The sequence below is a fragment of the Phocoena sinus genome, chromosome 15, assembly GCF_008692025.1.
Source record: "Phocoena sinus isolate mPhoSin1 chromosome 15, mPhoSin1.pri, whole genome shotgun sequence".
Classification (NCBI taxonomy): Eukaryota; Metazoa; Chordata; class Mammalia; order Artiodactyla; family Phocoenidae; genus Phocoena; species Phocoena sinus.
This window is the reverse complement of record NC_045777.1, coordinates 26,002,860-26,073,475: the sequence shown is the minus strand read 5'-3', so window position 1 is coordinate 26,073,475 and position 70,616 is coordinate 26,002,860. Positions and strand designations below refer to the sequence as shown.

General features: G+C 47.9%; 2 protein-coding genes across 8 annotated transcripts in view; one reads left to right on the top strand and one right to left on the bottom strand.

The window, feature by feature from the left end:
• COMMD7 (COMM domain containing 7) overlaps positions 1-9,989 on the bottom strand; it is a 19,653-nt gene extending 9,664 nt beyond the window's left edge. For both annotated transcript variants that reach the window (XM_032606383.1, XM_032606382.1), the window contains exons 1-3: positions 9,540-9,989; positions 2,460-2,513; positions 2,258-2,360 (exon numbers count right to left, since the gene is read on the bottom strand). In XM_032606383.1, coding sequence (XP_032462274.1) covers positions 2,258-2,360; positions 2,460-2,513; positions 9,540-9,623 — 241 coding nt within the window. In that variant the 5' untranslated portion in view covers positions 9,624-9,989. The remainder of the gene's footprint in view (positions 1-2,257; positions 2,361-2,459; positions 2,514-9,539) is intronic.
• Positions 9,990-27,075: 17,086 nt separating this feature from the next.
• DNMT3B (DNA methyltransferase 3 beta) lies at positions 27,076-65,697 on the top strand. 6 transcript variants are annotated; one of them, XM_032604554.1, is made up of 23 exons: positions 27,076-27,388; positions 40,899-41,061; positions 41,998-42,059; positions 43,548-43,655; positions 44,793-44,918; positions 45,566-45,775; positions 47,368-47,526; positions 50,050-50,157; positions 51,058-51,202; positions 51,904-51,963; positions 53,073-53,198; positions 53,334-53,378; positions 54,783-54,862; positions 55,165-55,277; positions 55,640-55,823; positions 56,364-56,448; positions 57,372-57,517; positions 57,847-57,937; positions 58,243-58,391; positions 59,229-59,314; positions 61,860-61,929; positions 62,669-62,787; positions 64,150-65,697. In XM_032604554.1, the coding sequence occupies exons 2-23, from the start codon at positions 40,905-40,907 to the stop codon at positions 64,289-64,291; spliced, it is 2,571 nt and encodes an 856-aa protein (XP_032460445.1). In that variant the 5' UTR covers positions 27,076-27,388; positions 40,899-40,904; the 3' UTR covers positions 64,292-65,697. The 6 variants fall into 6 exon arrangements, with proteins under 6 accessions (XP_032460445.1, XP_032460444.1, XP_032460447.1 ...); XM_032604553.1 differs by having other exon boundaries at positions 27,300-27,388; positions 40,899-41,079; XM_032604556.1 differs by lacking the exon at positions 51,904-51,963 and having other exon boundaries at positions 27,300-27,388; positions 40,899-41,079.
• Positions 65,698-70,616: the final 4,919 nt, after the last annotated feature.

The following is a 70,616-nucleotide window of genomic DNA, read 5'->3' as shown; positions in this document are numbered from 1 at the left end:
GTCATCAGAAGAATGAAGTTGATGTGGAGAGATCTCCTTGATGTACTAGGTATGAAAAAATGCAAGCCGCAGAGCAATTCTATGGTTTATTATCATTTTATATATAAAAAGATATACACTGGACTTCCCTGGTGGCACAGTGGTTAAGAGTCTGCCTGCCAATGCAGGGGTCATGGGTTTGAGCCCTGGTTCGGGAAGATCCTACATGGTTCAGAGCGGCTAAGCCCGTGTACCACAACTACTGAACCTGCGCTCTAGAGCCTGCGAGCCACAACTACTGAGCCTGCATGCCACAACTACTGAAGCCCACACGCCTAGAGCCCATGCTCCACAACAAGAGAAGCCACCGCAATGAGAAGCCCGCGCACTGCAACGAAAAGTAGCCCCCGCTTGCTGCAACTAGAGGAAGCCTGTGCACAGCAACAAAGACCCAACGCAGACAAAAATAAATAAATAAAGTTAAAAAAAAAAAAAAAAAGGATATACACCAAAATTATACTGTGATTATTCCTAGAGACAAGAGTGGGATGAGAGTAAAAGGGGATTTTCCCTTTGACTCTCCAGAGCTCTGCAGTTTTATTGAAAATTTATTTGAAATAAATAAATAAATAAATAAATAAATTTATATGAAAATTTATTTCTGTGTTAAAAAGACTGCAAGTTCCCATCCAGCCTTGTGGTTCTCATGCTTTAACCTGCCATGAGGGCAAAGAGTGCAAGAACTGCACAAACAGAGGATCATAAAATTTCACAGCTGGAAACCTCAGGGATGTTCTGATCACAAGACACGGCAAAGGAAAGGATCTGCACTAAGATATAACAGAAGGCCCGACAGGAACAAACAAATCAAGCACCCAACTTTTTTTTTTTTTTTTAAGCACCCAACTTTTAATGCACCTTTGAGCTGAGATCTTGGGAAGATCAGCTTATTACTGATTTTTAAAATATGCAAACTGGGGATGCTGTTTTATCTCCTCTCAGCCCGGCTGACATTTATTCATTCCTTAAGACTGGGCTCAAAGGTCATGTCTCTCTTTAAATAAAATTAACTTTTAATTAAATTGCCAAATTAATTCTTGCAACTTTTTAGACAAAACATAGCTAAAAATAAACAATTAAAACAACCTGCAGTCCTACTACCCAGATAGAGCCACAGTTAACTTTTTTTTTTTAATGCAAAAATAGGACGGTGGCAGACAGTATTCAACAGAATACTGTGAAAGGTTTTCCGTATCATTACATTTTCCTCAACAGCATCTTTTTAAATTACTACATAATTTGAAAAATAAGAACCACCTTTTGCTGAGGTACTGTGCTAAGCATTGTATTCATGTTATCTTAAGTAATCTTCAAAACAACTCCATGCACACACCAGAAACCAGCTTAGATGGAGGGGACCAACTGCTGGGGGACGGCTGTTGCTAGGGGCTGAAAGAGATCAGGTACTTAGCCAAAGTCACACCACTTATCAAAGGCCAGACTCCCACTCAGGTCCTACTAACTCAAACTGAATTCTTGACCACCGTGATGCTCCCCTCTTAACAATGGACCTCAACTCGTTACACCAATTTCTAGCTGCTGGGTAATTTGATTGCTTCTAATTTTTATTTTTTTTATTTTTTTATTTTTTTTGCTTCTAATTTTTCTCCGTCATAAACAGTGCTACTACGGACGGCCCTATAGCTCAACCTTTGTGATCACCTCCCTTCTGACTAGACACTTTCTCTGATTGCTCTAAGGCAAACCCTGCTTCTCAGACTACCTGCAGCAGAAGACCTACCTTTAAAATTTTTCAATCCATCATGGACTGATATTTTTGTAAAATACAATGAAAATTAATTCCTAGAACTGAAAAAACACATACAAAATATACGGCCCAAATGGTTACAATGGTCAGTTACATGTTTATGTATTATTTTACCACAGTTTAAAAAAAGCCCCATTTAAAAAAAATTAACAGACTGAAGAGACTTCATCAAATTGTCATAAAAGTTTCTAAATTCTTACTCTCAGTTTCTGCACCTATCATGCAGAGGACCAGATAAGTCTGGGCATGGAAGCTGGGATGCAGACCGCCGTAACACTCTCCTATGGCTATCCGTTTACCTGGCTTCCCTTCCTAGACTGCAGTCCCGCCCATGTCTGGTTCACTACCAAACGCTCTGGCTCAGTGCCCAGAGCACACTTGCCAACTCAGTGGATTGAGGGAATGTTCAAGTAATGTCTCTGGCCTTGGCTGCCGGGAGAGGCTACTCACCATTTGGAACCAGGAGGAGGCTCTTCACGATGCTTCTGAGGGGGCCGAGACTGATCTGGTTGGTGGTGGCAAATTCAGAGAGCTGAGCCAGAAACCTTTCCACCTGCAGAGAGGGGACAGCACAAACCAGGCCTTCACTTTCTAAGCATCTCAGGACTGTAGGCCCACACTCGGGAACGCTCCTTAACACAAGATACTTTACCTCTTTTGGCTCAATTAGGAAGTGGAAGAGTACTTCCGTCAGGGCTGAGAACTTCTGTGAAGAGAACACAGAACATCAGTAAAATTCTACTCCTGGGTCAGTGTTCCCACATCCCGTCCTACTACAGCCCCTTAAGAGAGAAGAGGAACACACAGATGTTGATACCTGTTTTGATCACCCTAAAGTTACAAACATTCATAATTTGAAAATATGTAAGCACCCCAATGTTCATTGCAGCAGTATTTACGACAGCCGAGACGCGTGAGCAACCTAAGCGTCCGTCAACAGATGAATGGATAAGGAAGATGTGGTACGTATATACAACAGAATATTACTCAGCCATAAAAAGAATGAAATCTTGCCATTGGTAACAACACGGATGGATGCAGAAGGTATTATGCTAAGTGAAATAAGTCAGAGAAAGACAAATACCATACGATCTCACTCATATGGGGAATCTGAAAAACAAAACAAACAAAAACAAACTCACAGATACAGAGGGGAGAGGGGTGGGGTATGAAGCGGGCTAAGGGGATTAAGAGGTACAAACTTCCAGTTACAAAATAAATTAGCCACAGGGATGTAATATGCAGCATAAGGAATATGGTGAATAATACTGTAATAAGTTTGTATGGTGACAGATGGTTACTAGACTTACGGTGATCATTTCATAATGTATACAAATGTCAAATCACTGTATAGTACACCTGAAACTAACATAATATTGTATGTCAACTATATTTCAATTAAAAAAAAAGTTACAAATATTCACAATACCCACCACCAGTGTCAATCTATCTGTACCACTATATTGTCTGAAAAACTCATGTATCTTATTGGGATACTTAGGAGATACATATTGAGAGATGGTGAGTGTATGCACACATGTTCACACATACATCTCAAGGGTCTAAATACCACCCCTCCAACACCTCCCCCCCCACAAGACCTGAAAGGGAAAATCACTGGAACATTCATAGCAGTTACTTTTTTTTTCTTTTCCCTTTTTGTTTATACTTTCACATACTTATTATTCAAACATGTCAATTCAAATACATTTCTCCCATTTTCACCCTCACAAATGGTAACATATTATATGAACTTTTTCTCTACCTTGCTTTTGAAAGCAGTTACTTCTGTGTGGCAAGATTTTTATTTTCTTCTGTTTTGTCTATCCATGTTTTCTGGGTTTCCTTCTCCCACAATAAACATCTTGTTGAGTATATGACAAAACAGTAAAGTTTAACATGTTATTATACACTGTCTTAGAAGAGTCTCTTATTCTTTTGTGCATGTGAACCTCTTTATCAGTACCATATTATTAAGAACTGAATAGATGTGTGTCCCCAAATTCGTATGTTGAAGTCCTAACACCAAACACAGTGTATTACTGTATTTGGAGAGAGGGGCTGTGAGGAGGTGACAAAGGTTAAATGAGGTCATAAGGGTGGGGCGCTACTCGCATAGGGCTGGTGCCCTTGTAAGCAGAGGAAGACACCCCAGAGCTCTCTCTGTGAGGCACAGGTCATGAAGACACGGCGTGAAGGCAAGCCAGGAAGAGAGCTCTCACCAGGAACTGAATCTGGTGGCACCCTGATCTTGGAATCACCAGCCTCTGCTGTTCAAGCTGCCCAGTCTGTGGTATTTTGTTACAGCAGCCCAAGCAGACTGAGACACATGTCATTACTTTCCCATGTTCCCTCCCAATGGACACAGTGTATGTGGCATAGTGGGGAAAATCAACACACAAGAGTTTAAAAGACCCAGATGTGAATCATTGTTCTGCTGACCACCCAGTGTGACCCTGGGCAAGTCACTCAGCCTCACTGTGATTCAGTCCTCATTGGGAAAATGAAGGTAATAGTACATAGCTTCCAGAACAGTACTAATTGGCACATGCAAAGCCTCCAGTACAGTGCCAGGCTAGAGGCTAAACCAACGGTAGCAATTCCCACAGCTACAACTAAAGTCACTATGCCAAAGGAGCCACCTTCCTGAAGCAAGGTAACATTTAAACAAAGATTAGATACTTCAGCTCAGAGCCCCCAAAGCTATACGTGCAATATGACTGTCAAATGCATCTGCCCTTTTTCCCATGACACTAAACTCCATGTAAACCCCTGGCAAGGCTCTGTATTATTTTATTCTAAAATGTATTCTATTTTAAAATATAAAACTAGCGTTTGAAAATATAAAATATATGCAGAAGGTTTTAAAAAGACCCAGCTAACATAAAAGAATATAAAATAAAATGTCTTGCTCCCTCCCTGCCCCCTCCCACCTTAGTCACACTCCCCAGGGTAGTTACTGCTAACACCTCTGTGGCCTTCCCATCATTTTATTTTCATTTAATTTCTTTTAAATACAAATGGGATCATACGGAACCCACTCCCGGCACCTCACCTTTTTTTCACTCAATTACATCTTAGAGATCAATCATGTCAGCAAATATAAATCTACCCAGTTCTTTTAACAACTGCATGACATTCAACTGGTAAAGACTTAGCATAATTTATTTCCCTAGAAATGAACATTAATGGGTGTGTTTGTTGGTGTTATGTAAACGATGCTGCAATGAATATCCTCCCATATATTTCTTTGTGACGTGTATGTCTATAAGATATATTCTCGGGAATTCCCAGGAGGTCCAACGGTTAGGACTCTGAGCTTTCACTACCGAGGGCCCAGCTTCAATCCCTGGTCAGGAAACTAAGATCCTACAAACCTCACGGTGCGGTAAAAAAAGAAAAAGATATATTCTTAAAATGCATCCTAGGTCAAAAGGATATATGCATTTTTTATGTTGAGGTGTAGTTCAAGTACAACATTATATAAGTTCCAGGTGTACAACACAGTATTTCATAATTTTTAAAGGTTAGATTCCATTTATAGTTTTTATAAAATATTGGCTATATTTCCTGTGTTGTACAATATATCCTTATAGCTTATTTATTTATTTATTTAATTTATTTTTATTTTTGGCTGTGTTGGGTCTTCATTGCTGTGCGCAGGCTTTCTCTAGTTGCGATGAGCGGAGGCTACTCTTCGTTGCGGTGCGCGGGCTTCTCATTGTCGTGGCATCTCTTGTTGCAGAGCACGGGCTCTAGGTGCACAGGCTTCAGTAGTTGTGGCATGTGGGCTCAGTAGTTGTGGCTTGTGGGCTCTAGAGCCCAGGCTCAGTAGTTGTGGTGCACAGGCTCGAACCCGTGTCCCTTGCATTGGCAGGCAGATTCTTAACCACTGCGCCACCAGGGAAGCCCTTTATAGTTTATTAATTTTTTACATAATAGTTTGTACCTCTTAATCCCCTACCCCTATCTTGCCCCTCCCCCTTCCCCTCTCCCCACTGGGAACCACTAGTTTATTCTCTAAGATATATGCATTTTAAATTCTGAGAAAATATTGCCAAATTGCCTTGCAAAGAAGTCGCACAGATTTACACTCCCACTATCCAATGGCATAGAGGTGTCTGCTTTCTCAAAACTTCATGGATATTCCATGGGAACACTTTAACCAATGCTGGTCCAGGGGCTGTTTTTCTGCAGTATTTGTGATATTGGGTATCAGCCTTGCCCAAATGCTGATATAGTGAAAACAAGAGCAGTCAAGACTGGCTTGAGAATGTGTCCTCAAACTGTGTTTTCCTCTATTTCTTTCATTTTTAGTTTTATTTTATTTTATTTATTTTTTTGCTGCAGATCTGTGGAACTGTCAGATCTTTGGCAAACCGTGTTTGCTATGCCACCTGGGGCCTTTTAAAAAATGGGGTGATTGAGAAGGCCTCCAGTTGCTTTTCCATTTCCAGGCCTCAGCCTAGCACTCAGGCTCGGGCTCCTTGTGTGGTCTCATCCCTGCCTCTCAAGAGGGGCCTCAAGCTACTGTGGTCTGTAGGCTGTTACCGACCCCCATCCCTATCTCCACTCTTCCAAAACCTCCTTATCCTCAAAGCCCTGCCAAGATACCAGGACACTCCCAACAAGAAAGGGACCTACCCAAATTCTTAAGTTCTGAGGCTCCCTCTTGGAACCTCACCTGGGGGCACTTAGAATTTTCAATCTTGATAAGGAACACAAACCTGTCTTAACAGAGAAGGTTCCTCCTCCAGCTTTGTATGGTAAACTGCACCTTAATTATTGTAAGTGCACGGTAAGTATTTGTTGAATGAATCTTCCCTAAACACTTTCCCCATTCTTTGCCTTTGTACCTGCATAGCTGTCTCTCCCTGGAATGCTCACCTGCTCATGAATATCCATGAAATCAAAATCTTAACTACTCTTACCAGTTAAACATATGAAAAGATTCTCAAGATCATTCCAGATGAGAAATGCAAATCAGCAAAACAAGGAGATACCAATTTTTCACTTATCAGATCTTCAAACTAAAAGTCTGATGACATCAGTGTTGGTGAAACTAACAGACATGCCTGCACACTGTTGAGAAGATAAACTGGGGCAACCTTTCTGGACTGTAACTTAGCAAAATCCATATCTACTTTTTAAAACAATCAGACCCTTTGACCTAGTAATTCCACTGCAAGAAGTATACCCTTCAGAGATGTTCTAAAAAGTAAACCCAGACACACACAAAGCAGTTTGTTGACAGCATTGTTCTTAAAAGTAAAAAACTGAAAGCAACTTATGTGTCTATTAATAGGGGACTGGTTAAATTATGTTAGATCTGTTTCAAGGAATATCACACTCCCTTTTGTGTAAAAAAAAGTTTTGAAAGGATACCCATACATACGATGGCAGATTGCAGACTTGTTTTTCTATAAAGATACATGAGAAACTATCAAAATGATTTCTATTTCAAGAGAAATAGGTGTTTTTTAATTTTATACCTTTGAATACTGTCTGAATTTTCTGTGTGTGTTGCTAGATGAGAGATGTAGACCATTTGTTTTCTTCTTTATATTTTTCTGAATATCCTCTCATAACCACTCTAACAGTGGTTTTTTTTTTTTTTTTTTTAGTGATTACGTTACCTAGGACTGTCCACGGCATCAGAGAGCACATGCAGATCCACTCAGTGCTGTACCATGTCTCCATTTTCTGACCTGCCCCAGCAGATCACAACTTCCCCAGCACAAGAGGCCTCATTCATCAAGCCTTTGTAAATCTCACTGGGTTTAGTGGCTATTTGGTGCACAGTAGGCATTCAGATAAATACCCACCGAATAAGCAATAAATGGTGATGCCAGCATTAATACAATCATTCTTTTTCTCCTTGAGGCCTGGGCCTCCGACTTCAAAGTAAGTTCAGCTAACAGAGTGGCTACTCAGAGAAGTTTGATCACCCAAGTAAAGGGGGAAAAATGGCCCAAAGGACTCTGATAAGTTGCTCATCAGGAAAAAGCTTTCTGTATTAAAAACAAAGGTAAAGGTTTAAAGTGCGTTTCAAGGTTAGAAAATGAGTCCAGCTCTGACCTTAAAGGAGGTGGATTATCTTTAGAATACCAAGTTGGAGGTAACCTTAGAGATCATACAATCCAGAAGCTTTAAAAAAAGTTTTTTAGCAGCAGAATCTTTTTTATTCTCCAAATGGAAGTCTTTCAGAAAGCCCCAATACATAAACAAGTACAAGCTAAACTACCTGATTGGGGAGATCACCTACAAAGCTCTATTCTAGTGTGTTTAATTCCCCAGGATCTGAAGTCAGGTGTCCGGTCCTGAATTCCTGGCTCCACCACTTCCTGGCTGACTGCCCTTAAACAGGTCAATTGATTTCCCTGAACCATATTTTTTATCTGTGAAATGGGAATGGTAATAGTACCTGACTCCTAGGGTGGCTGCAAGAACTCGGTGACTTAATACACATAAAAGCACTTAGAACTGGGCTGTAAAATACAGTGGCTGCCAGCCATGTGTGGCTACTGAGCACTTGGAAAAGGCTAATTTCAGATGCGCTTTAAAGTACACACTAGAATCAGAAACCTCAGTACCAAAAAGTGAAATAGCTCAGATATACTTTATGTGGGTTACACATTGAAATGATAATATTCTGATACAGTGGATTACAGAAAACACATTATATTCATTTCCTGTTTCTTTTGAATTTTTAAATGTGGCTGCTAGAAAATGTAAAAGTAGACCTGAGGCTTGCAGTTCACTTTTCTTGGACACTGAAGCCGTAGAACACGACTGGCATTACAATTAGTGTTACTTCATGAGAAAACAGTAAGTTGTGAGGATGCTGAGATGAAAGACAGGGGCCCCACCTCCTGGGAAGTTACAACCCAGTGGGGGAAATAAATGCACCTTTGCTGTGGTGGTGAGAAGTGACATTTTAACTTGCTTAATTTGTCTGACTTAGTGGTATGAAAGGGGCATCCCAACCAGCACAGGAGCAGGAAGACGTCAAGGTTGACTGGAGGGCACCTGCAGCCTGAATAGTGAGAAAAAGCCTTTGCCAGCTCCACTACCATCAAGGACCCGCCCTCTACTGTGTAGGGTACATGGTTTCTTTCCTTGGGGACTACCAGTATCTCCCTTAATTGGGGCGGATGGGAGTGGCGACGAGGACAGGATGTCATCGCTTGCCCACAGAGCCATTCTGGCCTGGCCATTACCTACACACACATCCCACCCCCTGATGACCTGCCCCCACTCCAGGCTCCTTCAGCCTCCTCGAGATGCTAAGACCCCCCTGGCTAAGTCTCCCTAAGATCCCCGGCCTTCCTACAAAATGTCTCAGTCCCTCGCCTGGCCCACCAAATTCCACGGCTCCCCCAAACTCCATCAGCCCTTAGTCTATTACTTCGGTCCTCCTAACTCCCTTCGGCCTCATCAAGACTCCCCTCAGCCCCCCTTCCAGGACCCTGCAAACTCTCCTGGTTTCCAGGACCCCCAGAAGTCCCCCAGTCCCATTTCTGGGTCCCCGAGATCCCCCTGGGATCCCTCAGCTTGGCCTTAGGCCTCCCGAGATATTTCGGCCCTCAAAACTGGCCTGAGACCCCAATTCCCCTCAGCCCCTCCCAGAATCCCCCCCTACCGCCACAACGCACAGCGGGCGGCTGCGGCCTAAACCGCCATCCCCTCCGGGGCCCCCGCCCGGATCCCGCGCCGCGGTCGCCCGGCCCACCTGCGCGCCCAGCTGGTTCAGCTGCTGCATGTCGCCGCCCACGGCCTCGGGCACGGGGTCCTGCGTGCAGTGCAGGCGGCCCATGGCGTCCGCTCGGCGCCGCAGACCGCCAGCTCCCGCGCCTCCCCGGACTTCCTCCTTCGCGCCGCCGGCCTCGCCGCGCTTCCGCAGCCGCACTTTCGCCACGGGCCGCCGCCGCCGCCGAGCTCCTCTCGGACCGGTTCCGGGTGCGCCCTCACGAGCCGCTGACGCGCGCGGACCCCGGGTGGGGCGGGGCAGGGGCGCCCTCGCGGAGCCCTGGATACCCGCGACCGCTATGCCCCGTCCAGGGCGCTGAGCAGCACAGCGGTGAAACGCGGGATTCCCTGCGTGATCTCCCCCTGGGCTCAGAGCTTGGCCTCTCGGAACCGGCTTCACTATCCGTAAAATGATCCCGGGGGTGGCGCCTTAAATGCGCTCACCCTCTTAAAATGTTTAGAAGATAGCCTGGCACACTGGAGGTCCTCAACCAATGGCTAGCTGCTATCATTAACATCGTTACTATGCATCAGAAGATATTTAGGGCATGCCTCCTAGATGCCAGGCACTGGGGATAGAAAAGTGAACAGGCAGGCCAAGTGTCTCTGGGAGAGCTTAGGTCAGAGCAGAGCAGTGAAAGCTCAAACTTGGGCTTGCACCAGCATCATCTGGAGGGCATGCCAATTTCTGGGCCCCACCCCCAGAGTCTCTGATTAGAAAAGCCTGGGATAGAACCTGAGAATTTTGCATTTCCAACAACTTCCCAAAGACCAGAGTTGGAGAAACTCTGGAGTGAAGGAAACACTGACCCAAAGAAGTGCAAGGAGTGTGATAGTGCCAGGCAGGAAGGTGGTCAGGTTGGTGGGGGAGATTATTGAGACAGTGATAATCACTGCAGCCCCTGAAACATGTTAACCCCCATGCTCTCTTCCCAAGGACCCCTTGCAGCCCGAGATAAGTATTAATTACCCTGATCCCCACTGGACAGATGAGAAAACCAAGACATGCTCCTTGGAATCTAAGACCTGAGCCCTGCAAGCCGCAAAGCATCTTCACCTACCCCTGAGCCCAGCCTTGAGGGTAGCGAGAGGGTTCCTAGATACCTGGGGTGGGGGAGTGTGGGGAGGATTGGCTGGCTTTCTCCACCAGACTTTTTTCTCTAGGCTTTCCTAAAAATCCCTTCGGAAAGGGTATGAACAAATTCCTTCATGCATTCATTCAACAGATAATCCTGAGTACCACCTGTGGGGCAGTTGCCCTGACAGGTGCTGGGACACCACAGTGACAAAACCAGATGCAGTGCCTGGCCTGGGAGAAGTCAGAGTTTAGTCAGGGAGGTAGACACACACACGTGAAAAATCACGCGTGGGTGAAATTATGAAATGATGCCCAAAAGTACAAAGTGCTTTGAGAATGCATACAGGGCACCTGTCCAAGTCCAAGGTACCTGGAAGAAAGTAAACCTTCGGGTGACTGACAGACAGGGACTGAACTCAGACCCCCTGACTCACTGTCCAGGAATTTAATTAAAAAATAGTTTTAACCTATTAAAAAAGACCCCTATCAGGGACTTATATTTCTTCATATTATCTTTAAGTATTAAATCAACTTTGTTCAGGTATAAATTATATACAGTGAAATGCACCCATTTTAAGTGTGTTTATTTTTAACTTAAAAAAAATAATAACTTTGAGGAAACCACTGGATTTCCTTCATTTCTGCTCCCACAGTGACTGGTGCTGAGGCACTCAATAGATATGTGTGGAATTGAATGTGACAGAAAATAGAGGAAGGGAAAGAAATTCACTTGAAACTGCAGCCCAACACCGCAGTAGGACAGTAACTGTATTGTTTCCCAGTCTTTTTCCACATCACAGATCATTGGGGCCGCTGTGATTTGTTTGGTTTTTACATATTCAGGGCTCTCCCACTTTGCCAAGCTATTTATTTATTTATTATTAATTTATTTATTTTTCTGCCAAGCTATTTAATCTCTGGTACTCAAAGTGTGGTCCTTGGACCAGCAGCATGGACATTACCGAGGAGGTTGGAGGAAATGCAGACTCCCAGACTTACCCTAGACCAGCATTTTAAACAAGATCCCCGGGTGATTCATGATCACATTCAAGTCTGAGGTACAAATAATCACCGTTTTAAAATGCCTACCACATGCTGGGCTTTATTTTATGCACCCAAAGACACCCTGTGTATAATGTTAATACTTTGCATTGTCTACCTCTTGTCTCTCATATTATTTCTATTTTAATGTTTATCCCATTGTGTTTTTGCTGTCATTTACACGTGTCTCCTCTGCTTACTCATTATGTTGTCTTGGGCAAATTACTAACCTTTCTGTGCTTCCATTTCTTTTTTCATTTGTAAAAATGGAGACAATAATACAACCTACTAGAAAAGATGAAATGAGATAATGCTTGTAAAACACTTAGCTCTGCAACTGGCCCACGCTAAGTGCTCAATAAAATGCTCGTTACTAATAGTATTCCAATTTTTCAATCTTATAAAAAGAAGATGGCAATAAGAACCCTGGTACACAATTCATTTTCCACATCTGATTATTTCTTTAGGAGAAATTCCTAGAAGGGTTAAGGGATATCATGTTCTGACTTTCAGGGTTCAAAATAGCACTAGGATGACAAACTTTCAAGTTAGGGAGAGACTAGACCATGATTGATCTGAGAACACCCAGAAAATTAGCATTTCAGCCTGAACAGGAACCCGGTGGCAGGTTCATTTCCCTGATGAGGACCCTGCTCTCCTAACCCACATTCCTCAGCCCCGAGAAGAATTCCAAGTCCCCTAAGAGAAACTTCAAAGTCTCACACAACAGCATTCTTGGTTTCAATTATAAATGCTACAAAAACCTCATCATAAAATGCGGCATAATATTCTACTGAGCAAGAATATAATAATGCTCATAAGGAATCCCCATTGGTTGCTTATTCAGGTCTTTACAGTTTTTCAATTTTATTATTAAGAAGTTGGCAACTAGCAAGGACAGTAGATAAAAATTTTCTTTCCAATGTTGTCCTTCACGATCCACTCTCAGATAGAAAGGAGTGGTGATTACTGTTCATGAGATAACTTTGTAGCAGGAAATGCAGACCTGGGGCCAAGCCTCCTTCTAGAGAACCCCCGCCCCCAGCAGCTCCCATTTCAGCCTTAATGAGGGACCTTGCTCCCTTCATTCACTTTAAAATGTCCCTGCAGAGGGCAAAGGAGGCCCCCTCCCCCAACCCCTGCAAGTGAAAGGAGTTCATTAAGAAGTCCTTTCTCAGGCTGGAGGATTCCCACTGGGAATTTCACCAAGGGGCTAGGTTCTCCCTGGGAGAATTGTTGACACTTCAGGCTCTGAAATGCCAAAGGGCATCTTTTAAAAAATTAAACTTTTAATGCTGAGACAATTGTAGATTTACACTTACACTTTTAAGAAATCATACAGAGAGGCGCCTGTACCCTTTTCCCAGTTTCTCTCTGTGCACAGATCCCATCTTGCAAAGCTAGAGTGCAATCTCCCAACCAGGATATTGACTTTGATACAGAGATACAGAACATCTCCATCACCACTGGGATCCTGCATTGTAGCAGGAGAGACAAACTCCAGATACTCTTTCTACCAAAAACTAGGGGGAAAAGTACTGTGGATATTTTTATGTTTCCATTTGTGATTATCCTCATCATACCTTCAATATTATCTCCTTTATTATAAAAGATAACAAAAGCCACAAAATTACAGTTAGCCTAGACTCTTCAAAACACCTATGTCATGAAAGTCATTAACAAAGGAAGGCTAAGGAATTTTTCCAGGTTAAAAGAAACTGAAAGGATAAGGTGACTACGTAAATGTAATGTGTGATCCTAGATGGAGGCAAACAATTGCTATAAAAGATACTATTGGCACAGCAATGTGAATATCCTTAACGCTACTGAACTGTACACTGTACACTTAGGCAAAGGGAATTCCCTGGCTGTCTAGTGGTTAGGACTCCGCACTTTCACTGCCTAGGGCCCGGATTCAATCCCTGGTTGGGGAAATAAGATCCCACAAGCTGTACAGCATGGCAAAAAAAAAAAAATGAAAGGAAGGAAGGAAGGAAGGAAGGAAGAAAGAAAGAAAGAAAGGGCTAAGATGGTAAATTTTATGTGATATATATATTTTTTAACCACAATTTTTTAAAAAGACATTATTGGGACAATTGATGACATTTGAACATGACTTTAGATTGGATATAATACTGTATCAATGTTTAATTTCCTGAATTTTATCATTGTACTTGATTTATGTAAGAGAATGTCTTTTTTCTTAAGGAATATATGCTGAACGTATAAGGTAAAGAGGGATAAAATGGTTCAAGAAAAAAATGAGGAGGGGGTAGTGCAAATATGGCCAATGTTAACAATTGGTAACTCTGGGTAAAGAATATACAGGGATTCTTTGTATTATTCTTGCAACTCTTTTGTCAATTTTGATTTATTTGCAGAATACATTTTAAAGGTTTTCTTTTAAAAAGTTAAATTATCTTTGTTCCCATCCTATGATGAGAGAAATGATTTTCTATTTTAACTCATATATCTTTGAGTACTCACTCTGAGAGAGGTGCCTGACATTTACATGCATTTTCTTCCTTAATCCTCTCAGTAACTCCACCAGGAGGTCATAACTCATCCTTGTTTTTATAGAAGGGGGGATGGGCTTAGAGAGGAAAGGTGCTAATCAAGGTCAGTTGCTGGTTAGGGGCAGGACTGAGGTTGGAACCTCCCAAATGTGCTCTCAGGATCACTCCGGAATGGCCTATTAGACTTCTTTCTCCATGTTATTTATTTATTTATTTTGAACCATGGACTCATATATATACACTGTTTACACTATTTAGCATCTTGCCTTTTCACTTAGAAGCATGTCTTGTAGCTTTCTCCACATCAGCAGTTATAGACTTGCTATTTCCTTTTCAATAGCTGTATAGTCTGGATGAACTCTATCTGATTTAACCAGGCCCCTATTGATGGACACTGAGGGTTTTCCCATGCTCGCACTGTTACAAACAATGTTAGAGGAAACATTCCTCCCTGTACAGACACTTGCACTCTTATGAATGGAGTTGCTGGGCCTTAGAATGGAATTGCTGGGTCAGTACCTTTTTCTCTCTCTTTTTTTTTTTTGGCCACGCCACGGGGCTTGCGGGATCTTAGATCGCTGACCAGGGATCAAACTCGGACCCTGGCAGTGAAAGCGCCGAATCCTAATCCACTGGACCGCCAGGGAATTCTCCCTGGGTCAGTACCTTTCATCTGGGGAGGATTTGCTTAATGCCCAAGAAGATTTGAAGTCAGCTTTGTGGAGACATTTGTCCATTCATGGGACACGTCTTTATTGAACACTTATTATGCACCCATCATCGTGCTAGATGCTGGTACAGAGCAGTGAACTAGAGACAAAAACTCCTCTGTTGGGAGGCTGTTAAGGGCAGAGGAAATGAGATGCTTAAAATAGGAAGATTTTAAAAAAAGAAAGATAGTAAATCAGGACCAGGTCGGAAGCAAATTCACCAACACGTGGGGCAGTGGAGAGATTACTGATTAGTTTTCAAATTGGCTCTGAGCTTGTTTGCAGCCAGGGGAAAGGAGTCAATTCCACTTTTAGTTTTTAATCCTTATACATGTAAATGAATGTAAACAATCCTCTATTGTTAGACTCCTAAGACAGTTCCTATTCTCTGAGTTTTGTATGGGATGTGGTGATGTACTTGCTTGTCTGTTCAAAAATATTTCTCCAGATCTCAAGATTTTTCCTTGAGACAAATTTGAGAAGTGGAATTCCTGGGGTAAAGTTTAAGCCTGTTTAAGATCCTTGGCCTAAGCTCCAATGGACATTTACACCGTCCCCTCTAGAAATTTGCTTTTTAAAGGGCCCTTTGGCAGTTCCTAGTTTTGAGGGTGGGGGTGATAATGCCTCCACCTTTTGGGAATCTCACCCCTTATTTCAAATTCAAGGTGGGATTCACTTTGCCTGAGAAAATGAGGGCTTGGATCCCTATTGTCTGCTTTGTTTTTCTCCTCAGGACTATTATAAAGTGAATGCCTGCTCTGGGCCCTGATTTAGGACTGCAATGCAAATTGCTGCTGGGTGTTTGTGAACACAACCTAGGGGTAACCTTGGAGGAGTTCCCTGGGGGAACTTTCTCTTCTAGACCATTTTGATCATCTGAAGGCTGGAGGAGTCCATTGACTCCTTCAGACAGCAGATACTTATTGAGCACCTACTATGTGCCAGGCCCTGTGCTAGGTGCCGGGGACACAACAGTGAACAAGACAGGCTACTGTTCCACCCCTGTGCAGCTCCCAATCTGATGGAGGAGATACGCCGTATCTGAAGAGTCACTCAAAGACATTACAAAGCGATAAATGCTAGGAAGAGAGTGGGGGCTTGTGAGCAGGTTCAGTGGGGGTAGGGGTAGAGGAAGCCAGGCATGAGTAGACCTGAGAGATGAATGGAGGTTAAGCCGAGTCATCAGGCCTTAAACATATGAACTAAACAACCCAGGGGGAAAGCCCTGGGGTCTTAAGCATGTCACCCAGCCTTCTCCCACTACTCCCCAGGTCAGCACAACTCACAGTCATTTTCCAAAGCCCAGCCCGCAGGCAGAGTTATTGGCATGTTGTGTATATGGACTTCCTGCAGCTTGGAGGGAGAGGGCCTGCCAAGAAGAGATCAGGGAAGGTCTGGACATGGGGGAATCCATCCCCTCTATGCTTATCCTGAAACAAAAGAGGAGGCGGAGTCCAGATGCAGAGCAAACTCAGGAAGTAGAATCCTTCCTTTCCAGTCCCTCAGCAGCAATAACAGTTGTTATTATTACTACATATCAGGCACTGTGTTAAACACTTTCCACATGGCTTCTTGTTTAACCCTCAATAAACTTCTGAAGCAGAGATCAGCAGGGCCAGGGAACTTGAGTGGCCTGCCCGAGGTCACACAGGTGTCTGAAGCCAGTGCCCTAAGCCACAGGACCTCTCCCTCTTCAACCTGTGGGCAGTACTCTATAACAGGCGTCCATGTACCGTCTCACTTCCACAATGAGGAAAACATTGGGACCCCCGCCCTCTTTTTTTTAAAAAAAATCTATTTATTTATTTATTTTTGGCTGCATTGGGTCTTTGTTGTTGCACGCGGGCTTTCTCTTGTTGCGGTGTGTGGGCTTCACATTGCGGTGGCTTCTCTTGTTGTGGAGCATGGGCTCTAGGTGAGCGGGCTTCAGTAGTTGTGGCTCACTGGCTCAGTAGATGTGGCATGCGGTCTCTGGAGGGCAGGCTCAGTAGGTGTGGCGCATGGGCTTAGTTGCTCCGTGGCATGTGGGATCTTCCTGGACCAGGGCTCGAACCCGTGTCCCCTGCATTGGCAGGCTGATTCTTAACCACTGCACCACCAGGGAAGTCCCGGGACCCCTTTTAAGGGAGGAATCCAAGCCTTAGAGAAAATGTGCTAGAGGTATGTCCCAAACCCCTGTTCTTGACTTAACCAAGAAATATTTCCTGAGCACGTACTAGGAGCTAGGCCCTGTTCTAGGTGCATCAGGAACAAAATATAGCAGTAGTCAAGCAGACAAATAAGCTGTCCCTCATGGAGCTTACACCCTAGTCGGGTAGACAGACAATTATAAGTAGGTGAATACATAGCAGATTGGATGATGGCAGGTGGAAGGGAGGTGCGGAGTGCTTGTGGAGGAAGGTGGAGGTTTGCTCTGTTAATGGTGGCAGTGAAGGAACGCATCTTTAATAAAGTGACATTTGAGCAAAGACCTGAAAAAAAATGAAAAACTAAGCCACGCAACTGTCTGGGGGAATTCCAGGCATGGGGAGAGAAACTGCAAAGGCCCTGAAGTCAGAGTATGCTTGGTGTGTTCCAGGAAAGCCATGAGGCCAGTGTGGTGAGAGCTGCGAGGACGATGCAAGGTGAAGTCAAGGTCGGATTGGGTCAAGATCATGGGGGCCCTTGTGGGCCATCAGAAGCACTTTGGTTTTTGCCCTGAGATGGGGAGTCATGGGAGGGCTTTGAACAGAGACGGAGGGTGGTCTGCCCTAAGTGTTGCAGAGACCCTTCTGGCTGCTTCAGAGGAGAACACAGGGGGCAAGTTGGAAGCCAGGAGCCTAGGAAGGAGCCTGGTGTAGTCTTCCAGTGAGGAGGACGGTAGCTTGCTAGCTTGTACCAAGGTGGTGGCAATGCAAGAATGGTGAGGGTCAGGTTTTGCATATGATTTGAGGGAAGAACTGTCAGATGTCCTGCTAGATCCAGTGTGGAAGCATGAGACAAAGGAGGCAAGAATGACACTAAAGTTTTTGGCCCCGTTCCACGCTCTACCATCTGCCTTCAGTGGAGGAAGCAAGTGCCCAGAGAGGGGAAGACCCTTGCACGAGGTCACTCAGTGGGTTAATGGGAGACTAAGACCAGAGCCCCAGGCTGCCGACCTTCTTACCCCACCTCAGGAGTCAAGCCTGAGCTTCCAAACATAAGGGAAAGCCCCGGGGTACTTGCTGGTCTGAGAATGGGAGAAAGATAATAATGAGTCAGAGCACCTACTGTGGGTAAATAGGGTCCTTGCTCTCAGGTAGCTCAAGGCCTAAATATGTGTATCCCAGAGAACGAGCAGTTAATTGTTTATTGGAACTCAGAGAAGGAATGGAACTCATCTGGCCAGGAAGAAATAAATTCCTTTAGGCATTGGAGAGGAGGTAGGATATTTTTTTCTCCCACTAAAATATGGAGAAAAAAAATACGTGAGTGTACAGGTAGTATTTTTGTTTCATTCTTCTTAAAAAAATATAAAGCTCGAAGGGACACCAGAGAACTTTCTCGGGTGATGGTGATGTTCTATATCTTGACAGGGGTTTGGGTTACACAGGCGTGTGTGTATATGTGCGTGTGTGTGTGAAGGTTTAACAAATGTACATCTAAGATTTGTGTGTACCTTTGTATGTAAAATTTACCTTGAAGACAAAAAAACTGTAAACAAACATTAAACTTTAGTGATATGCATGTTGAAATGTCTAAAGGGAAGTGTATTGATGTCTGCAATTTACTTTGAAATATTTCAAAAAATAAGGTGGATGGATGGATGAATAAATGGATAGATGTGTAACTTGGGTGGTGGGTATAAGAGTGTTCCTCATAATTTCTTTCAACTTTGCTGAATGTTTTCATAATAAAATGTTGGAAAATTATAAAAATAATTAATTGTTATATAGTCACCTGGGACAATTTAACAGTAACTCTTAAAACTGAAAATATCTGGGAGTTCCCTGGTGGCCTAGCAGTTAGGATTCTGGGCTTTCACTGCTGGGGCCCAGGTTCAGTCCCTGGTTGAAGAACTGAGGTCCTGCAAGCAGTGCAGCTCAGCCAAAAAAAAAAAAAAAAAAATTGTAATGGATTATAATGGGGAAAAGTTGCAAACACACTCATTGTCCACTAACAGGATAAACTGTTAAATAACTTGCAGTTCATTCATACTGTGGAATTCTGTGAAACAGTTTCAAAAGAATGACAGAGTCATAAGTGCTGACATAGCCATTTTCCCTTGGGTTGACCAAGGAAAGGGCAAAATGTGATACACACACAACATAACATGGCCTTCACCCTACCTCCGGGACTTTGCTTTTTGCTCTGAGGGCAACCTGTGTACGAGTTCTAAGCAGAGGCTTGAGGGTAGTTGGGTAGGGGGACTAACGCTTTATAATTCAACAGGACCCCTAGGCATCTGTCTGGTAGTAGCAAACAAATGGGAACTTCAGGTGGCAACCCTGGAACCTGGACAGCGGTTGGGGGAGGACAGACATCTCCTGGAGGCCCCAGAATGCAGCTGGAATGGGCACTAAGGCCTGGAACTTGCAAACAGTGAACATGGCCTTGTTCCTTGGCACCTGTATTCCCTGTCCCCATCACTACTACCATCTCAGTTGACGTTTCTTCAAGGAGGACTCGAGGCTGAAGTCTGTGCTGCTGTGTGTAAGGACATATGTGAGGCTGTGCATCATCCCCTTCAATCCTCACCAGCCCCTGTTTTATAGATGGAGTGAAGCTCAGACAGGTAAGCTCGTCAGGCCAGGTAACAAGCGGCCAAAACAAGACTTTTACAAAGAGCTTCCTAACACTAGAAACCTATCAACTGTGGATGAATCAAAATCAATGTTACCTCATTTCATGATCATCACAAAACTTGGAGGGGCCGTGGGGCACTCTCTAAAGAGTAAGGCACCGGATCTGTTTTTCTTTTTTTTTTAAAGATTTATTATTTATTTATTTCATTTTTATTTTTGGCTGCATCAGGTCTTAGTTGAGGCTTGCAGGCTCTCTGGTCGTGGTGCATGGGTTTAGTTGCTCCATGGCATGTGGGATCCTAGCTCCCCGACCAGGGATCAAACCCGTGTCCTTGCACTGTAAGGCGAATTCTTTACCACTGGACCACTGGGGAAGTCCCCCGATCTGTTTTAAGGCTCAGGATGGAGAAAGCCATCAGTGGTTTAGGCCTGGGCTCCCAGTCAAAAGCCACAAAGACCAATTACGGACAATTCTGCGGGAGTTTCTTTTCACAAGGGCCACTATGAGGGGTGTGTTTCAGGGCAGTGGACAGTAGGGCTACGTTTCCTAAATCACATCTATACCTTTTAAGACTCATCGTCTTGGGTAATTCAGGGGAGGCAAGTTACGAGTAATGCTATCGTTACTACTACTACTAATGAATAACCTGAACATTCATGCATTTGATGTCTGGCGAAATGGGGATAAAATGTTATCTGGATCCAAAGACTATTGCAGAATGAAGGGAGGGCTTTCTTTTAAAATTTTGATTGAAGTATAGTTGATTTACAATGTTGTATTAGTTTTAGGTGTACAGCAAAGTGAGTCAGTTATACATATACCCACTCTTTGTTTTGTTTTTAGATTCTTTTCCCATGTAGGCCATTACAGAGTATTGAGTAGAGCTCCCTGTGCTATACAGCAGGTTCTTATTAAGTTATCTATTTTACATATAGTAGTGTGTATATGTCAGTCCCAATCTCCCAATTTATCCCTCCCCTACCAAGGGAAGGCTTTCTTGCTTTCTGTTAGCTCCCACTGTGCCAGACACCATGCAAAATGCTTCATTCATATATGATCACATTACTAACCTGCCTGCTGAAAACCTTCCAATGACACCGCATGACCTGGCCCTGCTTTCTTCACCAGATTCCAGCCTCCTCTCCACTGCTCCAGCCACGTGGGCATCCCCTCAGTTCCTTGTGTGGACCAGGTTCCCTGTGCTCTAGGACATTAGCAAGCGCTGGTCTCACTCCCCCAAACACTTTCCTCTCCTGTAGCCTCCTAACTGCTGTGTTCCCTCAGATCGCTGCTTGGCCACCACTTTCCCAGAGCGGTTTTCTCAGACCCCGTCACTGAAACTCCTTCCTCTTATTATACCCTGTGCCTGTCTTCTTAGCATTTAACACAACTGTAATCTCATAATTTCTCATGAGAGAAATTTAATTGTCTGTTTCTCTTACTCACTCAATTGTAAGCTCCAGGAGGGCAGGACCAGGAAGGAGTCTGTTTTTGTTCTCTGTTTTATCCCCAGTCCTACTACAATAGATTCAATAAATATCCACACCCCTCCTCCTCCAAGGCATCCTATTCAGTGAGGGTAACAAGGAAAGAATTTCTAAGCTGGCTTTGCAGGGGATGGAGAGGGTGGGCTGTCAGGACAAGGAGGCAGGGTATCCCCCACTTCTTATCCCAACCCCCATCCCCACTCCAGGGCACTTCCCTTTTTTGGAGGAGGACAAGGAGGGAGAGAAGGGAGATGTCAGCAGCAAAGCTGCAGGATATTTTCCTGGCTCAGAAGATGGGGCAGATTCACCTCCCCAGGCAAAGGAAAGTCCTGGAGCTGTGCATTGAGCAAAGGGCTCTAGGACCTAAGGAGACTCAGGATCCAACCTCCTGCCCACCAGTGACTTGCTGTGTAACCTTGGGCAAGTTACTGCTTCTTTCTGAGCCTCATTTTCCTAAGTAAAGGGCCTCCTACTCAGTAATAAGAATACTAACAATAGCTAATATTTAAGGAGCACTTACCAGGCACCGTGCTAAGCCTTTTATGGGGTAGCAAAGTGGTTAAGACCATAGCTTGGCACTTAATACGAGTTTGCAACACACTTCCTGGAAGTATGACTTTGGACAATCGCTCTACCTGTGAACCTCAGTTTCCCCATGTGTAAAATGCAGATACCACTCCTTCCTACTTCATAAGACTGCTATGAAACTCCATGTGTAATACGTGTAAAACCCCCAGCTCAGCGTCTGGCACACGGTTATTTTCTCGATACAATAGCTACTGTTAATGTGATTATTTATTTATTTATTATTTTTTTGCCACACCACGCGGCTTGTGGGATCTTAGTTCCCCGACCAGGGGTTCAGTCCAGGCCCTTGGCAGTGAAAGCGCAGAGCCCTAACCACTGAACCGCTAGGGAACTCCCCCTGAGACGCTTATTTAGTAATTATTATTATAAAGAATAATACCTGGCCAGATGCTGTGTACTCATCTAAGCAGGTATATTTAAAGCAACGATTTCAATGGCCCATTTGGGGATTTAAAAAAGCAGAAAAGAATTCCTTCCATCGTCAACTGGGACAGAAAGGAGTCTGGGTGTTCCTGTTGAAAATGAAAGGTGAGGAACCCACTTTGCAAATGAACGTGGCCTATAATGACACTGCAATTAAGACTGAGTACCTTACAATGGGGTTCTTTCACATACATGGGCTCTGCGAATCCCTGCAGTCACTCCGGGAAGTAGGCATCACTATTATTATTATTATTCCAATTAGAAGGGGAAGACGACAGAGGATCAAACTCCTTAGCATAGTATACGTGGAGTGGGGGGGTCACAGGTAGTGGGGGTCGAGCCAGGAGTCTAGTCCCTGAGCTGCCACCAACCAGCTGAGGCTCAGACAAACCGCCTCACCGTGCAGAGCCTCAGTCTCCTCGGCTGTAAAGTGGAGCTCATTATGCTAGACGTGGCTTGTTGAGGTGAACTGGGCTGGCCTCAGCAGCTGGGAACCCAAGGGACAGGGTTATGTCCCTGAGAAGGCAGGGAGAATGCTCATCTCTGCACCTGCCGTGAGCTGGGACGGACAGGAGCGTGGTGAAATAAGTACTCGTTACCAATAACAATGTATTTTTTTAATTTAACAAGCACTTTTATGGTGGTTTCCATGTGCCAGGCACTGTTCAAAATGCCTCACATTTATTTTTTTCTTTTTAGAAAAATTTTTTGGCTGCATTGGGTCTTCATTGCTGCGCGCGGGCTTTCTTTAGTTGCGAGGAGGGGGGTTACTCTTATTTGCGGCGGGCTTCTCATTGTGGTGGCTTCTGTTGTTGCGGAGCATGGGCTCTAGGCGTGCGGGCTCAGTAGTTGTGACGTGTGGGCTCAGTAGTTGGCCTCACATGTATTAACTCATATAATTCTCACAACAAGCCTACAACGTGGTACTATTACTACCTTCATTTTACAGGTGAAGAAATTGAGGCACAGAGAGGTGAAGTCACTTGCTCATAAAAATACTGACCATATATGGAGAAGTTAACTGCTCATCAGGCACATTTCAAGTGTTATTAAAAACCTGTAGCTGCTCTAAAAGCTGAAAAGGTGATGGTATAATTCTATACAAATATAATATTTAATCATAACACAGGCAAAAGTCCATCAATGTGTTGATTTATTAGCACGAGGGCATCAAGGATGTCTGTATGTATGTGTTTTTTCTTTTTAATGCTAATCTTTTGGGGGGGAGATAATCTTTTTATTTGAGATAATCTCTAATTTACAGAGGAGTTGTAAGACTAGCACAAGGAACTCATGAATGTCTTTTTAACCATATTCTCCATTTGCTTACATTTTTGCCCCATTTGCTTTCCATTCTCCCTCTCCCATATACATGCATATTATTGTTTCTGAACCATAGAAGGGCAAATTGGTGACATTGTGCCCCTTTATGCCTCAATACTTTCGTGTTTATTTCCTAAGAGCAGGAACATGCTCTTATCTATGGTTTTTTGACGACAGAGCAAATGTCCTTTAAGCACAGAATTTTTGTCGTTTCCTTAATAAATATTGATTGCCATCACATAATGATTGTGATCTGTTACAATAAATTTTTAAGTAAGCACTGTTGCACCTGTATGCAACCAGAGGAAAATCTGAAATCTAGAAAAAAAAGTTTGTGTGCATGTAGTAACATCTATATATATTTTTTAAATATCAAAAAGCAAAATCTTGGGGGTCTGGGAGAATAAAAAGCAAAATCTTTCTTAAAAATATTTCACTGGGGACCAAAGCCTTGTCTGCCTAACTGGGTAATCCAGCATCAATGTGCTCATTTAAACGCATTCAGTGGTCCCAGCAGCAATCCCCTGAAGTCTTCTCTCTCTGTGGCTGAGGAAAACTGAGGTTCGGAGAGACCAAGTGACATTTATCAGATTCACATGATCTTAGAGGCTGGATTCAAATCACAGTATCTGGTGAAAGGTCCCCCTCTTGGATATGGGGCCAGACCCTCTGAGAATGGATGCTGGGGGTGAGGGTGTGGTGTGGGAGATGTATATGGCACACCCTACCACAGAGACAGTGTGAAGAGCACTGGACAGAGAGTTGGGGGACCTGGGTGCCAACCCAGCCCATGCTGTGACTCCACATTCACACGGCCAAGGCAGACCCACTGTGCTCCCCTCCAAATCCACAGTCTGCAAGCCTTCCTCATTTAGGTAAATATACCACCCTTCGCGCTGGTGCTCAGGCTAAAACCCCAGGGGTCATCCTTGATGTCACTCTTCCCTTTACCCACTGGAGCCAGCAATACCACTTGGCTCATCCTCTACAATCTATCCCAAATCCAGTCACTTCTCTCCACCTCCTCTGCTCCCACCACCATCCGTAGTCTTCCAGATCAGGCACCAGACTTCTCCCCATCCACCTCCCTACTCAGGTCTGTTTTAAACATCTGAGTCAGAACATGGCTCACATGGTGACATCCCCGCCATGGCTTGCCAGGTCTCACAGGACATGGCCACCCTGTTATTTTTTCCCTCCTTACTTCCTGTGTTCTGGCCACACTGGCCCCCTGGCTGTCCCTCCCACATGCCAGGCTGGATCCTGACCTGGGTCTTCCCCAGGCTGTCTTTCCAGTCTCCATTTTACAATATCTTCTTCCCAGATTTATCCACAACTGACTTTCTCTTGTTTGTTTATTTGTGTTTCTTGCCTGACACTCCCTAACCAGCGTGTAAGCTCTGAACCTTCCTGTCTGAATTCCTAGCCAGGTAGCTGCCACATAGCAGATGCTCAATCAAGGTCAGGCTGCATGGCTGACTCACTTTGCACAAGCCCTTCTCTTCTGTGGGCCTCAGTCCCCTCATCTGAAATGGGGCCCCCAATTCTCCTTGCCCTGGCTCCTCGTGGAGTGGCTGAGAGGCTCAAATGAGGTGGTAAATATGACCAAGGAACTTTTCAAACTATAAAGTCCTGTGCCATGGGGAAACACGCCATTTTTCTTTCACCTCCTTTCCAAATGACAGGACAGAGACCATTTGCTTATTCAGACCTTATATGATTTTCTTCCTGGAGTTAGGTGGTCTGCTGTCCCTAGAAATGCCTGCCATGTCCCCCCAAGCCCTACTCTTTGGCATCTTAACTACACCTTCCAGGCATTCCTGGTGGTACACAGACATCCTTTGCCATGTGGCAGGTCTTAGCTTATGGACCAGAAAACAGAGACTCAGCAGCCCTCTCCACAGGTCCACGAACTTCATATAATTTCTTTCCTCTGAAGACTTACCACAGATGGTGGGCACAAGCCACAGGCCCTCTTGAGAGATCTTCTTCCTGCACCAACTGACTGGAACCCAATTTTGGATGTTTGTGCCAGAAGGTCAAGGAGTTCCTGCCACTCATTCACATGAGGCTTTCCTGGTTGCTGAGCCCATTTCACTTTCGAATCTCCTTAGCCTCTCTCTGGGTTCCTAGGTAGAACAAGATCCAGTAAGTTTAGAAACATTTGCCGCTTCCAGAGAATTTACCATTTACTTATTTGCAAATACCTGGTAAGAGACGAAGGGAAAAAGCTGTGGTTTTCGGAGCCCAGGAGTCAGGAAACCCGTGTTCATTCATTCAACAAACTTGTATTGAACTCCTCCTTGTAGGCACTAGAAACAGAGCTTGGAACAGGACAGACAGATAGGGTTTCTGCCCTCATGGAGTAGAGTTCACAGTGTGTGTGTGTGTGTGTGTGTGTGTGTGTGTGTGTGTGTAAAACAAGAGTAAGAAAGATGTAAACAAGGAAATATGCAAAGCAATTTCAAATGGCTATACGTGCTACAAAGCGAATGAAATAGGAGTGAAGGAGGGAAGACTGTTCAGGCAGGTTGGTCAGAAAAATCTTTCCAGAAGGTGACATTTTGGGAGAAAACTGAATGGTGCAGAGATCTGGGCATAGAACATCCAGAAACATGCTTGATGTATTTGAGGAAGAGCAAGGAGGTGAGATTAGATGAAGTGAGGGAGGGGCGAGGCTAGGAGCCACCTGGGAAGGCAGGCTGGAGCCTGCTCACCGAGGGTCTTTGTGGGCCATCCTGTCATCATTCATTTGTTCTTTCATTCATTCAACATTTATTCAGCATCTAACTGTGTGCTGCGACACACTGAGACCTTGCCCTCACAGTCTCATACCTGGAGACACACAATATGCAGGTAAACAAATAAATACTGTCAGCGTAAATACCAGGTATGAGAAATATCAGGAAGTGCTGTTTTCCAATAGCTCAATGCCCCTTTAAGGGCAGAGGCCGTCGAGACCTCTAACAGACTGGGGCTTCTCCTTCGGGTGATGCCAGCTGTACCCCAGAACCCAGCCAGGGACCTGTCTTCGCTCCTCTGCTCTCCCTCCCCTCCCCTCAAGATGGCCGACAAAGGGCCAGCGGGGTAGGAGGGAGGGAGGAAGGACTAGTCCGAGGGTCCAGAGCGGGGTGACTGACCCGCGGGGACACCGCAGGGCCCAGGTGGCACTGTGGCTGGAGTGGGGGTAAAGGGGAGACCCGGCTGCTGTGTGACTCCGGTGGGGGCTCTTCCTTCTCTGGGCCCCCACATCCAGACCTGCGCGTCTGTGTCCGTGGTCGGAGTGGGGGGCGGGGAAGACGGGCCCTGGGAGGAGTCTTGAGGGTTGGGGGACGTCTGCGGGGTCCCCTTGAAGACCTGTTATCCCGGGGGTGATTTAACCTGCCGGGGGGGCGGGAGGCGGCGCCTGTGGAGGAGGAGCGGAGGGGTGGCTCCGGAGTGATTTCAAATTTCCCTCGTCCCCGCCCCCCGCCCTCCGCGCCCGAGGCCCGGCTCTGAGTGGCTGCGGCGGGGGCGCCCCCGGGCGGGGGCGGGGCGAGTATCGGGCCGGGGTTACAAGGGGACTCGGCACCGCCCCCTCCCCACCCACTCCAGCTGCCCGGTCCTGCCCGCGCCGCTTCCTCGCAGCAGCCGCCCCACCCCCGGCCCGGCGGCCGCAGCCCGCGTGGACGCCCCGAGCGCCCCCCGACGGACGCCACCGGCCCACCGGCAGGCGGGCGAGCGGGCGGCCGCCGCGCCCGGCCGGCAGCGCGGGGGTTAAGTGGCCAAGTAAACGTAGCTCGGCGATCGGCGCCGGAGATTCGCTAGCCGAGCGCCCTGCGCGGCCGCCCGCCGGCCTCCCGCCAGCCTGTCCGGATCCGCGGCTCGACCGCGGAGCCGCGCCCGAGCCAGGCTCTCGGCAGGTGAGCGCCCCGTGGCCCCGGGGAGGCTCGCCAGCCCGAGGATTCCGTGGGCTGGTGGGGGAGGGCATAGCGGCGGGGTCCCGGGACTGCAGCGAGGGAATCCCGTTCCGGGACCTCCTGGGGAGGCGGCTCCCATCCGGCTGGAGACCAGGCATGCTTGGGGAGGAGAAGTCCCTGATCCTACTTGGGGGAAACGGGCAAGGAGGATAAAATGGGCGGGGAGCATGTGTCTTACAGCGATACGAGTGGAAGGGATACTTGCTGTGTTCCCGAGACGCAGAGGAGCAAAGAGGTTCGTCCCCAGGGAGGGCGATGGGCGGCCTTCCTGGGGTCTACAGCCGAGGGGAGGAGGTCTCCCATTGGAGAGAAGTGGAGTTAATGGGGAGGGGTATTCTTACCTGGCCTCGGCTTGAGAGGGAGCCTCCTTGGGGAGGGGCACGGAATAGAAGAGAGTTCGGCCAAAGAGGTGAGCGTCCGTCCTTTATGACTTGTACCTGGGGGTTCTTCTGAGGGACTTTTTTTTTTTTTCTTTTTCTTTTCCGTCCCAGGGCTAGGAGAGAGCTTGTGGATGGGTGCGGGCGAACAGGTGGGCCGGGGTGTGCGCGCTTCTCGGGGGCGTGTGCCAGAGGGGCGGGCTCGCGGGGTACTCCCTAGATGAGCTACGGAGAGCGAGGCGCTGCGGGGCTGCCGGGATGCCCTCGGGAGAGGCTGCCTTCTCCCTGTGCACACCTGGCCCGGGAGGCGCCGGTCCGGGGCGGCGCTTCCCTGCCCCGGCCACGCTGCCTGCCCTGGGGGCTCACTTTCTATTTTCCCCTCTTCCAGAGTCAGGCTGGTCCCACTTCCCAGACTTGCAAACTGAGCCTGAAAACTTCCAGCCGTACCTCCGTGCCCGTGTGATTGTTCGGCGAGGGAGGGTGGGTGTTGAGCCCCACTTCACAGGGGAGAAAGTGGAAATTGGGAAAGAGCCGGCCGATTTAGCAAGTTAGCAACAGAGAGTTGCTCTTGGGCCTGGGTTTTTCCCCGTTGGAGTCACGCACCTGTGGCAGGGAAGGGCTGCAGGAGTTCTGGGCCCAGCCCCAGGCCTGGGCCTCCACTTGGCCTCCTTCCCTTATCTGGGCTGAAAGAGGCTGGCTGGGCGGTTGTGCTTCCCCATCCCCTCAAGCTGAGATGTGTATGAATTAAAGAGAATTAAGGACAAGACTATGATTTCTGACTTTGCGCCTCCTGATTTCTGGATGCTGTGAGTTTTGGTGAACTGGTGGTAACTGTTTTTGGTATCCCTGGTGGGGCCCTTGCTTCCAGGGCCCAGGACGCCGACCTGCCTCTGCCCTCCGCCTCCAGGACTGCTGTGACTTCTTGCACCCCAGCCATTGGAATCCCCAGGTGCAGACTTAATTCTTCCAGCGTTGAGATGACGCTACCTATTTTATAGGGCTGGCATACAGTAATCCCTCAATAAAGGCTTGGCATCATTATCTAGTGTGTGGTCTAAGCAGACTGCCCTCTTTTAGGGGAATGCATAGGTCTTTGGCATGTGTTTAAATCTGTCCCTGTAAATCTGTTGCCCTGTGTTCCTTAGTTATTACATCTGTGAAATAGGAACAGTCGTGCTGATAACCCCAATTTGTGTAAGAGCGAAACTAGTTTTTACATGATTTAACCTCTAACCCTCAGTGTTTCCTCAGATGTCTGACAGGGGTAATAGCCCCTATCACATTAGGCTTGGGTTAGGACTCAATGCGATAGTGCTTGGCATAGCAGGTGGTGAATGTTGACATTGTACTAATTAACCGCTAGCCCCTCTTTTTAGGGTGGCCATTAATGAGAATTGGGGATGAAAGGAGGCACCTCCACTGGCCCCTCCTTTCCTGCCTTCCTCCACCAAGGTATTCCTCTGAGCTGTGAAAGCTTTTCCAAATCATTGTCTTCAATTTGGGAGTTGGCAGGAAGGAGTGCCTTTGTTCCTTTTTGAAAGCAACATGTTTTTGTTTTATGGGTTGGGGCCATTTTTACACCCCCACCCAAGTTTGGGGCCTACCTTGAAGGTGTAGAGCTAAGTGAGATCCTTTCCCTTTCCCCATTGGGGTGGAGAAGGCTGAGACAAAGGGCCCAGGGCTGGGGCTGGCTGCATCCCGCTCCTTAAAGCCATAAGCAATACCTCCACCCCTTGCAATGTTGGCTAGGAGGGGAGGAGGGTATCTGGGAGCTGCAGGGGGCGAAGGGGAGGAGCAAGGGAGGTGGGGCTGGGAGAAGCTGCTTCCCCTCCTTCCTCTCCTCCAGCCACGTGGGGCCTGCAACCCAGAGGGGCCTGTCGTGCTTTCTTACTGCAGCCCCAAGCTTCCTGACTGGGGGGTGGGGGGTGGTTTGGGGCAAGTTCTCCTTCCCAGAAAACTTGCCGTGGGACTGACTTCTTTGTCTCAGACCAGCACTCCTGCCAGCTGTCCCACCTCCAGGCTCAGATACTTGGAAATTTCACCTGAGATGGTCCTCACTAAATCTGAAACTCTTCTTGGTCCAACAGCATGGCAAGTGCCTCCACCTCAGCCTTTGAGAGGTACAGGATCTCGGGTTAGGCACACTCTTGGTGTTGAGTGAGTTTTAAAATCATGAGTTTAGGGTGATTTTTCAGTTTCATGATGGACCAGGGCTGGAGGACTACAGAATTCCTCGTGTTGTCAGCACCCTCTTTGTAAAGTGATGGGCTGATGTTCTCACTGGGCCGAAAATTTGCAGCTGATGGAACTCGGGGAGATCCAGGTACTTTGGCAGCTTGGTGGTTAGTGCTTTTCAGAACTTTCATATCTGCCAGTATCCCAGGACAAGAGTTTGTCCTTCCAGAAGGGAACAAGCCCAGTCCAGATGTTCAGATGTGTCTGCCTGTGGCTGGAGGGAAGTGGCCTGGTAAATGCAGAGGGAGCTCACACGTGGGGCTGCTGTGCTGGATTACCTTTCTGTGTAGTGGGTACAAGTACACACACACCCAGTAGAGTTGGTAGGAGGACGAAATGGAATCCAGGGACCTTTTAGCTTAGCAAGCCTTAGGGTGCTCTTTCACAAAATGAGTTAGGTGGGGGCCCTAAGTATTGTAAAAAGCCTGTTGTGCTCTAGGTCATGTTAGTCATTGGAGTCAGTATGCGCATGGGGCCTGGGCTTTGGAATCAAATCTGGATTGGTATTCCTGTTCACTCAGTTTATAAGCTGGTGGTGAGCCCCAGTTGCTCCATCTGTAAAATAGGGATGCGTTGTTGGCCAGTTCCAGGGGATGTTGAAGTCAGTTGAGATGCTATAGATTAAAAAGTGCACATACTGAGGATTCAATAAATGTCGCATTATGTGGTAAATACTGAAATATTAGCAAGTGGTCATTATTTACGTCTTGAGAGAAACAATCCTGGTTAGCATTCCTGAGATTTTCCTCAGAATAAGCAAAAAGTGAGGAGGACCTGTTTTGTGTAGGGAATTGGAATATTTCAAAAAGTGACTTTTATTGTGTTAGATACAAATGAAAATCAAATGTACCATCTTCAGATGCCAAGAAAAAAACGGGTCACGGCCTATAATCTCACAGTCCCAACGTAATGAATGTTTTGCTTTCATTGGGGGAGAGGGTCCTCAATTTCTTCTAGAAATGGAGAAAAGCGTAGAGAGGACCAGCAGCCCTTCCTTAGTGAAGAGATGAGAACGCAAGGAAAGTACAGAGTGGTGAGGAAAGGTGCTCAATCGGGGAAGGTGCCCACTGTGGTCACCTTTGGGGCCGGCTTCCCAAGCAAATGGAATTGGCCATTGAAAGATTATGATGAGCGGGAAATTAGAAGTGCATTTTCAGAAACGACTGATAATTGATGGGTGTGAGGGATCCGTGGGGAAACGTTCTTGACTAACAAATTTCCTTTTGGGGACAGTTTGATGCTGACCAGGTGTGTGGAAGGAGGAGATAACGGGAGAAGTGGGCCCAACAGCTTTGGGGACTCTTCTCCTGAAGTTGAGGGAATGAATTCCCTTGAGCCATTATATGCCTTGTTTTTTTCTACTCTTTCTATAACTCTTATTTATCAGATGTGGTGCCTCCTGGCCTGGTAGAATTTTGGCCATTTGTGTTTAAGTTCTGCTTTCTGGTGTCCTCAGCTTTTATGTTTTGAAGCGTTCTTGTCCTACAAATTCCATTTGTAATGATGTCTTCATCTTGTTTTTTGGACACATCCCTTATCTCCCTGAGAATCTTTGTTTAGCTTTCAGTGCTCCCTCCAATGTTTGAGTATGTCTTTTTGTTTGTTTTCACTGTTTTCATTTCTCATATTTAAGTTTTGAAACTTATCTCCGTATTTGAGAGAGACCGAAATTATCTGTGGGACTTAAACTGGAGGGTTTCTTTGTGGGATAGGGACTTGAACATGTCTTCGGGTCTCCCAAAATCTGAAGGAAGTTCTCTGATATATTGGTTTGTCTTATTCCCTGGAGCAGAGGAATCTTTAGTGCCCTGCCCAAGAGAGATGTACAGGCCTGGCTGTGAGAGAAAGGTACCGGGGAGTTCACAGTTTGGTGTTAATCTCTCCCCCTGATCAGGTCTCCTGTGTAGCAGCCCGGGTGGAGAAGTGGTTGCCTACCTGTTTCTTTTCCATCCCTCCCTGCAGCCCCACCTTCTGAGGTTAACTGGGCTTCCTAAGCAGCATTTATTTCCCATTGCGTTTGCTTCCTGTAGCAAATGGTGGCATGCTGGGGCCAGAGCCAGGGCCTTCCACTGCACTTCAGCTCCTGGGAAGGGATGATGCCTTCTTGGTCAGTGTTCCCATTCCTCAGCACAGTGCTGGGGCCCCTGACGTCCTGGCTCCGTGAATGTGTGCTGTGTAACTTGAGTAAAGCAACAAAAGCTGGCCTCAGTCAAGCCTGAGTGTCCTGTAGCTGCGGCACTGAAACCCAGAGGGGACACCGCAGGTGAGCGGGAGACCTCACCTGGGACACGGTGAGAAATGCAGTGGTAGGCGAGATGCCTGAACAGGCCGGTGCTGTCCGCAGGGATTTTATGGGTTGTTCTGGGTTATATGGGAGGCAGGATGATAGGATTTGGAAAGTTCTGAGCAAATGTACATAGAGGTGTGGGTGAAATCTTGTCCTCTGTAGTGTAAGAGAAGAACAGGTTTTGGGGGTGAGCCTACCTTGTTGTTATCTCCACTGTCCCCTGGCCCTCCCTACCCCCCAATTCCTAACCTCAACCCCATGAGGGCAGGGGCTGGCTGGCCCTTGCCTGCCTTTGACGCTCCTGCAGAATGAACATGGTTCCTGAAGCATAGCAGGAACTCCTATCTGAATGGATAAGAGTGGCCTTTTCCAGGGTCCTGATCTGTCCTAGGATGTTATGTGTGTTGGGCTGAAAGCACAGTACAGAGTAACTGCTCAATATTAAAATTGTCGCCCTTCCCTAAGGCCACACAGCTAGCAGGGAGTGGACTCTGCATTGAAATGCTGTGAAATTTCTGAGCCCTTTGCCTCCTCCACCTGGCTTAGACCCACAGAACTGGCAGGATGCAGTTGGGTTAAGATGCTCTGGAGTTACCTGTCTGCTGACTGCTTTGTCTGCAGGCCTGATTCACCACTGCGTTGAGGTGGGCGGGCCCAAACTCCTACTAGGTAATTGTGGCTGGTTTTTCCAAAAGCCGTTTATGTGAGATATCATGGGCTTTTATAAAAAAGCCAATTTAGTATGCAATTCCATTTTAACCTCATATAGTTACAACTTCTTTTCTTGTGAAAGAGGACCCTCTTTTTTTTTTGGCCTCGCTGTGTGGCTTGTAGGATCTTAGTTCCCCAAGCAGGGATTGAACCCGGGCCCCCACAGTGAAAGCCCCAAATCCTAACCACTGGACCGCCAGGGAATTCCCAGGATGGGAACTTTTAAGATCTACTCTCAACAACTTTCAAAGATACAATACAATTTTGTTAACCACAGCCACCGTGCTGTATGTTACATCCCATAGTAACATACATAGGGACTTAGTTACATACATAGTAACATACATAGGGACATAACATAGGGACTTAGTTATAACTGGAAGTTCATACCTTTTCATCACTTTCCCTACTTCCCTCATACATTGTACCTAGTTTTTCTTTTTTGTCTTTTTTAAAAATAAGTAATGCTCAAGGACTAATTTTCTGATTAATCTGTAAGTCCTCTCACGGAAGCAACTAGGAATGATGTCTAACGTGCATGCTAAGCTCCCTAGAAAAGAAATCTAAGGGCCAGAAGAGGGAACTAGAAACAAGAAAACCCAAACTGGGGCTTCCCTGGTGGTGCAGTGGTTGAGAGTCCGCCTGCCAATGCAGGGGACATGGGTTCGTGCCCCGGTCCGGGAGGATCCCACATGCCACGGAGTGGCTAGGCCCGTGAGCCATGGCCGCTGAGCCTGCGCATCCGGAGCCTGTGCTCCGCAACGGGAGAGGCCACAACAGTGAGAGGCCTGTGTACAGCAAAGAAAAAAAAGAAAAGAAAACCCAAACTAAGGGATGTTCAAGACCTTTAAGGAGAAAATCAATGAAACTTCTCAATAAGGTTGGCAGGCTTGTCCTAGCAGGTATGAGCATTTATTATAAAGCTACCACGATTAAAAGAAGTTGCAAGGGGTGAATACCAAAAAGAGAAGTGAACCCAGAGACATCCCATTTATATACAGGAACTTTATAAAAGAGGTGGAGTTGGGACATACTAGTTATTATATGTGTCTGGCTTTCCTTATAGGGAAAATTGAGATCCCTACCTCAAACCATATACAAATAACTTCAGGTTAGCTAAACTTGAACATTTTTGAAGGAAAAAATGTTTCTTGGACAGTGACATTTTAAAGTTGACTTTCTGCTTGTGAAAGTAACATGGGGATATGGTTGTCCATTCCCCCACAAGCTACCTTCCTGAGATACCTAACTTTTTACAGTCAGAGGAAAAATGCTGGAGGAACTTTGCTTAATGTACACGGTAATGAATTAACAAATGGGATTGTATTGGGGCAGACTTTCACTTTACATGGCTTCATCTAGCAACGGTTGCCCCATTCTTTGCTTCTCAGTGGTCTCCCCGGTGTGGCTGCATATAATTTAGTCAGTCTCCAATTGATCATTTGTTTGCAGCTTTTGCTACAGCAAAGAAAGGCAGTGCCAATCCTGCCCACAGGTTTTGGTGAGAGTTTTGCGCCGAGTCAATTCCTCGCAGTAGAATCCTGTGTAACAGGATGCAGACACTTGGCATGTGAGATCATACTGTCAGATTGCCATTTTCAAGGCTGAATCAATATCCCCATGGCATTGGTATGTGGATGGGCTGAGATTTAAGGCATAGGCTGAAGCAACGGGTGCAGCCTGCTGTGAGGGGCAGAACTGAGGGGGTAGCTTTTCAGAATAGTGATCTCCTTTCTTCCCTTACCCCTTGGGAAGAGGGCAGAGGGCGCTTTGGCTCTGGTTTTGCCAAGAAGGACAAGGTCACAGGAGTGGGCATGGCAGCTCCCAGAATCCTCTGCGTCTCATCATGCCCCACCTGTCATTCTGGGTGACCTGTGGCTTCCTTGTCCACATCTGCACGTCCTTCCTAGGGCTTCCCAAATAACTTGTAGGGGAAGGGGGCTGTTTGCTTGCATTTTGTTTACATAGGGTAAAAAGTTTGACTCCAAACTCCAGTTTAATCTGCCATATCTTTCGGATCTTTCTGTACGTTCCTAGGTTTTCCTGTGAATTATCTAAAAGGTAATGATATGTGATTTTACTACAATCCATTGGCAAATATCCAGGTATTTGTTAGTATTTTGCTATTAATGAGCAATGCTGCAAGGAACATCCTCATAGTCAACTTTTTTACTTGTCCAATGTGACCGCTGCTGGGATCAATTCTTATGATGATTCTGATAAATATGCCAAGGGCCAGCTATCACTGTACAATGACAGTGGTGCATGTAGCCATGACCCAGAGGCACTGAGCAGTTCTCCAGACTTCGGAATCATCGTGGATGAAGGGATGCTCCCCTTGGTGAGGCAGAACTGGGATGTCTGGCAAGACGGTACACGAGAAAGCGTAATCTCCAGGTTTTTTTTTTTGTTGTTGTTTTTTTTCTTTTTTTGCAGTACGCGGGCCTCTCACTGTTGTGGCCTCTCCCGTTGCGGAGCACAGGCTCCGGACGCGCAGGCTCAGCGGCCACGGCTCACGGGCCCAGCCGCTCCACGGCATGTGGAATCTTCCCGGACCGGGGCACGAACCCGTGTCCCCTGCATCGGCAGGCGGACTCTCAACCACTGCGCCACCAGGGAAGCCCAATCTCCAGGTTTTAAGGTTTTGTCATCTACTTTGGGATCTGTAGCACCAACCACCTAGGAATTAGGTGGGGTCATTTCATTTCACAGACTATAAAACTGGGGCTTGAGGAAGACAGGACTTTTTCTTCCTGCTTTCCTGTGAATCTGATCTCTTAGGAATTTAGTGGAGATCCCTGATCAGGCAAAGGCACTGAACTGGGACCCTGTGCTCTGTGTGCAGCCAGGTGGGCAGCCTATTTCTGGCCTCCTTGACTTGGTACTGTCCCTGCTGCCTGGCTGCCTCCCTCTCCACTCACCTGGGTGAGCTGTCCCTCCTGGGCTTACCTTTTATAACTATGCTTACTGCATCGTTTTAAGATGTCTTTAAGATCTGACTTCTGGACTAAGGCCTCAATCTCCATCACTTAGTCACTCTGGAAGCCTCAGCAAGGAATCTGCTGATCTGTTTCCTCTGAGCTTGTTTACGCATCTGAAAAATGGGGATCGTAAGAGTAGCTCTTTTTGTGAGGTACATATTGATTGCTCCATCTCAGCTATTTCTGGGGAACAGCTAAGAAAGGCTTGAGTAGTTCAAGGGCAGGAGGCAGGAGTCAAGATATCCCTCCCACAGGCTGAGAAGGAGTTTGGTTTTTTTTTTTTTTGAGAAGGAATTTTTTAAACAGGGGAGGTGGGATTATCTTTCAGCCTCTCCCTTTTGTTTTATATTTTTGTTTTTGTTTTTTTTTGCAGTACGCGGGCCTCTCACTGTTGTGGCCTCTCCCGTTGCGGAGCACAGGCTCTGGGCGCGCAGGCTCAGCGACCATGGCTCACGGGCCCAGCCGCTCCGCGGCATGTGGGATCTTCCCGGACCGGGGCACGAACCCTTGTCCCTTGCATCGGCAGGTGGACTCGCAACCACTGCGCCACCAGGGAAGCCCAGCCTCTCCCTTTTTACTTCACCAAATCTCTAAGCCCTGGGTGGACTAACTATGGGTAGGGATGCTCAAGTGGCCTCCCCGCTTCCACCACTTCAACATCGTGCCCACCTTCCCCCACTTCCTGCACTGAGTTTAATTAATGCAGTTAACATTTACAAGGTGCCAGTGAAATAGTTCTGCTGCTGGTGCCAGCCTGGAAGAAGTGAGTGACATCACTTCTCAGCTTTATAGCTGGGTTGGGGAGTCCCTGAGCCTCCTCCCTGAGTCTAATTAGGGGTGCCACCCACCCTTCTGTCTGCCACATTGCATTTGGATACGTCTGACCTGGTTCAGTCGGGACACAAGCACCCTGCACTAATGAGGCAGGGCCTTGCAGGGGAGCCTTGTTGGTGAGCCCACCCGGCACTGCTGCCCACCCCCAAGTCACGTGCTGGACCCCAGCCTCTGGGAAAGGGTCAGAGTTCACCTGCATCACGAGGACGGACCACTACCTCCTGTGAAGGTGAACGCTCAGCTGGTGTATCATGTCCCTCAGCCATAGGGCTCCCGTAGCCCCTGGGATAGATGGTGCATTGTTCATAACTTGTCTCAGGCACAGCAGTTACAGGCACGTGCCCAGGACTGCCTGGACATGAGTTTGGTGCTTCCACTTTGCTGGGTGACTTAATTCATCTGAGCCTGTTGACAGCAGGTTGATGAGAGGACTTGCCTCAGGATGGGGTAGGGGTTAGAGGTTTGTGCTGCCTTTAGCTTACAGTAGGGGCCTGGGAACTGTTAGAACAGCCAAGCGGCAAGGCTGTCCTGAAGCTGGTATGTGAGTCCCTCTGAAAAATCCCTTAGGAAGGCGCCACCTCTGTCAAGGAGGTAGTCCGGCCAGTTTATCTCCCAGCGCTGGAGCCATCAGTCTAGATGAAGCAGCTAACTTGTGTTGGCCATGCTATCTGGGAAATGCCGATTCTGACTCATTACAAGCCAAACAGCTTCATGAGGGAGATTTGTATCTACCATTAGAAACCAATGGCTGGTGCTAATTTCTTCCTGTTGCCAAGAGCATGTAGCTAAAATTCGTGTGTTCTTATTTAATTTCTCTGGACTCTTTGAGCACCTTTAAACAAATCTCACTGGTCAAGTATGTGTTATGTTGCCTAACCTCAGTTTGCCCATGTGTTATACAGGGATAATAATATGTACCTCATGTAAGGATTGCATGAACTAATACAAGTAAAGCACAAAAAGGTGCCTGGCATATAGTAGTAAACGCTGAAAAAAATGATCAGGTGAGAGGATTTGTATATCTACACGGAGAGGGCCAGATCATCACTTTTTGAAGCAGAGACCTATGAGAGAACCCTTCCTGGCTTTTGAACTGTGGTTTTTGAAATCTGAGTATGTGATAGGGAGAGATGGGGAGGGCTTCCAGGCCCAGGCCCAGCAGCAACACACGCCTGGAGCTGGATCTCTTTGAACTTGTGTGTAACCTGGGCGGGAGAGAAACCGAGCTGGGCATCTTTCAATCATGCCGGTTCTGGACGCTGGTGCGTGTGGTGAAGCTAATGTCATTGCAAATCCAGGTAATGAAAACTACAGGGAAGGAATTTTTAATGAAATCACACTGAATTATGCCACTAGAAGTAATTATTTTACACGCCCAGCTCACCCCAGGGCACCCAGGTAGCTGCTGACACAGCTGGTTGGTTTCCTTTCCTGAGTCTTCCTCCAGTGCCCATGTGTTTGGTTCTAGGGGCAGGATTTTTCCTGAATGTTGAGATCTGGCTTTGGGAAGGAGCTCTGCTCACTTGTCCATCCCTCTTGGCAGGCTGGTGGACAAGTTAGCACTGCTGAGGCCCTGGGGAAGCCTGAGGGTGGTTAGTCATAGTTAATCATTGTCAGCTCCAGGCTGCAGGCCCCAAATGGGTCTAAGAGGGAGACTCCCATTGATCCAGTTGGGGGCTGTCTTAGGGAATCCTGGGTCCCAGATGAGAGAGAAGTCTTGTCCCTTGATTTCAGCCTCTGACCTGATACCAGCTCCTCACTTGAAGCCCTGTCTGCCCCTCCCCCCTTTACAGAGCTCCCCTTGGACCCTCCTGGTATCTTGTACCCCATGGCCCAGCCTCCCACCCCCTGCCAGGCCACCCAAGTTATTTAGTTCACTGGTTTGGCCTGAGGCGAAACGCTGGAAATTAATCATTACTTTGAACCACACTCCAGCAGTTTTCCTGGGATACTGGCAACTTGGACTCACAGGAACTGGCCATAGGTCAGACAACCTGTTCTTCCGGGTCAGGGCTTGAGAGTGAAAGGGGCCTAGAAGTAGCTGGGTCAGGTGCTCTTCCTTTTCCCTGGGGCTGGTGAGAGTCCTTAACATGTGTTGAGAGAAAACACCAGGAACTGTGAACCTGCATACATACCCTGGACCACATGGGGTGGTTAAACTATATCAGTGTATACATTTGTGACCCAGGCAGTGTTTCTTTTCTTTTCTTTTTTTTTTTTTTTTGCCGCTCCGAGTGGCTTGCGGGATCTTAGTTCCCCGACCAGGGATCGAACCCAGGGTCCCGCAGTGAAAGCGCTGAGTCCTGACCACTGGACTGCCAGGGAATTCCCAAGGCAGTGTTTCTTTAACGTGCATATTGATCACCCAGGGATCCTGTGAAAATGTTGATCATGATTTAGTAGGTGTGTGACATTCTGCACTTCTAACCAGCTCCGGGGTGATTCCCTGGTCCTTGGTCCGCATGGGGACTAGCAGAGGGCTAGTTGTCCCACACCCACACCTGGGGGATGGACCGGTGCAGAGGACTGAATTGAGAACCCACGTGACATCGCAAATCCTCAGTGGGACACTGCAGGCCTCATCAGTGAGCCCCACAGCGCCCCCTGGTGGGCATGGTGCCTGTGTCACCACTGCAGCTTGCAGCCTAGACGGTACTTCTGGAAGGTACCCTGGAGGCTAGCCTGGTCATCAGGCACCATGTGGTGAGTCTCCAAGATGGGGAATAGGGGCTGGCAGTGATCAGGCCCCATAGGCAGCCGGTTGCTGGGGAAACTCTTCCCAAGCAGGGGTCCAGGACAGGACAGTGTGGCACCAAATACTGGAGCTGTTTGGGGGAAACAAAGGAATGGGAGCCTGGGGGCCTCACCCTTCCGATTACATGTGGTTTCTTAAAAAAATTGTATTTTATATTGGAGTATAGTTGATTAACAATGTTTCAGGTCTATTACTGTGATTTTTTTTTTTTTTTTTTTTTTTTTTACTGTGATTTTTTGACTTTGGAGACTAATCAGGTCTGTGTGTCAGTTTTCCTTTTCTATAAAATGGGCCCACAGTCACATTAGGAGGAATAAATGAGAGCAAGGTGCAGGTTCTTGAGGCCAACATGTCCCAGGCAGTGGGCCAGGTCGCAGGTCGCACAGCCCTCCAACGCATCCCTGAAGACCTGGCCCATCCCTGAAGACCTGGCCCATCCCTGAAGACCTGGCCCAAGCTGGTCTTAGCTGAATAGCCTAGTGATGTTGTGGATACCAGGGTGGGCAGCAGTGGGGAGGCAAAGGCCCAGAGGTGGGGTGTGGCTGGAGCAGATGGGGAGCATGCCCCTTGTTAAATGCCCCGGTCCTTCCTGCTGTGTCTCCTCCATCCCTTCCCTTCTTGGGAACTTGGGACTCTGAGCCCCAGCTGGTAAGGGAGGAGGAGAGTGAGCGACAGGCCAGCAGACCAATGGGCCCCTGAGGTTGGGGTGGGGCGGGGCTTGTGCTGCCATGGAGAGGAGAGAAGCTGTTCTGTGGGGGAGGAGGGGGCGGGTGGGAAGAGGACCTGGAGATTGAGGGGAAGGGAGAGAGCAAACAAAGGGGTCAGGAGGGAAAATAATGCACTGGCTTCCTGAGGCCCTGCAGAGGCTGGGCAGGGAGAGAGGGCCAGGGGCAGAGGGGACCAAGGCTGGCGGCAGGCAGGCCGGGGCAGGCGGGCCCTAGATGGCATTGTTTGAAGTGGCCGGCTAATTGCACAGAGCAGCCTGAGCCTCATACCACGGCCCAGCCCCCTCCTCTGTCCTGGGTGCTGGCTTCTGAGCCTTCAGGTCGAGTGGCCACATGGAACCAAGTCCCGATCCTCCGAGTTTGGTGAGGGGGCCAGGCTATGGGGGGCAGCCTGGGCGGGGTCCTTGGGCGGGAGTATCACCCTGAGGACAAGTCATGGGGCCTCTCTTGGCCTGAGGACCTGAAGCCACTGGCGGGAGGTTTGGGGGCGTGCTGCCCCCTTGTGCCCTTGCTTCCCTGCTACCCTCCTCATTCTGGCCCTCCTGCAGGAAACAATGAAGGGAGACACCAGACAGCTCAACGGAGAGGAGGACGCCAGCAGGAGGGAAGACTCCATCCTCACCAACGGGGGCTGCAGTGACCAGTCTTCCGACTCCAAGGACGCGCCCTCGCCCCCAATCCTGGAGGCTATCAGCAGCCCGGACATCAGAGGTGGAAGAGGTGGAAGAGGTGGCCTGGCCTGTGGGGAGGACGGGTGGGCAGGCACTGGGGACCACAGCTGGCACACGAGCCTCCGAGCAGACTCAAGGCAGGTTGTGGGGCAAGAGCCTCATACCACGGCTCTGGGGAAGCTCCAGGGAAGGGAAGAGGATGGAGGCAGAGCCCCTGGCCTCCCTATTTTCCAGTCACCTCAGCTGGGACTCTGAGCAAGTGACCCCAAGGCGATGACCCTTGTTCTTTTCCTGACACGGGGGTGGTTGCGGCATAGATAGACTGAGGTTTTTCGCCCTTTTACAGGGGCACCCCTCTCCCCTAGCAGCTGGGCCTGTGATTTTTATGGGAAGAAATACACTCAGGCAGGGAGCGTCTAAGGCTTGCTGCCAATCCCACCCTCTCCTCCCTTCCCCTATGCTGCTCCCAGATCAGATCCCTTGGGATCCTCCCCACTGAGATTTTCTGGCCCAGCTGATTTGGAAACCCCTGTATTGTCCCATCCTGCTATTGAGAACTCCTCAAATTGTGCTGTCCAATAGCACTTTCCAGAGGGTGAAAGTGTTCTATTTCTGCATTGTTATAACTGTTATAGTTAACAGCCAGGAGCCACGTGTGAGCACTTAATGTGGCTGCGATGGCAGGCACTGGAATGCTCATTTAAGTGGAGTTAGTGACCACTGACTGGGCAGCACAGTTCTGGAAGGAACGTGTCAGGAGTACCATCAGTAGTGTTTTGGGTTCTATATTTCATGCAGGCCTTGGATCCTGTTGCCTTACTAATACATTGAGAGGACTGTGGGTCCCGAGGGGTTAGGAGTTAAGCCCTGAAGATGCCAGTGGGTTTAGGGAGACCCCAGGCCACAGCCCAGAGAAGAGACAGGACAGCCTGGCGGCTGCCGCTTCCTCAACAGACTTTGGTTCTTTCCTCCACAGGCCGCAGATCAAGCTCACGACTGTCTAAGAGGGAGGTCTCCAGCCTGCTAAGTTATACTCAGGTACCCGCTCCACTCTCACTTTTTGGGATTCGGGGGAATTCTCTTTGGTTTGCATCAAATAGGATAACTGAGGCCCACTTAAATTGGTACCCAGTCAATACTTGTTGAGTGAGGAATTTGAACATTGCTAGGCACACAGAAGACTTCCAGCGACCTCACTTAGGATGCCATTTGCTGCCGTGATTTGTCAAGTTTTTGAAATTATTTTTTTCTCAATCTGGATGATCAATTACATTGATAAATTCCTCCTGTAGCAAGCTGTCCTTTTATTCCTGGAATGAGACCAACTTGCTCATGGTATGTTTTAAATTGGATGTACTTTAGCATCTATTCATGAGTAAAATGAATGTATGATTTATTTCTTGTAATAATATCTGTGTCCGGTTTGATAGCAAGGTTGTATGGCCATGTGGCCTCAAGGATTTTTCTTTTTCCACGTTGGAAAGAATTTGCCTGGCTTGTTTTAGTGGATTTGCAACAGTCACTGAAATATCTTTTACCACTTGTTGCAATATCAGTGTTTCTGCTTGATGAGTTTTTTCCAAGTTATAGTTTTTCCATGTTTTTTTCACTCTTGACATTATTTATGCCTTCTGTTTTCCTATTAATCATATTAGTTTTGTCCATTCGGTTACTTTTTCTAAGAACCAGTGTCAGGCATTGGGACAAAGTCATGGACAAAAGTTGTGGACCAATGAAAACCTACCCTCGTACAGCTTCTCTTATCCTCATGGAGGACAACAAGCGGGCACCCATATGATGAGGAATGAGAGCTGTGTGGGGAACTGGGAAGGGACAGTGCTGGATCAGAGGCTCAGAACAGCTGTTTTAGCCTCTGAGCACTTCCTCTGTGCCCTGCCTTGGGCAAGCGTGCATTATTCGAGTCTCATTATAAGCCTGTTGTTCCCTTATAAGGGAAGAACCATTATACCAATTTTAAAGAGAGGAACGGACTCACTAGAGGCCTTAGTTGGCAAGTGAAAGTCAAGTTCTTAACACTCCGGCAAGACCTCGAGCCACTCAACACTGCTCTGGTTCTCATGCTCAGTTTTTGTTGCGTTTGGTGTGCAGCGTGGGACATGCACTTGACACGGGATTAGCACCATTTCTTCTTGGTCACTGTAGCAAGAAGCATCTTCCTTGAGCCTGTGATTTCTCCCAGACACTGTTAATTGTGGAGATTACGTCTCCCTAGGTCTCCCTGCTGCGCACAGCGAGCTAGTCTAACCATGGTGTGGGCACGGAAGGCTTCACGACGCACTTTGCATTGACACCATTTCTTTGGTTTTCTAATTCCACCAAGGTTTCTCTTGAATTCATGATCATGTGGTAAGCCACTGCAAAATATTTTTTGAACAAAATGAGGTTGAAAATCTTTTTAAGTCACTCAGACCAATATTATGATTGTTTTCTATATGATTGGCTCTTCATTTAAAAACTATTTTGGTTATATGACATCCTAAAATTCATAATGTTTCACTTGTAAAGGATCTGACGGGCGATGGAGATGGCGAAGGGGAAGATGGAGATGGCTCCGACACTCCAGTGATGCCAAAACTCTTCCGTGAAACCAGGACTCGGCCAGAAAGCCCAGCTGTAAGTGCCAGCCCTAAGCCAAGGCACTTCAACCACACATCAGCCTGCATTAAAAACCTTGTCCAGGATCTCCCTGGAGGAACTTTGTTTTTGTTTTTTGCGGTACGCGGACCTCTCACTGTTGTGGCCTCTCCCGTGGCGGAGCGCAGGCTCCGGACGCGCAGGCCCAGTGGCCATGGCTCACGGGCCCAGCCGCCCCACGGCATGTGGGATCTTCCCGGACCGGGGCACGAACCCGTGTTCCCTGCATCGGCAGGCGGACTCTCAACCACTGCGCCACCAGGGAAACCCTCCCCGGGGGAACTTTGAACGAATGTTTTGAAATTGGAAAATGATAGCAAAGCTAATGAATTATCATTGTGATGGTTTTCACATGGCAGTTCTCTACTTTTTTGGGAAGCACTCTAGGAAGTGCCCAAGGGTGATAGTTTGCAGGTGGATGATACAACTGCCCGTTACCTTTGGGAGTCGCTTCTGTAGGTGGATTCTGTGACTTGAAATCTGGAAATGGGAAGGTAATTACTGCTCATGGTCACCCAGCCTGTTAGAAAGCAGGCTGACACTTGGTGACCATGGCAGGTGCAGTTGATAATCTCACCCATGTGATGTGTATCATCCCGTTTTTTTACAGATGACAGAAGACGCCGGTAGTTTACTCAGGGTTAAACATTAACTCTCTTGTGTGCAGGATTTGAACACAGGTCTGCAACACCCAAGTTCATGCCATTTTTGAGAAGGAAGCATAAGGGCTTCTCATCCGTCTTGACGATCCAGTACCTTTGGGAGGAATGCAACAATAGTAATAATGCTTTTGGAAAAGAAAAGTGTTTGATTGAGAGTAAACTTGGGTTTTATTTTTCAATTCAATTTGCAGGTGCCAGTTTCAGCTGTGCCAGGCAGAGTGGGAACTGCTGTAGATTGTCGGGCAGCCCTGCTGGCCACCCTGATCCCTTATCCCACAAACTGGGGAGTTTCTGGGTGGGAAGTAACCAGTCCAGAATCCCTTCCTGCTAGACCACCTTGTTCACTTCTGTTGGCCTGAGGCTGCCTCTCAAGCCCAGTCCTCTGGGCCCCCTGTCTAAGACCCCAGCCTCCATTCACCAAAGGCCTCTCGTGCTTATCCTCTCTTGCTTCCAGGTCCGAACTCGAAATAACAACAGTACCTCCAGCCGGGAGAGGCACAGGCCCTCCCCACGTTCCACCCGAGGCCGGCAGGGCCGCAACCACGTGGACGAGTCCCCCGTGGAATTCTCAGCTAGCAGGGTTGGTTCCCCGGACGCTCAGACCCCTGCCCCCAGTCTCTAACTGGAAGATCTGCCCCTCTCACCACACCACGGAAAGTGGCCGCTGTTATAACCTGCTTCCTTTCTTCACACTTACCACCCTTTCAGGGTCTTACCTTTCCTTTCTCTCCCGGGTGCTGGGTAAGCTCTTCCTAAGCCTGATGACTTCTCTCCTGGCCTGATCCCTGGATGGAACCGTGGTGGGAATGCAAGAATTCCCTGTTGACTGGGTTCTTACTCCTCCTCGGAAAAAGCTCAAACCACTGATACCAGAACTGTCTTGTCTCCTTAGTATCTTCAGTGACTCTCTTGAGGCAACCCCATGGGTTACAGCAACTCTCGACTCCTGTTGCAAAGCTGGGCACCAGGGAGCCCTCTCTGAGCATCACTTGTTATCCTGACTTGGTCCTTGATTCTGTCCTTGTCCTTAAGGAAGTTGCTTTCTCTCGCCACTTAAGGGACACTTACTTGTTCCTGGAAAACCATCCTTGGTGGTCTCTGTTTCATTAACTTACATCTTCACTCTGCTTCACTTCTGCTTGCTTGGGAAGCCATTGGGGGTACCACTGGTCTCTGATCACCCACCTGGTCTGCTGTGGCCCAAGCTGTGTGTCCTTTTGTCCACAGTCCCTGAGGCGGCGGACAGGATCGTCTGCAGGCGCGCCATGGCTGTCCCCTGCCAGCCCCTACCTCACTATTGACCTCACAGATGATGAAGTGGTGCCCCAGAGCAGCAGTACGCCCTATGCCCGCCTGGCCCAGGACAGCCAGCAGGAGAGCATGGAGTCACCGCAGGTGGACGCAGAGGGCAGAGATGCAGACAGCACTGAGTATCAGGTACCACTGGGGAAGGGCTGAATATAGGGAAAAGGGAACACTTACCCAGAGGTGACTTACTACGGTTCTTGTCACTTTTATCATAATATTTTTTTTTTTTTTTTTTTTTTTTTTTTTGCGATACGCGGGCCTCTCACTGCTGTGGCCTCTCCCGTTGTGGAGCACAGGCTCCGGACGCGCAGGCTCAGCGGCCATGGCTCACGGGCCCAGCCGCTGCCGCGGCATGTGGGATCTTCCCGGACCGGGACACGAACCCATGTCCCCTGCATCGGCAGGCGGACTCCCAACCACTGCGCCACCAGGGAAGCCCTATCATAATATTTGAATTCACTCGCCAAGTACATTTTTCATATGCAACATGGTCCTTGCTGTATCCTTATCTTCTAGACATAACTCAAGCACCAGATTAGTTTACCATCGGATTACTGATTTTCTGAACATGACATCTTTTTACCTAGATATATATGCCTTGTATATATAATTCATAATTCTGTTCATCATGTTTACGTACACAATTGTTGATCTGCTTCTTTCCCTTATTGGGAACTGGAGTTGCCTCCCTTTCATGTCTATAATCCATTGTATAGTGTAATCCATCTAGGGTTGTTCATAATTAACCAGTTGAGCTTGTTGGTTTCACTCAGGCTTTCCTACATATGCATGTGTATATGTATGTACACATATCATGTAGAAATCCTTTTTTCCATGTACATGACTTCAGAGTAGATCTTTTTTTAAAAATTAATTTATGTTTGGCTGCATTGAGTCTTCACTGATGCATGGGGACTTTCTCTAGTTGCAGCGAGCGGGGGCCACGCTTTGCTGTGGTGCACAGACTTCTCACTGTTGTGGCCCCTCCCGTTGCGGAGCTTGGGCTCGAGGCACGCAGGCGTCAGTAGTTGTGACATATGGGTTCAGTAGTTGTGGCTCGCGGGCTCTAGAGCGCAGGCTCAGCAGCTGTGGCGCATGGTCCCAGTTGCTCCGCAGCATGTAGGATCATCCTGGACCAGGGCTCGAACCGCTGTCCCCTGCATTGGCAGGCGGACTCCCAACCACTGCACCACCAGGGAAGTCCCAGAGTAGATCTTCTAGATACATTTTAATAACCTGCATGATTCCATGGGCATCTCACCTTTTATGGCAAGTTTTTATGTGCAAGCGACCAAATTTTTTTTTTTTTTTTTTTTTTTGCATTTTAACGGCTTTGTAATATCCCATTTGATGGCCTGTGGTGGGAATATCCAGGTTTTTTACTCTCTTACTTCCTGTGAGTTTTCAGTTAATATCTTTCCAGATACTAGGTTATATGTTACAGGTTACATATTATAGATCAAATATAAAAAACCCCACGTTCCTGTCAAACAAGCAAGCCTGCCCATGCTCTTCCCCTTATTTTCAAGCCATTCTCACTGAATTTTCAACCAGGAAGTGTTGGAGGTAGGGAATTTCCTGAGGAACTCTGCCTGCACTTGCAGGAAGCCCTGTGTTAGACTCCGAGGCAGTTGCCATTAGGGTCAGTGGGACCGGCAGGGTTTTACCTTGGCCCAACTGGTCTGTCTCATTGCAATTCCTTCATGTGGTTTTTCTTGCAGGACGGGAAAGAGTTTGGAATAGGGGATCTCGTGTGGGGAAAGATCAAGGGTTTCTCCTGGTGGCCTGCCATGGTGGTGTCCTGGAAGGCCACCTCCAAGCGTCAGGCAATGTCTGGCATGCGGTGGGTTCAGTGGTTTGGCGATGGCAAGTTCTCTGAGGTGAGTCCAGGGCAGGGTGAGCTTTCATGAGCTTACAGACCCACAGTGTTTTCCTTCCCTTCCTTTTACAGTTGCCTTTTAAGATAACGGCCTGCTTTCTGCAGATGGATGAGACTTTGTGACTCTGTGTACAAAAGGAGGACAAAAACTTCCCTTGCTCGTTGGCTCACACAGGCCCAGAGCTCTGGATCCATGGCCACCTGGGGTCTGTTGGTCCATTTCTCTGAGGCAGAGTCACCAGTATGAATTCTGAGGGGCAGGAGTGGCCACCTGGGAAGATACCCTCAAAGTATTCCAGTGGAGAAGCCTGGAAGAGACAGGAGGGGGTGTCTGACTCAGTCATTTAGTCCTAGGGGCAGAGTTATGGAAAAATTCTTTGAGTGGTGATTTCAGTGTTTCTTGATTATTGATATTAGCCATTTAAAGTTCACCTTTTGTGTGTATATATATATATATATATATATATATATATTTTTTTTAAATACTTTATTAAGATAAAAATTGGCTTACAGTGCAGTGCATAGATCTCATGATCTATGATTCAATGAATTTTCTAAAATGTATGCACATATGTAAACAATATCTCAACCCAAATATAGAACATTTCGACCTCTGCAGTACGTCCCTGTACATACCATCCCCATAGGTGACCGCTGTTCTGATTTTTATCACTATAGACTAGTTTGGATTATACACAAACTTATGTAGATAATATAATATATACTGTTTTGTGTCTGGCTTCTTTTCATGTACATATATTTTTGAAAGTTGTCCTGTTGTAAAACTCATCTTTCTTTTTTTTTTTTTTTTTTGCGGTACGCGGGCCTCTCACTGTTGTGGCCTCTCCCGTTGCAGAGCACAGGCTCCGGACGCGCAGGCTCAGCGGCCACGGCTCACGGGCCCAGCCGCTCCGCGGCATGTGGGATCTTCCCGGGCCGGGGTACGAACCCGTGTCCCCTGCATCGGCAGGTGGACTCACTCTCAACCACTGTGCCGCCAGGGAAGCCCGATAGTCATGTTTCTTGATGAGTCTATGTTGGGGATGAATCGGGCTATTTTGATTCTTACACCTTTTTTTTTTTTTTTTTTTTTTTTTTTTTGCGGTACGCGGGCCTCTCACTGTTGTGGTCTCTCCCGTTGTGGAGCACAGGCTTCGGACGCACAGACTCAGAGGCCATGGCTCACGGGCCCAGCCGCGCTGGGGTATGTGGGATCTTCCCGGACTGGGGTACGAACCCGCGTCCCCTGCATTGGCAGGCAGATTTTTAACCATTGCGCCACCAGGGAAGCCCCCTTACACCTTTTTGAAGACACCTTCGTAGACCTCCAGGGTTTGATTAGAATGCGGCAAACAATACTTTTCCTGCGATGTTGTCTTTAGCGCATCCCTCAGTGTGTCCAGGGGTTAGGTGAGGAACTGCAGAACAAGTGGGCTGGGGTGGAGGCAGGTGTGGGAATGAAGGGCCAGCTAGTACATCTGTGGGACTTGGCCTCAAGTTGAGATTCTAGTTTTCCCATAAATTGGGCCATTTTCCGTTAACACATTGAAGTTCTCAAAGGGCAAGAATAATATGACCTGGAGTATCCCTCTTGGGGAGAGTCTGCATACAGAGGTCCTCCTTGGCCAGCAGAGGGAGCTGAAGGACGAATGTCCTGGGCCTGTGCTCTCCCTGAAGCATCTAATTGCAGGGCGATGATTTGTGTGCAAAGAAATGAAAAAAAACATGGAGTGTTTGTAATTGCTTTGGCCCAGTGAGACATAAAATGTGCTTAGCAAGACTTAGCAAGACTGCGTCTGATGCTAGTATTCAAGATGCTGTTATGTTAGCATTATGGGATGGCATTGCAATATGGGGCCTGGTGCTTAGGCCGCTTGCTGTATTGAAGCAGTTTGGCATTGGGGTAGCACCTGCATTTCCATGCACAACTGTGTTGAATCCCAGTCCCTTCTCACCAGTAGTGGCAACACTCCTATGGGTGGTTGGGCTTAGAGATTGAGAGGGGAGCATGAGTGCCAGCACTGGGGAGAATGAAATATCACATGTCTTGTCAGCTCTGAAACCTGAACGCCCAGTTTCATCTCAGAATTGGCAACCCAAGTGGTTCATGCATGGCCTGGGGACTTGGGGATGAGACTTGTAGAATATGGATCTTTAGCCCCAGTGGAATTCTTGTATTAACAATTCACGATTACTAAAAAGAGCGTAGTCTGTGCCAGGAACTGTTCTCTAAACACATCCATTAGCTCAATTAATAAAAGGCTAAAGTAAGTAGACAGTAAACAGTAATCACAGCTATTTGTCATGCTCACGAAGGAGGAAAGAACATGTGCAAAACCCCTAAAATTGGAGCATCCGTGGTGAATTTCAAGACTGAGCTGCAAGGGGGTCACACCAGGGATCATGAAAGTCATTTGCTCTGAAAATATCTGTGAACCTGATCCCCAGGAATAAGCTCATGAGAAACCCAGGGCACCCAAGACACAGGCTGTAGGTGAATGTTGATGACGGCTTTCTCTTCTAGATACCAGCAGATAAGTTGGTGGCCTTGGGGTTGTTCAGCCAGCACTTTAACCTGGCGACCTTCAATAAGCTGGTCTCTTACAGGAAGGCCATGTACCACGCTCTGGAGGTAACATGGTGGTGGGTGGCTAGGGCCTGGCCCCAAGAATGGGGTTAAAGCAAGAAACATACAGAAAGCCAACTCAGTGTGGCCAAGGATGGGTTGGAGGGGACTGGGGCAAGCAGGGAGGAAGGAGGTTGAAAGACAGTGGCCTGACAGGCGTGCTGGGAAGGGAAGGAAGGGATTTGAATCCGCCCATGATTTCCTAGTGCTACCCCAGCTCCCCGCTGGTCTCCCGTCTGAATTGCCCACTGAATGAGGAAGGAGGAGCCCTGGGAAGTAGGAGGTGATATTCAAACCAGTGAGCAAGCTTTTCCAGAGCTTGTGGTTCAAGGCCAAGACTGGGCAGCTGCTGAGGGTCAGCTGCTTCCTCCCCTTGTCCGTGGGATCCGTCAGGCTCTGTCCTTCCTCTACCTTGACTTGCAACTGAAAAGATCAGTGTCCTTTGTCCAGCATTTATGAGACAAGCTCTGTGCTTAATTAGACATGTAAGTCCTGGTGCTTCTGAAATAGGACTTAACACCTCCACACCTTCATTAGGGAAATTAAACAAGAAACCTGGAGCTTTCTCAGAGGCCATGAGACAGTGCTGGCTGATGCTTCTACCTATAGCTAAAAGTGACACAGCTAATTCTGATCCTCTACCCTCGAGAGAGAGCTGACCACTCCAGTTCCCTACGGGGAAGAGATCATATTTGGTGCCTGTGTGGGGAGACTTAACGCTCCCCCCATGGCCTGTCCCTGCACAGGGCGTTCCTCGCTGTCACATACCACAGCTCAGGACAGCTGTCTGGCTATGAAAGGGCCCAGTGTAAAGGGGAATGCAGGCCCCAGCAAGGGGCATCCCTGGGTGGGGCCAGGCAAGCACCCGCCCCTCCTGTTCATCAGATTCTCTCTCTATCTCGGCAGAAAGCCAGGATGCGGGCTGGCAAAACCTTCCCCAGCAGCCCTGGAGACTCGCTGGAGGATCAGCTGAAGCCCATGTTGGAGTGGGCCCACGGGGGCTTTAAACCCACCGGGGTCGAGGGCCTCAAACCCAACAACAGGCAACCAGGTGGGAATGGCTCCCTGTGGCAGCACCCCTACTTCTGCTGGTGGGAGCACCCTGGGGAGATGCAGTCACCCCCTGCTGCCTCCCATCCCACCCTGGCTTTACAGCAGCCGGTCGGCCCTGGCTGGCTCCTTCGTTTAGTGAGTTTTTTCCAACAGCCTAGCCTTTTGTAGTTTCACTGGACACTTTCCTGCCAAAAGGTCAAGTACACATAACCGGGATTGAATCCGTTTTTTGTTTTTTATTTACTTTTTAATTGTTTTACATCTTTATTGGAGTATAATTGCTTTACAATGTTGTGTTAGTTTCTGCTGTACAACTAAGTGAATCAGCTATATGTATACATATATCCCCATATCCCTTCCCTCTTGCGCCTCCCTGAGTCTGTTCTTAAAGCTTGAGTAAACAGAGTCAAGATGGAATCTTCACTAGCACCTTTTTTTAAAAGGAAAAAATAATTAAGCTCTGCGTATTGGAGAAAACTTGGAATGCGTTTTAAAAAAAACCCTACAAACACCCAAAATCTATAAGTCACCTCCATTTAGAAACGGGCATCATCTATCCTCACGTTGACCAGTATTGCATTTCCCCCATTATTAGGGATCTGTGGTTTCTTGTTGTCACTCTCCAGAAATCCAGGATTTGTCCTACAATCCTTATATTTAACAGTGTTTTCTGTTTTGTTTTGTCCCTCCCGCCAAAAGTGGTTAATAAGTCGAAGGTTCGTCGTGCAGGCAGTAGGAACTTAGAAGCAAAGAAACACGGTATTCCCTCCCCATCTTTTGACTATGCACTCTTTTCTCTGCACTTTCTTTCAATTTCTTTGCATACACAGTGGTCACTGGAAAAGAATCAAATGTGTTAAAAGTCAACCTGAGCTCTCACCCCTGCCCCTTCACTCCAACCTTCACAGCTGCCCTTTAGGGCAATATTTTTGGGTGTGCATGTCCTTCCAGCTCTTTCTGTACACTGGTTGGATTCCTGCTTTCCCTTTATTTCTCAATATTTATCGTATAAGCACTGTCAAATGTCATTTTCTCACTAAAGGGTCCTTATGATTTTTAATGGCTGTGTAATTTTCTCTCCTAGGGTCAGAGTCAAACTTAACCATGTCCCTTATGGATTATACTGTATAGGTTGAATAAAAATACAATAGAATTTATAGACATATAAACAGTAGCCACCTAATATAATTAAATGTTTTCTAGTAGCCACATTAAGAAGCTTAAAAAAAGAGTAAAATTAATATTCATCATACACTTAATCTATTTCCAACATTGTAGCATTTCCAACAGTCAGTATAAAAAAATTAAGATATTTTACATGACCTTTTAGTCCTATTTTCAATATCTCTTTGATGTGTCTTAGAACATCTCAATTTGGATGCTAAATTCTCATTAGAAATACTTGATGTCTATTTTCACAAATTTCCAACTTGTTCCAAATGAATTAGTTAATTGGATCAATTGCAGTTTTTAAATTCACATAGAAGTTAAATGTAAAATGCAATTCCTCAGTCATACAAGTGACATTGCCAGTTCTCAGTAGCTACATGTGGCTATCAGCTCATTGGGGATCATAGACAGTGTCAGGGTTTCATCTATAGACCGAGCTGTGTCTAATTCTCTTTGTGCTGGGTCTAGAGCATGTATTTTGCAACTACAGCTGTTGAAGACCCTGTACGTGAGTTAGCTACGTGAGGAGTTTTAAATTACGTCCTCATGCAAATTTTCCATAGAGGGGCCTGAGACACCCAGGGTAGACTCATGTCATGGCCAGATGCAGCCGGCATCCAGGCATAGCAAGTAGGGTCCTGTCCTCCCAGCACCCGCCTCCCACCCAGCCATGGCTGCCTTCTCCTCACCTTTCACAGAGAACAAGACACGAAGACGCACAGCTGACGACTCCGCCACTTCTGACTACTGCCCCCCAGCCAAGCGCCTCAAGACAAATTGTTATAACAATGGCAAAGACCGAGGAGAGGAGGACCAGAGTCGAGGTGATTGTGGGGCGAGGAGGCTGGGGGACAGTCCATCCTCAAGTGGAGTGGGCAGGTAGTGACCACCCAGCAAGGGCGTAGATGGTCAGTAAGAGGCTCCCCGACCTCATCTCACACCTTCTCTTTTCTAAACAGAGCAAATGGCTTCAGATGTTTCCAACAACAAGAGCAATCTCGAAGGTAAGGCCCTATCCCTGGTTGGCTTCCTGCCTGGGTAGTGCTCCCAGCCTGTGCTCCAGGCCTGCTGGTCTGCCCGACGGAGGTCCACCCCCAACTCTGCGTTGACCTCAGGTCGAGGCGTGGACATCTTACTCAGATGCTACTTAGAATGAGTTGCCTGATTTTCACTGAGGCTGATTCCTAAGATCAGTGAGCAGGAAGTGTGCCTGGGGACAGAATGGAAATGAGGATGCTTGGGCCGGGAAAGCCCAAAACCTGAAACCATGATCTATGGCCTCGTGAGCGCCCTGAACAAGCACTGCAACTGGCTTTGGGGTGAAAGGCAGACACACTTCACCACTGTCACTCTCCAGCCAACTCTGGTTCTTTGCCCTGGCTGGGAATTCCGCTGGGATTGAAACTGCCCAGTACTCATCTAATGGAACTCGGAATGTGTGAGGACAGGTGTCTATTGCTTCCTCAGCCCGATGTCCTTTAGTCAACAAATGTTAAGTGGTTAGTCAGTGCTGGGTAGGAAAACAACAGAGCTGTTGACCCAGGGAGCCCCGATTGGAGCAGGCCCTTTTTTTTTTTCTTTTTTTTTTTTTTTGTGATACGCGGGCCTCTCCCGTTGTGGAGCACAGGCTCCGGACGCGCAGGCTCAGCGGCTATGGCTCACGGGCCCAGCCGCTCCACAGCATGTGGGATCTTCCCGGACCGGGGCACGAACCCGTGTCCCCTGCATCGGCAGGCGGACTCTCAACCACTGCGCCACCAGGGAAGCCCGGAGCAGGCCCTTTTGATTCTGCGAACCCGGACCCACGATCCTCCTATCCCCCAAGACTCCTTCATCTGTCTGCTTCCTGGCAGGGGGTGCTTGGTATTTATTTTGCAGGCCCGGTCCACCTGGTCAGTGATGTAGATCAGTAAGACCTGCTGATGTGAAGGGACAGGATAGCCTATAGTTAAAGGACTCGGGCTCTGAAATTAGAGCCATGGCTCTGTGTAGGATTGGTCACGGATAAGTCCTATCACGATGAGACAACAGGCAAACTGGCATCACCACAAATTCTCCAGAAGTCCTAGTCTGTAAAGAGTCTTCAAAGATTTTTCATACCAGACCCTCCAAGCTTGGTTCCTCTGCTGGCACAGCTACTCCTTGTTCTGTTCTGTGGACACCACCCTGCCCCCCCATTTCTGGGTCAGACCTTTGCCTGTCTTGTGGGACCTTCTGCTTGGAGCTGTCGATTTAGCCTCTCCATCTCTGGAACAGAGATGGCAACTTTGAAGCACAGTCAAAGGAACAAGTGGTGAAGAATCTCTGGCATATTCCTAACGTGGAGTAAATAAGAACGAGACACAAGGCTTCAGCAGCTGATCTTGGGGCTGTCATTGCCACAAGCTGCATCCCTGTCTTTCTTACAGATAGCTGTTTGTCCTGTGGTAGGAAAAACCCCGTGTCCTTCCACCCTCTCTTTGAGGGTGGACTCTGCCAGACATGCCGGGTAAGACCAATCCCCACCCTGGACTTTCCTGCCCCTTCCCTTCTTCTCAACTTCCCTGCACTTCCCTAGGATGAAGCACCTGCGTGTAGGCGGTCGGGAAGGCTCTAGTGGGGCCGACTGCCCCACCCTTCACTCCAAGGGGCGGTGCCCCGCAGACCCCAGCCAGCTGTCCCTGTAAAGAGTACCAGGCCGCCCATGACCTGTTCTGTGGCTGCATTCTAGGGCCTCCGCCAGTGAGCAAGCGAGCGGGGCCTGGAGGTCCCTGGTCTCCGATTTCATAGGCATTTCTCTCTGGCTGCCAGGACCGGTTCCTTGAGCTGTTCTACATGTACGACGACGACGGCTACCAGTCCTACTGCACCGTGTGCTGCGAGGGCCGCGAGCTGCTCCTTTGCAGCAACACGAGCTGCTGCCGGTGAGCACAGGGACTGGAGCCTCGCTGACCTGGGGCTGGGGCCCGGAGTCAGTATTATATCTGTGGGGGCCTGTCCTTGAAGTCTCTATGTCCCTGAAGTAGAACTGGGATGTAGGGATGGGTTTAAGAAAGGCAGGGAGCGGGCTAGAGAAGGATCCCCAGAGCTGCCTGTGGACTGAGGGTGTCCAGGTTTCCAGGGAGAGGTTGCTGTTCCTCACACACAGGGCCTTCCCGCCCATGGGGAAGGGCAACTGGGGGCCCGAGAGGGTTTCAGCCAGCGCACGCCAGCTCCGTGGGGAGGGTGGGGTTCACAGGAGAGCCGCCTGATGACGGGCACCCCTCCTCCCCGCTACCCGGCGTAGGTGCTTCTGCGTGGAGTGCCTGGAGGTGCTGGTGGGCCCGGGCACGGCGGCGGACGCCAAGCTGCAGGAGCCCTGGAGCTGCTACATGTGCCTGCCCCAGCGCTGCCATGGCATTCTGCGGCGCCGCAAGGACTGGAGTGTGCGCCTGCAGGCCTTCTTCACCAGCGACCCGGGGCTCGACTACGTAAGCCTGGCACCCGCCCCAGTCCGTGGAGTTCACAGAAACAAAGCTCCGCTGTACAGAGCAGTGTCTGAGCGCCTCAGACTGGAGCCCCGGCTTATTGTCCCGTGTGCGCTTCCCAGGCAGCTCCAGTGTTCTTCCCTCCCCTCCTTCTTGGCTTGGCTTTTTCAAGGGCCTGCTGAAGAAATAGGGATGGAACTGACCCAGCCTTAGTCTTAGTGGAACTGCAGAGGGGAGGGAAGCCTGTGACCTACTCCCAAGTCTTAGTGGGCATATATGGCTTTTCCTGGGCTGCAAGTTCATGGAGGAGCACGTGTCTTTTTGTGGGTGACTCTGCACCCGTGTCAGAGCCTCATCTGTTCCGTATCTAAGGGTAGAAGGGCCATCTGTGCCAAAGCTCCCCAGGGCATCCCAGCGAAGAAAGGGCAGAGCTCAGGGCTTGTGTCCCTCAGAGGAAGGCCAGCCCTTCCTCCTCCCAGAGCTTGAGTCCCCCTCCCCATACCCACACCTTGACCTCCATGACCTCTTTATTTAACCTGGCAGGAAGCCCCCAAGTTATACCCTGCGATTCCCGCAAACCGAAGGCGACCCATTCGAGTCTTGTCCCTGTTTGACGGAATTGCGACAGGTGAGTTAGGAGTTCACCTGGGGATGCTCACCTGATCCAGGTGTCCGTTGTCAGTGTCAAGAAAGACCCCTGGGAAGTACCTGTTGGTCACCTGTTCTGAGAAATCCACTGGCTCCTTGTTTCTCTCCTCAAATCTCTCCACCATTTCACCCACCTGGTCTGCTTTTGGTCCTTTTTAAAGGCATGGATATTTTAGCCTCTGCATTTTATTTTTTATTATGTACAGGAATTTTGGAAAATTATTTTCCATTCCATAAGCATAGATATATTGGGGATTATTAATTGGGCAACTCTTCTCCTAACATCTCTAATCTTGTACCCTCTCGTTTCCTCTAGGTTTCCCACGTATAGAATAAGCATAGCCGACATGCATGTTTGCCCCTGGGCACTTTGCCTGATTTAACTCATTTAATTGTCAGAACTGCCCTGTGATACATTGTTGGGAACATTTCCCTTTTATTAGAGCAGGAAGCAGTGAGAATGAGTTGCTGTGCACTTAGCAACACTTGTACTTCTATTTGTTCACCAGTGTCCGCCTGCCTGAAACACTGACAGCTTTTAGAGCTTTTTTTTCTCAGCATGGTTTTGGAGAAGATCCCTATTCATGTATCTGACTCTGCTGGGGCGGTAGATGGGGGGCCTTGGCTATGTGCCTGTCAGTTTTAGTAAATGCTACCAGTGGGCTATACTAGGTATATATACATATTTTCTTCATGAAACTCCGCAGAGAGCCTGGGGGGCCCAGTGTGCAGTTAGGTAGGGTTAGACCCTGCCATCTGCAGGGGTCCACTTGAGGACTGCCGTGGCCTTGCTGTGTCTGGTCTGAGTTCTGGAGATGGCTTAGAGTCACTGAAAGGAGGGGCCCTCGGCCGGACAACCCTGATGTCTTTTCTCTCCCCCTCGACACCCCCCCCCCCAAACAGGGTACTTGGTCCTCAAAGAATTGGGCATCAAAGTGGAGAAATACGTCGCCTCCGAAGTGTGTGAAGAGTCCATCGCCGTTGGAACTGTTAAGCATGAGGGCAATATCAAATATGTGAACGACGTCAGGAATATCACAAAGAAAAATGTGAGGGCAGCCCCCCTCTTCCTCCACTCCCTGAGTCCCCCACGTCCTCACAGCCACGTTACCGCCTTCTCCATGCCCGGGGTTGTGGCAGAAGAGAAGGTTTGGTTCCATCAAGCTGCAGTATTAAACCCGCAACTTGGAAATCATTCAGAATGATTTAGATCTTAGCGTATCCTGAGCATTTGGTTTTCTTGGGTCAAAAGTAGAGTTGGGAGACTGAAGTCACCAAGCAAGACCTAGAAGTGGGTTTTCTTCTAGCTGGTTACCTGGAACCCAGGCTGTTCATCTCTCCATCCTCACCCCCATCCCGGACTGCTTTTCTCTTGCAGATTGAAGAATGGGGCCCCTTTGACTTGGTGATTGGTGGAAGCCCATGTAATGATCTCTCAAATGTGAACCCTGCCAGGAAAGGCCTGTATGGTGAGCATCCCTTCTTTCCCATGGCCCCAAGAGACCCTGTGTCCCCTGAGTGCTGGTCCAGGAGGAGCGGGCTGAGAAGGAGCTGTTAGCTTCTTGCCAAACTTACCAGTTGTCTCTGTTCATGCCTCAGTGACTCCCCAGTCCCCAGTACTGCAGTGCTGATGCCTGTCATTGCAGAGGGTGGCAGGGAGAAGGGACAGTAAGGCATCAGCCTTAGCTAGTCATCGGGAACCCATTGCTCTCAGTATGGAGGGGTGAGCTGAATGGTTTGAACCTGGCTCTGCCGTTTTCTTTCGTGGGCTCAGAGGGCACAGGCCGGCTCTTCTTTGAGTTCTACCACCTGCTGAACTACACACGCCCCAAGGAGGGTGAAGACCGGCCTTTCTTCTGGATGTTTGAGAATGTGGTGGCCATGAAGGTCGGCGACAAGCGGGACATCTCTCGGTTCCTGGAGGTGAGGGGACCCGGGGTCTTGACTGTCAAGATAACATGAGCATGGAGGCCCTGCTGGCAATGGGGGTGTAGGGTATTTCCAGTGTTGGGAATGATTTCTGGGTTCCCCGTGGAGGGCATGGCTAGGTCTGAGTAATGGAATGGAGTCGGTTGGTTCTCTTTAGTACTTAGAAAACATTTGATCTCTCACCTCACCCCAAACCCACTGAAGTCAGATGATGAAACCATCACCTACTTTTGGAGGCATCATGAAAGAGATTTTTTACTCTAGAGAGTTTTTTTTCTTCTTCTCACCCTTGTTCCCAGAAACTCTGCATTAGGGACCATGGGCAAGTTAATTATTTACCGTTTGATATGCATCAAGCATTGTAGTAAATACTTTATGTACATACTTATTTCCCCCCCCAACGTTAGAGCTAAAGTTCTGCTAGTGAGGTTATAGAACTGGCTGGTCTGTTCCCTCATGCCCTGTGAACCTGACCAGTCAGTGGCAGAAGTCAGATTTTGCCAACACTGCACTCCCATAACAAGGACCTCAACCTGCTGGATTTCAATTTTGAGCTGCTTTTACCACTGTACACAGTACATTCTGTAATTACATGGCGTGCCCCCAGGGGATGCTTTCTCTTATAACCTGCCAGTCTGATCTGGTCTCTTTCCCCACCATTAATATGGGGGCACTAGCTATGTCCTTCAGTCAGATTCTTGAGGGGAATTAGCCTGTCCCTTGCCTGACAGGAACCATGCCTCCTCCACAGCCAGGGGACTGCCATGTCACCTGTCTGCCGCCTGAATTCTGCCATGGGCTCCCAGCAGCTGCCCTTCTCTCTCCCTGCAGTGTAATCCTGTGATGATTGATGCCATCAAAGTGTCTGCTGCTCACAGAGCCCGATACTTCTGGGGCAACCTGCCCGGGATGAACAGGTAACAAGGGGCTCCGAGTGGGGCAGGTAACAGCCAAGTTAAATATAACTAATGGTATGAGCCATTAACCATCGACTCTTATGAGGGAGACACATTGGAACCTTGTAGAAAGAGCTGGCTCTGCTGAGGAAAGGCCTCACCCTCTGCTTCAGACCAACCCCTTCAACCATAGGGTTATGGTTGAAGCCTGTTAGGCTGTACACCAAGTACCTGAGAATCTCAGGCCAGGATTCCTCAGTACATTTATTTCTGCTCTGCCTAGGGACCTGGTGCTTAAAAGTGCCATGTGTTGGAGCAGGCTTCTTCCCAGCAAGGGATGCTGATGTTTCTACACCCCACCTCTCCTCCCAGTTACGGTCCATTGGGAAATGAACTTAATCTCCCTGCCCCTGAGACCAAGTGATCCCTGGACCAGGCCTGTGGTGACCAATCAGGTGGCAGAGCTGAGATAACAATTGGTAGCCCAAAGCCTGTCTCCCTTGGATTTTCTTGACTGAGATCTTTCCCCAACTTTTCATTAGTCCTTTCATGTTGAGAGCCACAAGGCAAGTGGCTCGGCTGAGGATTAACTATCTCCTTTATGTGGCTTCACGGAGACCAACCTTCTAATTAAGATACCAAATGTGATGGTAATATAACTTGCAAATGAGTTAGCTTCCAAAAAATTCTTCTTTAAAAGGGAGTGTTGGAAACATAACTTTCAGACATTTAGCAAAGTGTGGACAGAGGTCAGAAGGTACTGGAATAGCTTGGGATTTCTGTTGGGTGTCTTATATTCTCATTATCAGCCCATCAGATGGCGCAGTGTCCATGTGTGGAACGAACTCGGCTTATTCACTCCATTACTGAGCTGTCACCCTTCCAGACACTTCTGTCCCTGCTGCCAGTTCCGTGGTGACTAGATGTCGGTCTTGGCTCTCACAGAGCCAGTGAGGGAGGCGTAGAGAAGACAAATGATTTCAGGGTCAGGGTTGGAGGGGGCACTGGAAGAGTTGATGGGGAGGCTTCTCATCCCAGCAGGACCCAAAGTGATGGAGTGGAGACATGCAGTTGAGAGCAGAAGGGAGAGGATCAGGGAGGCCAGTGACGGGCATTCGCAGAGCAGCTTGGAGAACAGTGTTCCAGGGGTGGGGAGTGGGTGTGGAGTGGGTGTGAGAGGAGGGCTGAGAACTCCGAAGTATGGGCCAAATGATGTGAGGCTTGTAGTCATGGCAACACATATTTACTTTGACCCAGGAGTTCACGTGAGATTTTAAGCGGATGAGATGAGTTGTGTCTCTGGTTCTCAGGGTTTCTGGAGGAAGACTAGACTATCACGTGGTGAATGCAGAAGTGGGGAGGCAGCGGAGGTGTTGTTCAGAGGAGGAGGGCTCTGACTTTGATTACTGTGTTGTGCTCAAGAGGTACCATCCACATGCACTGAACACAATGAGAGCAGTGGCTCCAGGAGAGTGTCCTGTGGGGTTACAGGAGGGATCAGATTCTAGATAATGGGATTTGCTGAGCATTATCTGAGTTGGGATGAGAAGTGAACTGCTACAGGTGGGCTCTGCAGGATCCATGACTCAGCCAGCATCAACCCCGGGTCACAGACCCGAATCCAGCCTTTAGACCAAACATCTTGGTTGTTAAGATTTCAGTCCTAGAATCGACAGAAGGTAGAGCAGGGCTGTGAGCCCTTAGCTCCCCTGGGTCCATGGAAGAGTTGGGAATGGAGAGAGGGTGAGGTCAGTGAGCCATTATTCTGTGTTCGATGGCCCCTCTTGTGGGCACCATATCCAATCTTACGTCTGATTTCTTTTTGGCCTTGGAGTTCCTTACACAGGGATGCTGTGGCATTTATCAACCCTGTGCATTCAGACCTTTTGCTGGTTTTCTGGTCTGGTCCTGCTTAACCGCTTCATTTTCTGAAGTTCTATCCATTCTCCTTCTCAAGCATCTGTTTTCCTCTCTCTGCTTTTGCAGGTTTCAGTGGTGACAGTTACAAGGGGGAATTAATTTTAGTCCTTTTGTGAACCACCTTTTGTCTTCACTTGGACCGATTATTAAAGCCTCCTGAGGCTGCACTCCAGCAATAAGCAACCAAGTCGTGGGTTTGATGTGCTAGTTGGAGTGAGCAGACCCACAAAGACCTAATCCAAGCTCCTGAGGCTCAGAGAGGTGGCAGAACTTGCTCAAGGTCATTCACTCAGCCAGTGAGCAGTGGGGCTGAGACTGAGGCATCTCCTGGCTCCTCCAACAATGTGCTTCCCCATCCTGCTCCCCTCAGTGAAGGAGCTTTGACCACTGTTAACATTTGGGAAGGAGGAGCATTCACTCCTGGACATTGGGCTCCCCGCCCCCCGGCCGCCATCAAGGGGCTAGTCTGTCCCTGGCTCAGCACACAGGCTCGTGCTCATGCCAGGGCCATTTTTATCATGTATTTGTAGCAAAGTTCACTGCCAGAGCACATTTTGCAGCTTGGGCTCTCACTCCCACCTTGGGAGGCACGTAGCCAAGGCCCCTTTCCAGGTGGTAGGAAGTAATGGGTTTTGGATGTTCTCAGGCCTGTGATAGCAACAAAGAATGATAAACTCGAGCTGCAGGACTGCCTGGAGTTCAATAGGACAGCAAAGGTAAGATGTGCTCTGTGCCTGGCCCACTGGGAAATGCACTTGGTGATCTCTAATCGGGACTTGACCTTGGTGTCCAATTTGTTCCTGCCCCTCCCCCCACGCGACTCCCTGGTGCTGGGCTTCTTTCCCCACATAATTGTTCTATCCTGTCTTCAAGTACAGTGTAGGAGAGGTTCTTGATAAACAAATCACTATGAGAAAAGGCAAGTAGACTTTCCGATTGTGAAGGCACACTCCACAGAGACTCAGCTCGTCCTCCCAGTGAGAAATGAGTACACTTTTGCAGAAAAAAAAAAAAATCTATGGTTAAGTCATGGATAATTCTATTAAGATCTCCATAAACTCACTTTTCAATGTTTCCATTAAGCTAAGCTCCATTCATTCAAACCCTGGTTGACCATCCTCTACAGTCTGGGGGGACTTTCAATTTTGCTTAATCTTGCTTGATCAATAACTCTGTTTTCTTGGCCCCCATGTGATCTCATTTGTGGTCATTTGTTGTTTATCTCTTGTTCTCTCTGAGGCTGGTCCTTCCTGTTCATTAACTTCTTGGTGTTTGTGGGAAGCACAGAGTGTTCTTGTCCTTCCAACTTTCCTTTTCTCATTCCCTCTCAGAGCCCGGCCCCGACTCTCTCTCTCTGCTACCCACCCCTCCCTCCTCCTTCCCTTACCTGCTTCTGAGCCTTGACCCAGAACCCTTCATTCTGTGCTCACTCCATGATGTCGTTTTGTTCTCCAGTTAAAGAAAGTACAGACAATAACCACCAAGTCGAACTCGATCAGACAGGGGAAAAACCAACTTTTCCCTGTTGTCATGAATGGCAAAGAAGATGTTTTGTGGTGCACTGAGCTAGAAAGGTGAGCAAGGCTGTACGTGGAAAGGGGAATCAAGCAGATAGAGAGAAAGGGGAAGAAAACATGGTTAAGGCCAGCAGTGCGAATGGGCAAGTGCTTGCCTTAATTCCACATGGTCTCAGTGACCTTCTATGTTAGCAGGGCTGGGAGTAACCTTTTTAGTTACTGCTTATTTCCTAGCAGAAGTGGCAAAAGGGTTGTGGTGGTGAGGAATCCAGAACATGAGGTTGTGAGACGGCACATCTGTCTATGTTGGCTGTGTTGCCCTGGCATTTGCCCGCCCCACCATGCTGGGACACTAGGATGGATGAGGATCCAGCTACAGGACACCCCGCCGACGTGCCATTGCTCTTTCTCAGGATTCCTCCTGCCAAGTCGCTTGTTCTAAAGCTGATTCCTCCTTAGCCACAGTCTGTCTTCTCCCTTATCCATTTATTTGACTAAGTTGGTAGTGTGTCTATTTTGATTCAGGGAACCAGCTCTGAGATTTCATTTCTCCTGTTCTGTATTTAATTTTTTTTCTCTCACTCCTTTTGTTTTATTTTGTTATTGTGATTAGAATGTAGTAAGGGCTACGAGTATTCCTCTTTACATTTTTGGCTGTGTTTTGTGGTTATTTGATAAGAGTATTTACATTCCAGATATGTTAGTTCTACAACTGGATTTATTTCTTGGTTTAATTTGTGGTATTAGATTGGAAACCCGGGAAAGAATGAGGTCCCGTGTATCTGTAGCCTCTTCCCAGACCTGTGGTAGAATGCCATTCAGGAGGCTGTTGGTATATTTGGTTGCCATCTACCGTTAAGTCCAGCTTGGCCCTTGATCCAGCAGTTTGCTTTGAAGAAGGAAAGAAAATGCGGGATGCTTCAGTTTACTCACAGTAAATTATCTGAGCATCTGATGATTGGAAATAGGTCCATTATGTGAGTGTCCTTATTCCTTACTAAGGCAATTTGCCTAACTCCTGTCCTTGTGTGGTTTGAAGAGAGGTATGTTTCTGTCTGCTGGCTGGCCGGCCATCTTGGCATTCATTCATTTGAGAAAGGTCCACTGAGCACCATCCATGTGCCAGGAGCATCGTGCCAGTCAGTGTAGGGGCGTGCACAAGACAGGTGCCCTCAGAGAGGGACCATGCCCTCATGACAGTCATTTGTGCTGAAGAACTGGTGGGCCTGACCTCTGGGGCTCAAGAGAGGGCTCATGTGAAGGCCTGGTGGGCCTGGTGGAAGGGACGGGTCAAAGGGCAGGAAGAGCAGCGCCACATTGGCTGCCGAGGCGAGGATCTCCCAGAGGCGTTAAGCACGCTGGAGGGGGCACATCTGACTCCCTGTGTTTTCACTCTGGTGCCCCCCTCCCCACCCCCAGGATCTTCGGCTTTCCCGTACACTACACAGATGTGTCCAACATGGGCCGTGTTGCCCGCCAGAAGCTGCTCGGGAGGTCCTGGAGTGTACCTGTCATCCGACACCTCTTCGCCCCCTTGAAGGACTACTTTGCCTGTGAATAGTACCCCAGGCACCAGGGCGTGTGGGCAGAGCCACGACCCAGGAGGTGCACCCAGGCTCTGCCCTTCCCAGCTCAGCTGTGTGGGGTCGGGCCGAGTACCTCGTCGGGAGCAGAGCTGCCTTGTCCCCTCCTGGCAGGGGGACCCCGAGGTGCCATCTCCTTGTGCACAATTCAGACCTGGCCACTCGGAGCGGCCAAACACGGTGCTCATTTTGTCTTCTAAAATTTTAAAACTTGAAATAGGTAGTAAGATGGCTTTTTTTTCCCTCCTGGGTTTACCGCTCAGAGAAACGATGGCTAAGATACCAAAACCACAGTGCCGACAGCTCTCCGATACTCAGGTTAATGCTGAAAAATCACCCAAGACAGTTACTGCAAGACTTTAATTTTTTAAATGTCTGCAGCTCCTTGTTTCCAGGAGTGTGTGGCAGTAGACATGTAGCTAAGGGACCTTTTAAGGGCCTAGGATGGTTTCTTCTAGGGCTAGCAGAAGAGGACATGATGTCCATGTCTGTCTTGAATTTTCCCCGGCACGTTCCCCTGGCCTCAGTATAAAGGGCTGGGATCCGGGGCCCATTTAGAGTATTTTCCACAAGGATGGTGATTTCAGCCGGGATGACATCATCATCACTTTCAGGGCAATTTTTTTCCCCCATAAACCCAAGGGCAGGGCTACCCTTAGCTAAATCCCTCCCAGTGACTGCAATAGAACCCTCTGGAAGCTCAGGAAGGGGTGGGCTGGGTTCTAAGCTGCCATGTATTGTGTAGACAGGTATGGCTTCTCACTGTCTTCCCCCCTTCCCCGTGTGAGGGGGGAGAAGGAGAAGGCTTAGGTAAGACGTCCCCCCACCCTCCAGACTACTACGCAGGCACAGGTCCCCAGATTAGAAGTATGACACCCCAATTCCTTAGGCTTCTCTAAACTCAGCAGTGACAGCCAGGGGCAGAAGCCCATTCCTCGCACTTTCCCCTCATCTAAGAGACTGCAGGGGGAAAACTGCAATAAAAGCTCGACCCTCCCTCCAGAGATTTTAAAGTCCTTTTTTATTCCATGATAAATCGATAAATCGTTTTTAGGGGGAGTGGGAGGTCGGACAAGCTGCATTTCAGAAATGCTGTCGTAATGGTTTTTAACACCTTTTACTCTTCTTACTGGTGCTATTTTGTAGACTAAGGAACAATGTTGACAGGTTTTGTGGGAGGTTTTTTATACACTTTTTTTTTTTAAACTCAGACATCTATTTTTGTTTTAACATTTTCATATTTTTTTTTTGTAACTGGAGCCATGTAACAAAGTATGGGGAAAAATTGTGCCTTGTTTCAACAGTTTTGCTAATTTTTAGGCTGAAAGATGACAGATGCCTAGAGTTTACGTTATGTTGAATTAAAATCAGTATTTCTCTAACAGTCTGGTGTCCCTTTTGTTCTTTTGCAGGTCAGATGGGTGGGGTATGTGAGGGCCTGGTTAAAGTGGAAAGGTGGGTGGTCGCAGTAGGTCATTCATCAACAAGCCCAGTACATAAGTACCACGGTGACCCCCAAATCTAGTGCCATGGTCCCCAAACTCCAATGTATCAGCGTTCCCTGGAAGGCTTGTTCAGTGGAGATTTCTGGGCCCCATCCCCAGAGTCTGATTCATTAAGTCTGGAGTGGAGCCTGAGAATTCCATGCTTCTGGTCCAAGAACCAATCTCTGCTAGTGAATGGGTTTCTAAACCTTGGTTCCCCAAAGAAATAACTGGAGTGTTTGAGTTTATTTAAAGCCTTGATGTCTGGAACAGCCATCTCCAGATTATTACAGCTCTTGGGTAGCTGGTCCAGATGACTCAAGAATCCCAAGGCTGATCCTCCAGTTCCTTGTCCCGCTGTAGGCTTTCCCTGCACCCTGTTCCACTGCTCCCAAGTTGCCATATCACAGTCCCAACACAGTCAGTGAGGGGACTTGTTGGGAGTGGCCCATGGTCCGAGATTTTAACATAGCTGCCAGTGGCCCCAGCTCTTTGGGTGGAATGTGTATCTTGCTTAAGCTTAACATTGCAACTCCCTTCAGTAGTTCCATCTTAAAGTTTACCTGGGGCCACCCAGCCAGGTGTCCCAAGCCCAGAGCCCATCATGCCATAATCCTCATATTTCACTATCTCTAACCATGGGTCAGGGCAAAGTAGCTGATTTCAATAGCTCTCCAGAGGTTAATATCGGTCAGCTGGTGCGTGCAGAGGGAGAATGGTGTGTAAATGGGATGCACATAGTGTATCAATTGACCCTCAGTTGGACTTGGCACCTCTGAACCTGTTTCTTCACATAAGATAGGTTATAATCACGGCCACCTCCATGAATAGAGTTATGGGCCTTAATAAGGCAAGTTCAGAAAGGGTCTGGTCCAGAGTTGGAGAATGAGAAACAAGCTATTTTTTTAGGCACTTGCTGGGCTAGGACAGCTCAGGTGAGAGTTGCCGTGGTGAGACGATTGTCAATTCGCAAGCCAAGCCAGGCTGGCGCTCTGCTCAGGTGTTCAGGCCCCAGGGGCCTTGGCTGCCCTATTAAGCCATCTTGTACACAGTGCTGCACCAAATGCCAGGACAGGATGAAGCAAAATAAACGGCCTCAAAACCCCAAGAGAGGAGATGAACTAGTTCTTCAGATGAGGGGCCCTTGGGTGTCCTGGCCCACCTGTGGGCAGGCTAGCGGGGAGACCTTGTTGGGGCTGCCGGGGCAGTTCTCTGTGTTTTCTCAAGATGGGGGCCAGGTTTGGATAGCAGTGATCCCCGGTCTGGGGCCAAATGGAGAATGTAATGAAAATTCTGATCTTGGGGAAGTAGTTGGTTTGCACCACAAGTAGGCCTTTTATGAAAAAGTCTTCCAGTTGCCTGGGGCTGTATCTGGGGTCTGGCATGTTGTATCACTTGGGCAGGTGACCCTTGGAATTTTTCATCTCTATAAAAGTGGGAATCATAAATCCTACCTACTTCCTAGGGCTGCTGTGAATGTTCAAGGCTGTGATCTGGGTAAATTGCTTTGCCTGGTGTCTGGCACGTAGTAAGCCCTCACATGTATTGAATGGCATTGTGATAACGAAACCCATTAATCAATGCAGTGTTAATGACGGTGCTGGTAGTGATGGTAACATCCAATATTAATGTATTAAAGTCTTAAAAAGGAAGGACAGGTAGTATTCACCTAGGTGTTTCAAAGGAGCTGGGCTCAGATGCTAACTATAGCAACAGCAGCATCTGGCACTGAAACTGTGTCCATCAACCCCCTCCCCTCCATCACATCGGGGTCCCCGTGCTCCTTGTTAGGGAGAGTTGATGGGGGTGGCTTTGGCATCCGGCACCCCAGAGACCTGTGGAAGGGATCTTGCCTGGGGGTGCAGGGACTGACCTCTGGACAGTTTTTCCATGGCTGTTGGAGATGAGCACTAGATAGAGAGGGTGCCCCACTCTACCTCAGTCCCTCTGGTTTTCCAGCCAACTGCTTCTTGAGGGATTCTCTGTTCCAGGCCTGTGTTTCATCCTTGGTTCCTCTCTGCAGCCAGACTGGATGCCTCTCCTGGCTTCACCCCCTCCTTATTTGTGACCTTGGATGTGCTCCATAGCCACTCTGTGCCTCAGTTTATCCAGTGTAAAATGGAGAAAATAACCTCATAAGGTTGACGTGTGGATCAAATGATTCAGTGTATGTGAAGCACATGCAGAGTGCTTGCGGGTAGTGAGTGCTGAGTAAGTGGCGGCTGCTTTATTGTTTACTGTTAGAGAATCCTCCCAGCAACCCTGAAGTGAGGCAGTGATTATTGTGATCATAGGTAAGAGAACTGAGGCTCAGAAGTCTAACATACCCAAGGCCACACAGCCAGTGGCAAAGGAGGTGTAAGTTAGAATCTGTTCTGCGAATCCATTGGTCTCACCTGCATCTTTCTCTCTCTCTTTCTCTCTCTCTCTCTCTCTCTCTCTCTCTCTCTCTCTCTCTCTCTCTCTCTGTGTGTGTGTGTGTGTGTGTGTGTGTGTGTGTGTGTGTGTGTGTGTGTTTGGATCCTGAAATTACCTGCTGGCCTTTGCAGCCTATGGTACAATTTACCTTTCTTGCTTCCTTCCCTTCTTACTTTTTTCCAGCTTACCTTCCCTCCTTCCTTTCTGCCTTCTTTCCTTTCTTCCTTCTTTCTGTTTAACTTTATTACTGGAGTTGGGACTACTTGCTCTGAGTCTTTGCATGCGCTTTTCTCTGCCTGGAACAGCCTTCTCCACTTTGCCAGACAGGTCCTCCAGTTCTCACCTCTTCCAGGAAGCCTCCTTTTCCTCCACTCTAGGCAGCATTAAGAGACATCCCCTAATCTGAGCCCTCCTTCCCTGTGGACAGATAGAAGAATCCATCTCAGCACAAAGCACTCTGTATTATCATTTCTTACTTTTGCAGTCCTCTTCTCCATGAGCTTGTGAGGTCCTCAAGGCAAATGAGACCTGACACCATTTTTTTTTTTTTTTTTTTTTTTTTTTTTTTTTTGCTGTACGCGGGCCTCTCACTGTTGTGGAGCACAGGCTCTGGACGCGCAGGCCCAGTGGCCACGGCCCACGGGCCCAGCCGCTCCACGGCATGTGGGATCCTCCCGGACCGGGGCACGAACCCGTGTCCCCTGCATCGGCAGGCAGACTCTCAACAACTGCGCCACCAGGGAAGCCCCTGACACCATTTTTTAGTTCAATAATCTTGTCATACATTTGGAAAACTCGGGTCTTGAAGTCATAGTGTTTTGGTTTTGTTTTCGGGGAGGAGACTCACAATTTCTATCTGGGAAAATGAGATTACCTCATACTTTAAAACGGTAGCTTAAAGACGCATAGTAAAGTCTCCCAACTTTCACCTGCTGGATGGAAGTTCTTTTTTCTGTTTACCCTCTGACCTTTCTCAGTCAAAGCTTAATCTGACCCAGACAACCTTGGCTAACCGCCTCAGGGAGGAGGGTGGAGCCTGAGGAGATCACGTGTCCCTCGCTCTTTGGGGAGCTGTCTCCTGGGAGGGTAGGTGAGTTTTATTTCAGAGGCCCTTGCTCAGAAACCTGTGATGTCCTGTGTCTCCAGAACCAGGTTCAAACTCTAGACTGGCACTTGAGGCTCTTCTTGACTTGGCTTTCATTCCCCACACCCATTCCTCCCCCACCCAAAATGGCTTTTAGGTACTGCTGACAACAATCAGTTGACAGTAATTGAATGTTGACATTAATCGAAAGGGACTTCGAAATCACTAACATTTATTGAACACACACTATGTGCTAGGAGTGGTCTAAGAACATTACACATGTCATTTGATTCTAACTCCTAGCAGAGTCAGGATTTGAGCCCAGGCCTGCTGGCTTTGCTACTTATGAAATTCACTGAAACTGTTGGAAACTTAATGTCCTTGTGTATAAGATGATAACACATTATATTGCCCAAATCACTTATGAATATCTTTACTCAATTATCCAGACTTCGTATCAATTCACTATAGTGCTAATATTACTACTACTGCTGTAATCATATGGTTACAGGGCTCTTTGCTGCATCCTCTTGTTTGTCTATTCCTACCCTTACTCTTGTGCTGGGTTAACGTCTCATATTTTAGGGCAACTATCAACTCTGGGAAGCCTTCCCATACTCCTCAGGTGAGGTCAGGTCTCATGCTGCACTCTTGGAGCGCTGCGTACCAGAGAGACTACCCAGCTGTATACTGGTGGTTAAAATATTGAAGTGCCTCCTGGCCAGTTGATAAATAGCTCCTGCCCCAGCTCCCCAACCTATTCTTCCCTGAACATCTCTCCAGGCCTCAGGGGAGGGAGAGACCCAGCCCAGAAGAGGCCTCCAGGACCCCACCTCTTGCAATGCAGGTGCCATCACTCCTGCCACAGCCTCCTCCTGCCTAACACTAAGTCTGGTTTGTAATTAAATAGTGATGTGTAATTAGTTATGTGCTTTGCCTTCCCTGCTGGACTGGAAACTTTAAGAGCTCAGAGGCTATGTCTGGTTCTTGGTCATCACCAAAATCCTAGGGCCTGATTGATCAGGGAAAATAAATATTTGTTGAACACAAGAATAAATGATATTTGGACAAGGAAACCAGCTAGAAACCTGGATCAGTCTTTGTGATGCTGGGCAGTTGACCTCTCTGACACTCAGTTTCCTCTTCTGTAAAGTGGGTGTAATTCATTCTTTGAGCAAGTCTCTACTAAGAACCTATGTATCAGGCTCTGGGACACGGTGGAAACAGGACTGAGAAAAGCCTTGCTTCCGTGGAACTTACGGAAAGGCAGACAATAAAGGCATAAACAAGATGACTATACTAAGAAAAAAACGGATG

What these genes read in the sequence shown, in the direction of transcription:
- DNMT3B (XM_032604553.1), top strand. Translation starts at nt 40,905, where the DNA reads ATGAAGGGAGACACCAGACAGCTCAACGGAGAGGAGGACGCCAGCAGG. An exon ending in GCGATGGCAAGTTCTCTGAG is followed by an intron (nt 47,527 to 50,049) that starts GTGAGTCCAGGG and finishes TTTCTCTTCTAG; the next exon opens with ATACCAGCAGATAAGTTGGT. An exon ending in GTTTGACGGAATTGCGACAG is followed by an intron (nt 56,449 to 57,371) that starts GTGAGTTAGGAG and finishes CCCCCCAAACAG; the next exon opens with GGTACTTGGTCCTCAAAGAA.